We start from the raw sequence: 72089 nt of genomic DNA, 5'->3' as shown, positions 1-72089 counted from the left end.
ATGGTTACTGAGAAGGACATCCTAATGGTTACTGAGAAGGACATCCTAATGGTTACTGAGAAGGACATCCTAATGGTTACTGAGAAGGACATCCTAATGGCCCTGGTTATGAGAAGGACACTAATGGTTACTGAGAAGGACATCCTAATGGTTTGAGAAGGACCCTGGATAGGACATCCTAATGGTTACTGAGAAGGACATCCTAATGGTTACTGAGAAGGACATCCTAATGGTTACTGAGAAGGACATCCTAATGGCCCTGGATACTGACATGGTTACTGAGAAGACATCCTAATGGTTACTGAGAAGGACATCCTAATGGTTACTGAGAAGGACATCCTAATGGTTACTGAGAAGGACATCCTAATGGTTACTGAGAAGGACATCCTAATGGTTACTGAGAAGGACATCCTAATGGTTACTGAGAAGGACATCCTAATGGTTACTGAGAAGGACATCCTAATGGTTACTGGTTACTGAGAAGGACATCCTAATGGTTACTGAGAAGGACATCCTAATGGTTACTGAGAAGGACATCCTAATGGTTACTGAGAAGGACATCCTAATGGCCCTGGATTGACATGGACTGGACTGAGAAGGACATCCTAATGGTTACTGAGAAGGACATCCTAATGGTTACTGAGAAGGACATCCTAATGGTTACTGAAGGACATCCTAAGGACTGAGAAGGACATCCTAATGGTTACTGAGAAGGACATCCTAATGGTTACTGAGAAGGACATCCTAATGGTTACTGAGAAGGACATCCTGGCCCTTATGGTTACTGAGAAGGACATCTAATGGTTACTGAGAAGGACATCCTAATGGTTACTGAGAAGGACATCCTAATGGCCCTGGATACTGACATGGTTACTGAGAAGGACATCACTGGATACTTACATGGTTAAGGACATCCTAATGGTTACTGAGAAGGACATCCTAATGGTTACTGAGAAGGACATTACTGAGAAAGACATCCTAATGGACCCTGGTTACATGTTACTGACAAGGAAGACATATCCTAATGGTTACTGAGAAGGACATCCTAATGGTTACTGAGAAGGATATCCTAATGGTTACTGAGAAGGACATCCTAATGGTTACTGAGAAGGACATCCTAATGGTTACTGAGAAGGACATCCTAATGGTTACGTAGAAGGACATCCTCATGGTTACTGATAAGGACATCGTAATGGTTACTGAGAAGGACATCCTCATGACCCTGGATAGTGACATGGTTACTGAGAAGAACATCCTAATGGTTACTGAGAAAGACATCCTAATGGTTACTGAGAAGAACATCCTAATGGTTACTGAGAAGGATATCCTAATGGTTACTGAGAAGGACATCCTAATGGTTACTGAGAAGGACATCCTAATGGTTACTGAGAAGGACATCCTAATGGTTACTGAGAAAGACATCCTAATGACCCTGGATACTGACATGGTTACTGAGAAGAACATCCTAATGGTTACTGAGCAGGACATCCTAATGGTTACTGAGAAGGACATCCTAATGGTTACTGAGAAGGATATCCTAATGGTTACTGAGAAAGACATCCTAATGGTTACTGAGAAGGACATCCTAATGACCCTGGATACTGACATGGTTACTGAAAAGGACATCCTAATTTAACCTTCTCTTTCCTAGGGACCCCCTGCCAGGCAAACAGGCAAGCTTGGGACCCCCTCTCAGGCAAATTGACGAACCAGGGACTCCCATCATACGTTCGCAAAATAATGTGCTTACACAGGTCTTGTCTTATCAGGTGAACGTTAATGGCAAGGAGAAGTAATCACATTTTTAAATGAATAGATTTGATATAGTTTTTACTATTTTGACCTTGGAATAGGAAGTATAAGCTCTAACATAGCCTATTAGCTAAAAGGTAACTCCAAACACATGTTCACTAAGCTGCAGCTGTTTAGCTGGTTAAACAAAGGTTGGCAAAAATGTCCAATTCAAGAGAACTTACCAGCATGTTATGTCACGAACCGGCTCGTAGCCCGTAACAAAGAGGGAGACAACGTGGAGATAAGGAATAAGAAAAATATATTTATTAACTAAAGTGAACTATATGCAATTAACAATGGTGTAGTCAGGAATCAGTAGTGTGAGTGGTTGCGTGCATAGATGGTGATAATGAGGGGTGTTTTTGAAGTGCCAAAACGAACAAGCCACAAAATTCCACATCCAAAAAATAAGTGTCTGCGTGGAGAGACTCTCCTCAATTAATGGGAAAGGTGCATTTATCCCCGGGACACACCGAAACCCAGGTGTGTACCATTTTGCTGCCTGCCCTCCCTGCTCCGCCCACCGACATCCTATTAAGGAAAACAAGAGCAAAGAGAGAGAATTCGGCAGAGTGGGAGGGTCGTCCCAGATACTCCAGGGAGTGTAATAGGCCCCAAAATAGGCCTTCACATTTTCTCAATATTAGGAGCTGAGAAATAACTTGACATCCATTAGTAACAATATATTCTCATTTTTTCTACTGTAGGTATGTCATTCAAAATGTGTTTATTCTTTATTCTGTTGCTAGCGATATTCATAAAAACATTTGAAATATTTTTAAGGACCCACTGCAATACCTTGGGGCCGTGGACTCCCGGTTGAATACCCCTGGTTTACAGTATCTTACATCTAATGAGGAAATAGGTTTGATTAAGTTATCTTATGGACTTAATCAAGTGGCTCATTGATGTGAAGATCACTCGTGACACCAGGGAGGTTGTTCAGGCTGGTTAATGAGTTGAATGAATCCATTTGAATGAAGTGTCAAGGCCCAGTGAAAAGGAGCACACGCTTTGGTCCTGGAACACACTATGCTATATTAAACTCTACTATGCTATACTTTTGCTGAGGGAGAGGCACCAAAGACGAACTGCTCAGCTGGTGTTTCTCGAGATGTAAACACTCTGCTCTGTCGCTTTCATGTTAGAAAAACCTCCGCTTGGGCGTTGAAGTAGTTGAGTAGTTTCGCTTGGTACTTGATATTGACTGCTATTCCATATTCCCTCCCTCCCTCCCCTGCAGGTGGTGTGCTTTGCCAGTCTGAAGTACGACCGCTCCTACAGCTGGATGGTGCTGTGGTTCTCCATCGCCCAGTCCATCCTGCTGCCCATGTTCCTGTGGGCGTGTGACCGCTACCGCACAGACGTGCGTATGGTCTGGTAAAAGTGCGTGGCCATCATGTCTAACGATGATGTAGACGAAGGTGAAAATGAGGAGGAGGTTCCTTCTGTCCACCATCTATCCCATCCACCCCCAGCTATGTTGACTTAATAACATGATGGGGTGGCAGTTCCAGGGAAGGGGGGGGCAAGGGGTATAAGTTATGGTAGAGGTCTGGAAGCCTGGTCCTGGAAAACTAGCCTAGGACCTGTGGTTTGATACCCTATGGCCTCAGACGTTTGATTGTGAGCAGGGGATCAAGGTAGAGGTTTGCAATCCCGGTCCTGGAGCCACTACTAGCACCTCACCTTTGTGGTTGTGCACCATCTTAGCTTGGACCTTGGCTGATTCATGAATGGATGATTTGAGAGGCATCTGTGAATTGAGTGAGAATCATCTCACCTAGGCACTCCTGGAATTCATCTCCAGATATAAAACTTGGTGACGTTCCTTTGGAATAGAAATGTATGAATAGAGCTTCTCAACAAGTAGCTGATTTGATTGTAGATCAACTTAACCTGAAATAAGCAGGCCTAGAAGGTTCTCCAGGAGCAGGGTTGAAGAGATCTTGTTTTGGGGAGGGAAGTCTTGTCAGCTTACAACCCTAGATTTGATTCAGTATCATTTTATATATATATATCATTCATATATAATTTTACTTTAATGTGGTCATATCTAGCCATCCAGGCGTCCTTATGTGATTGGATATGTGGTCTAATTTATCATGTGACCCTGTTTCTCAGAGTAGAGAGGAAGTGACCAAACAAAAGTGTCTGTAGAAAGGACTTATAGCAGTCCCTCCAGGATTTCACAATTTTTGTTGTTGTTGATTTCTATGGCAAAAAATGCTTGATTTTGCAGCAGCTTTTCTGAAATTCTGCGATACATTTTGTGATGGGTTTTTTTCACGTTAATTTCATATAAAGCAATAAAAGAAGTCACATGTGCTCAGTTTTAGGATGATTTTAAGCATAATACATAATACAAACACATTTAAACATCTAAAGTGCTCAATTCGGTTTATTTTCCAGAACAAACAGCTCTGTCATAATTCCCTCATAGATTCACACACATACACACACACCTCTCCTCTCCACCAGGCTTGGGGCTTGGTATCAACACGAGATGCACCTCCCATTCCCACACCTCTCCTCTCCACCAGGCTTGGGGCTTGGTATCAACACGAGATGCACCTCCCATTCCCACACCTCTCCTCTCCATCAGGCTTGGGGCTTGGTATCAACACGAGATGCACCTCCCATTCCCACACCTCTCCTCTCCATCAGGCTTGGGGCTTGGTATCAACACGAGATGCACCTCCCATTCCCACACCTCTCCTCTCCACCAGGCTTGGGGCTTTGCTATCAACACGAGATGCACCTCCCATTCCCACACCTCTCCTCTCCACTAGGCTTGGGGCTTGGTATCAACACGAGATGTACCTCCCATTCCCACACCTCTCCTCTCCACTAGGCTTGGGGCTTTGCTATCAACACGAGATGCACCTCCCATTCCCACACCTCTCCTCTCCACCAGGCTTGGGGCTTGGTATCAACACGAGATGTACCTCCCATTCCCACACCTATCCTCTCCATCAGGCTTGGGGCTTGGTATCAACACGAGGTGCACCTCCCATTCCCACACCTCTCCTCTCCATCAGGCTTGGGGCTTGGTATCAACACGAGATGCACCTCCCATTCCCACACCTCTCCTCTCCATCAGGCTTGGGGCTTGGTATCAACACGAGATGCACCTCCCATTCCCACACCTCTCCTCTCCACCAGGCTTGGGGCTTGGTATCAACACGAGATGTACCTCCCATTCCCACACCTCTCCTCTCCATCAGGCTTGGGGCTTGGTATCAACACGAGATGCACCTCCCATTCCCACACCTCTCCTCTCCACCAGGCTTGGGGCTTGGTATCAACACGAGATGCACCTCCCATTCCCATACCTCTCCTCTCCATCAGGCTTGGGGCTTGGTATCAACACGAGATGCACCTCCCATTCCCACACCTCTCCTCTCCATCAGACTTGGGGCTTGGTATCAACACGAGATGCACCTCCCATTCCCACACCTCTCCATCAGGCTTGGGGCTTGGTATCAACACGAGATGCAACTCCCATTCCCACACCTCTCCTCTCCATCAGGCTTGGGGCTTGGTATCAACACGAGATGCACCTCCCATTCCCACACCTCTCCTCTCCACCAGGCTTGGGGCTTTGCTATCAACACGAGATGTACCTCCCATTCCCACACCTCTCCATCAGGCTTGGGGCTTGGTATCAACACGAGATGCAACTCCCATTCCCACACCTCTCCTCTCCATCAGGCTTGGGGCTTGGTATCAACACGAGATGCACCTCCCATTCCCACACCTCTCCTCTCCATCAGGCTTGGGGCTTGGTATCAACACGAGATGCACCTCCCATTCCCACACCTCTTCTCTCCATCAGGCTTGGGGCTTGGTATCAACACGAGATGCACCTCCCATTCCCACACCTCTCCTCTCCACCAGGCTTGGGGCTTGGTATCAACACGAGATGCACCTCCCATTCCCACACATCTCCTCTCCATCAGGCTTGGGGCTTGGTATCAACACGAGATGCACCTCCCATTCCCACACCTCTCCTCTCCATCAGGCTTGGGGCTTGGTATCAACACGAGATGCACCTCCCATTCCCACACCTCTCCTCTCCATCAGGCTTGGGGCTTGGTATCAACACGAGATGCACCTCCCATTCCCACACCTCTCCTCTCCATCAGGCTTGGGGCTTGGTATCAACACGAGATGCACCTCCCATTCCCACACTTCTCCTCTCCATCAGGCTTGGGGCTTGGTATCAACACGAGATGCACCTCCCATTCCAACACCTCTCCTCTCCATCAGGCTTGGGGCTTGGTATCAACACGAGATGCACCTCCCATTCCCACACCTCTCCTCTCCACCAGGCTTGGGGCTTTGCTATCAACACGAGATGTACCTCCCATTCCCACACCTCTCCTCTCCATCAGGCTTGGGGCTTGGTATCAACACGAGATGCACCTCCCATTCCCACACCTCTCCTCTCCATCAGGCTTGGGGCTTGGTATCAACACGAGATGCACCTCCCATTCCCACACCTCTCCTCTCCACCAGGCTTGGGGCTTGGTATCAACACGAGATGCACCTCCCATTCCCACACCTCTCCTCTCCACCAGGCTTGGGGCTTTGCTATCAACACGAGATGCACCTCCCATTCCCACACCTCTCCTCTCCACCAGGCTTGGGGCTTGGTATCAACACGAGATGCACCTCCCATTCCCACACCTCTCCTCTCCATCAGGCTTGGGGCTTGGTATCAACACGAGATGCACCTCCCATTCCCACACCTCTCCTCTCCACCAGGCTTGGGGCTTGGTATCAACACTAGATGCACCTCCCATTCCCACACCTCTCCTCTCCACCAGGCTCGGGGCTTGGTATCAACACGAGATGCACCTCCCATTCCCACACCTCTCCTCTCCACCAGGCTTGGGGCTTGGTATCAACACGAGATGCACCTCCCATTCCCACACCTCTCCTCTCCACCAGGCTTGGGGCTTGGTATCAACACGAGATGCACCTCCCATTCCCACACCTCTTCTCTCCATCAGGCTTGGGGCTTGGTATCAACACGAGATGCACCTCCCATTCCCACACCTCTCCTCTCCACCAGGCTTGGGGCTTGGTATCAACACGAGATGCACCTCCCATTCCCACACCTCTTCTCTCCACCAGGCTTGGGGCTTTGCTATCAACACGAGATGCACCTCCCATTCCCACCCCTCTCCTCTCCACCAGGCTTGGGGCTTGGTATCAACACGAGATGCACCTCCCATTCCCACACCTCTCCTCTCCACCAGGCTTGGGGCTTGGTATCAACACGAGATGCACCTCCCATTCCCACACCTCTCCTCTCCACCAGGCTTGGGGCTTGGTATCAACACGAGATGCACCTCCCATTCCCACACCTCTCCTCTCCACCAGGCTTGGGGCTTGGTATCAACACGAGATGCACCTCCCATTCCCACACCTCTCCTCTCCACCAGGCTTGGGGCTTGGTATCAACACGAGATGCACCTCCCATTCCCACACCTCTCCTCTCCACCAGGCTTGGGGCTTGGTATCAACACGAGATGCACCTCCCATTCCCACACCTCTCCTCTCCATCAGGCTTGGGGCTTGGTATCAACACGAGATGCACCTCCCATTCCCACACCTCTCCTCTCCATCAGGCTTGGGGCTTGGTATCAACACGAGATGCACCTCCCATTCCCACACCTCTCCTCTCCACCAGGCTTGGGGCTTGGTATCAACACGAGATGCACCTCCCATTCCCACACCTCTCCTCTCCATCAGGCTTGGGGCTTGGTATCAACACGAGATGCACCTCCCATTCCCACACCTCTCCTCTCCATCAGGCTTGGGGCTTGGTATCAACACGAGATGCACCTCCCATTCCCACACCTCTCCTCTCCATCAGGCTTGGGGCTTGGTATCAACACGAGATGCACCTCCCATTCCCACACCTCTCCTCTCCACCAGGCTTGGGGCTTGGTATCAACACGAGATGCACCTCCCATTCCCACTCACCCTCTCTTTCTCAAAAACCCCCAAATAGATTCAAAGTTGATCAATTGCTTTCCATTTGAGGATCAATATTTATTTTGCATAAGTTGTCTTCAAAATACTTGAGATTGTGATTTTTTTCTGAAAGGGTCATAAGGGAGAGAAGAACATCAAACATAAAAATGGTGTATTGTGGTTGATATGTACTTTAAAAACAGTATTACCATTTTTAAAAATCCAGAAAGATTGTGCTTTTGTGATATGTATTAAGTTTTACAGAGATTTTAAAACGGTAAAGTTGACAAATTGCACTCCGTGCTTTGAGCAGTGCTCTCCATCGACAAACGGGGGAGAGCCACCCTACTAAAGCCAAGGTTAGCGGAGTAAAAGTTGGAGTAAAACGCCACTCACCTTGATTCTTTCAGCGCTTGCCACAGTCTTCCCTGCTACCACTTCAGTCATGCCTCTGCTGTTCTGGCATTCTCATATGCTTTGCTGATTGGAAATGACTGTTGATTGTCGACCTTCTCTTGTTTCCAAAGACATTTGGAAATAGTTTTGCATGGTCTTTAGCTGTTATTTTTGTTGGGAAATGAGATTGTTGATGGCTGACAGGCAGTACAATGAACAGAAATCAATCACCCATCATCTTCACACGTGAATACGCTGAAAATTGATTGGGCCATTTTCCATGGTAACAGTGCAGTAATTGGTCAAAATTACGAACCCATTTTCGATTGGACCCTTTTATGCATTAAAAGTGCAGGGTTTGGTAAAAAATTGCGATCTCTCGCATAATATGCTATGATTGGTTGATTTTGCATTGAATTATGCGAGCGCAGAATTGCAGAATCCTTGAGGGACTGTTATAGCCACATCTTGTGGTTTCATTCTTTGGGGGCTCATTTGAAAAGACAAAATTTATCGGACTGTTGCAGTGACATAAACGTTGGGAGATATTGCTGGAAAAGCACATACTTTCCCCGTAGCATTTGACTTTGTTTCACTTGAAAGCATTCAAACTGTGAAGTCTTCCCTGGCCTAGAACACAAGACGCAGAGATAAAGAGAGGCTTTATGAAGAACCAAACTGATGCTGGAGGAATATACCTAGAGCCAAAAGCGCATTACATTTCAGCACCATGGTCATATTTCCCCATCCTTTGAGATGCTGCATCCATCTTTCTTGTAAATTTAGACAGACATGATTTACACAAATACAAGCTCCTCAACGAACAACTATCTCAAGTTAGGATTCGGGCCAATGTCCATGTATGAGTGGAAAGAAATACTGCTGAAGGACGTATAGTCTTTTATAAATGCACAAAACTGTTCCTGTCCATATAGGCAGTAGGCGTACGTAGCGACAATAAGCAGTGACACCACAACCAATCCCTTTCACAGGTCCCTCAAATTATGCAAATGAGCCATTTCATCTGTCAAAGGTACGAGTGATCCAAAGGATACATTTTAACTAATTAACTTTAAAGTTAGGTCACATAATAAACGTAATAGCCCCTATAGATTGTTAATGGTGGATTCGGTTAATGAACATGGACCAGAAAAAAAACTATTCTATAGTGATGTGAACTATTCTGTACTGATATCAGAATAATAATAAGTAACTGAAAAATCTTCAATGTTACAAACATGCTAATTTAAATGAACCCTGTGAAATAACTTTTCTTTTCTTACAATGTAATTGTTTTAAACTCAACTTGATATCTCCCCTCTCCACTCTTTCTAACCCCCAAACCTATTGATGTCTCTACTCTCCACTCTTTCTAACCCCCAAACCTATTGATATCTCCCCTCTCCACTCTTTCTAACCCCCAAACCTATTGATATCTCCACTCTCCACTCTTTCTAACCCCCAAACATATTGATATCTTCCCTCTCCACTCTTTCTAACCCCCAAACCTATTGATATCTCCCCTCTCCACTCTTTCTAACCCCCAAACCTATTGATATCTCCACTCTCCACAACCCCCAAACCTATTGATATCTCCCTCTCCACTCTTTCTAACCCCCAAACCTATTGATATCTCCCTCTCCACTCTTTCTAACCCCCAAACCTATTGATATCTCCCCTCTCCACTCTTTCTAACCCCCAAACCTATTGATATCTCCACTCTCCACAACCCCCAAACCTATTGATATCTCCACTCTCCACTCTTTCTAACCCCCAAACCTATTGATATCTCCCCTCTCCACTCTTTCTAACCCCCAAACCTATTGATATCTCCCCTCTCCACTCTTTCTAACCCCCAAACCTATTGATATCTCCACTCTCCACAACCCCCAAACCTATTGATATCTCCACTCTCCACTCTTTCTAACCCCCAAAATATTGATATCTTCCCTCTCCACTCTTTCTAACCCCCAAACCTTTTGATATCTCCCCTCTCCACTCTTTCTAACCCCCAAACCTATTGATATCGCCCCTCTCCACTCTTTCTAACCCCCAAACCTACTGATATCTCCCCTCTCAACTCTTTATAACCCACAAACCTATTGATATCTTCCCTCTCCACTCTTTCTAACCCCCAAACCTATTGATATTTCCCCTCACCACTCTTTCTAACCCCCACACCTATTGATATCTCCACTCTCCACTCTTTCTAACCTCCAAACCTATTGATATCTCCACTCTCCACTCTTTCTAACCCCCATACCTATTGATATCTCCCCTCTCCACTCTTTCTAACCCCCAAACCTATTGATATCTCCACTCTCTACTCTTTATAACCCCCAAACCTATTGATATCTCCACTCTCCACTCTTTCTAACCCCCAAACCTATTGATATCTCCACTCTCCACTCTTTCTAACCCCCAAACCTATTGATATCTCCACTCTCCACTCTTTCTAACCCCCAAACCTATTGATATCTCCCCTCTCCACTCTTTCTAACCCCCAAACCTATTGATATCTCCACTCTCCACTCTTTCTAACCCCCAAACCTATTGATATCTCCCTCTCCACTCTTTCTAACCCCCAAACCTATTGATATCTCCCTCTCCACTCTTTCTAACCCCCAAACCTTTTGATATCTCCCCTCTCCACTCTTTCTAACCCCCAAACCTATTGATATCGCCCCTCTCCACTCTTTCTAACCCCCAAACCTACTGATATCTCCCCTCTCAACTCTTTATAACCCACAAACCTATTGATATCTTCCCTCTCCACTCTTTCTAACCCCCAAACCTATTGATATTTCCCCTCACCACTCTTTCTAACCCCCACACCTATTGATATCTCCACTCTCCACTCTTTCTAACCCCCAAACCTATTGATATCTCCCCTCTCCACTCTTTCTAACCCCCAAACCTATTGATATCTCCCCTCTCCACTCTTTCTAACCCCCAAACCTATTGATATCTCCACTCTCCACAACCCCCAAACCTATTGATATCTCCACTCTCCACTCTTTCTAACCCCCCAAAATATTGATATCTTCCCTCTCCACTCTTTCTAACCCCCAAACCTTTTGATATCTCCCCTCTCCACTCTTTCTAACCCCCAAACCTATTGATATCGCCCCTCTCCACTCTTTCTAACCCCCAAACCTACTGATATCTCCCCTCTCAACTCTTTATAACCCACAAACCTATTGATATCTTCCCTCTCCACTCTTTCTAACCCCCAAACCTATTGATATTTCCCCTCACCACTCTTTCTAACCCCCACACCTATTGATATCTCCTCTCTCCACTCTTTCTAACCCCCAAACCTATTGATATCTCCACTCTCCACTCTTTCTAACCCCCATACCTATTGATATCTCCCTCTCCACTCTTTCTAACCCCCAAACCTATTGATATCTCCACTCTCTACTCTTTATAACCCCCAAACCTATTGATATCTCCACTCTCCACTCTTTCTAACCCCCAAACCTATTGATATCTCCACTCTCCACTCTTTCTAACCCCCAAACCTATTGATATCTCCACTCTCCACTCTTTCTAACCCCCAAACCTATTGATATCTCCCCTCTCCACTCTTTCTAACCCCCAAACCTATTGATATCTCCACTCTCCACTCTTTCTAACCCCCAAACCTATTGATATCTCCCCTCTCCACTCTTTCTAACCCCCAAACCTATTGATATCTCCCCTCTCCACTCTTTCTAACCCCCAAACCTATTGATATCTCCACTCTCCACTCTTTATAACCCCCAAACCTATTGATATCTCCACTCTCCACTCTTTCTAACCCCCAAACCTATTGATATCTCCCCTCTCCACTCTTTATAACCCCCAAACCTATTGATATCTCCCCTCTCCACTCTTTCTAACCCCCAAACCTATTGATATCTCCACTCTCCACTCTTTCTAACCCACGTACCTATTGATATCTCCCCTTTCTAGACGTCCATCCCTGTTGATTGTTTCGCATGAGGCAAAAAAAATAAACATAACCGTAGGACTTTATTTTTTTGTGTGATTTTAATGTTGCCAGTTCTCCTTCCTTTTTCTAGAGGGCTTGCCTTGTATATCACAATACAGTTTTATGTACAGTATAAGCGTTGTTTCTTGATTCTCAAGCTACTGATTTGTGTGCTACGCTGCACTTTCTAGACAGGGTCTCTGAATTTGGAAGCAGTTGTTTTATGTTTTTCTAGTTGAGAAAGGGCCGCAGTCATGATTTTCAGTCGGATTATTTTCAAATGCACTGTTCAGCATTAGGGAATTTTTGCCATCTTGCTGCAGAGATAATTTAGTCACGGTCTAGACCATAATGAACCACTGAATGTTAAGTTCCCTGTTATTCACAACACTTCAGACTATTCCAAGTTCAGAATTGAACAAAAGTAGAGATTTGTGATTGCCAGGAAAGCTGTGCAGATTTGTGGCAATAATAAACCTATAATATATGTTTTAAATGTTCTGTGATACAGTCTGAAGAGATCTGAATAAAAATAATATATAACACTTAATGGTTCATACTGGAATTATTCTTTTATACAAAAAAATATTAACTTACAAATATCTTTAAGGAACCAAGTGCAAGAAAGTCTTGAGGGCTTGAGGGCTACAGCGACTCCTTTTTGAATAGGAACTCCAAATCTCACTGTGGACCACCCCCCACCCCCTACCCCCCAAAAATGGGGAAAAAACAAGCGAAAGATAAATAGTTTCTCTTCTTCTTATTTATCCGTCTTGTCTGTCTGTGTATTTTGAGTACGTTGTTCTTTAATGCTGACACGTTTTGCAAAAAACAGCCAAGATGGAGGAATTCATGCAGACTTAATATATGACCGACCATATGACTATAGCTCCGCGGCTGATATCATGACGGTAGACCATATTGTCATATTCTCAACCGTAGAAAGGGGGGTCCTACAAGGGTATCCATTGCAACGACAGGAAGATAACATGCAGTATTTGCAGGTATATTTCCATTCATTTATTTTAACTTCACATACAGATAACAATGTGCATGGTGACAGAGGCCCTTAGGCCAACTATAATTTCTATCTTAGTCTTGTTTGATCTTGCTGGAACCATTTTACATTTTGAGAGATATTTTCTATCCAGACATGACATTTAAAAGTAAAAAAGCAACAATCTGGCTGTTTGGCAAATATGACCATCAGTAGTTTTGTCACGTTCTGACCTTAGTTCTTTTGTTATGCCTTTGTTTTAGTATGGTCAGGGTGTGAGTTGGGTGGGCAGCCTATGTTCGTTTTCCTAGGTTGTGTTTTTGTGTTTGGCCTGGTATGGTTCTCAATCAGAGGCAGGTGTCGTTCGTTGTCTCTGATTGAGAATCATACTTAGGTAGCCTATTCCCACCTGTGTGGGGTGGGTGATTATTTTCTGTTTTATTGTTTTTGTTCAGTATTCTCATTAAAACAATATGGACTGTGCATTGGTCCTCCTCTTCTTCCACCCACGACGAGCGTTACAGAATCACCCACCAACCAAGGACCAAGCGGCGTGGTATCGGGCAGCAGCGATCTCCGGACTCCTGGACATGGGAGGAGATTTTGGACGGAAAGGGACCCTGGGCACAGGCTGGGGAATATCGCCGCCCCAAGGCAGAACTGGAGGCAGCGAAAGCTGAGCGGAGGCGATATGAGGAGGCAGCACGGCAGCGCGACAGGCACGAGAGGCAGCCCCCACATTTTTTGGGGGAGGGGGCACATGGGGAGTGTGGCAGAGTCAGGTTGGAGACCTGAGCTCACTCCTCGTGCTTACCGGAAGAAGCGCAGTACTGGTCAGGCACCGTGTTATGCGGTCAAGTGCACGGTGTCACCAGTACGCGCTCATAGCCCGGTGGGCTTAGACCAGCCTCCCGCAAATGCCATGCGAGAGTAGGCATCCAGCCAGGGCGTGTTGTGCCAGCCCTGCGTGTTTGGTCTCCGGTCTGCCGTTTCGGCCCAGGGTATCCTGTGCCAGCTCTGCGTGCTGTGTCTCCGGGGCGCTGGGAGTGTGAAGTGCGTCCTATGCCTGCGCTCCACCCGTGCCGGGCGAATGTGGTTATGGAGCCTAAGGGAGAGGTGGGAGTGGTATGCACCAGATCTCCAGTGCTCACCCACAGCCCGGTTCAACCTGTGCCTGCACTGGATGGTCCGGGCTAAAATGGTGATCGAGCCGGGAGGAGTGGTGCCAAGGCTGCACACCAGGGCTCCAGTGCTCCCCCACGGCCCGGTCCAACCGGTGCCTCCTCCAAGCACCAGGCCTCCTTTAGGTCTCCCCACCAGGCTGTCTCTCCATCTCCTTCCTCCAGGTCCTGAGCTGCCAGAGTTTGCCCGTCTGTCCTGAGCTGCCAGAGTCGCCCGTCTGTCCTGAGCTGCCAGAGTCGCCCGTCTGTCCTGAGCTGCCAGAGTCGTCCGTCTGTCCTGAGCTGCCAGAGCCGTCCGTCTGTCCTGAGCTGCTAGAGGCGCCCGTCTGTCCTGAGCTGCCAGAGTCGCCCGTCTGTCCTGAGCTGCCAGAGTCGCCCGTCTGTCCTGAGCTGCCAGAGTCGTCCGTCTGTCCTGATCTGCCAGAGTCGCCCGTCTGTCCTGAGCTACCAGAGCCGTCCGTCTGTCCTGAGCTGCCAGAGCCGTCCGTCTGTCCTGAGCTGCCAGAGCCGTCCGTCTGTCCTGAGCTGCTAGAGGCGCCCGTCTGTCCTGAGCTGCCAGAGTCGCCCGTCTGTCCTGAGCTGCCAGAGTCGCCCGTCTGTCCTGAGCTGCCAGAGTCGTCCGTCTGTCCTGAGCTGCCAGAGCCGTCCGTCTGTCCTGAGCTGCTAGAGGCGCCCGTCTGTCCTGAGCTGCCAGAGTCGCCCGTCTGTCCTGAGCTGCCAGAGTCGCCCGTCTGTCCTGAGCTGCCAGAGCCGTCCGTCTGTCCTGAGCTGCTAGAGGCGCCCGTCTGTCCTGAGCTGCCAGAGTCGCCCGTCTGTCCTGAGCTGCCAGAGTCGCCCGTCTGTCCTGAGCTGCCAGAGTCGTCCGTCTGTCCTGAGCTGCCAGAGCCGTCCGTCTGTCCTGAGCTGCTAGAGGCGCCCGTCTGTCCTGAGCTGCCAGAGTCGCCCGTCTGTCCTGAGCTGCCAGAGTCGCCCGTCTGTCCTGAGCTGCCAGAGTCGTCCGTCTGTCCTGATCTGCCAGAGTCGCCCGTCTGTCCTGAGCTACCAGAGCCGTCCGTCTGTCCTGAGCTGCCAGAGCCGTCCGTCTGTCCTGAGCTGCCAGAGCCGTCCGTCTGTCCTGAGCTGCCAGAGTCGCCCGTCTGTCCTGAGCTGCCAGAGTCGCCCGTCTGTCCTGAGCTGCCAGAGTCGTCCGTCTGTCCTGAGCTGCCAGAGCCGTCCGTCTGTCCTGAGCTGCTAGAGGCGCCCGTCTGTCCTGAGCTGCCAGAGTCGCCCGTCTGTCCTGAGCTGCCAGAGTCGCCCGTCTGTCCTGAGCTGCCAGAGTCGTCCGTCTGTCCTGATCTGCCAGAGTCGCCCGTCTGTCCTGAGCTACCAGAGCCGTCCGTCTGTCCTGAGCTGCCAGAGCCGTCCGTCTGTCCTGAGCTGCCAGAGCCGTCCGTCTGTCCTGAGCTGCTAGAGGCGCCCGTCTGTCCTGAGCTGCCAGAGTCGCCCGTCTGTCCTGAGCTGCCAGAGTCGCCCGTCTGTCCTGAGCTGCCAGAGTCGTCCGTCTGTCCTGAGCTGCCAGAGCCGTCCGTCTGTCCTGAGCTGCTAGAGGCGCCCGTCTGTCCTGAGCTGCCAGAGTCGCCCGTCTGTCCTGAGCTGCCAGAGTCGCCCGTCTGTCCTGAGCTGCCAGAGCCGTCCGTCTGTCCTGAGCTGCTAGAGGCGCCCGTCTGTCCTGAGCTGCCAGAGTCGCCCGTCTGTCCTGAGCTGCCAGAGTCGCCCGTCTGTCCTGAGCTGCCAGAGTCGTCCGTCTGTCCTGAGCTGCCAGAGCCGTCCGTCTGTCCTGAGCTGCTAGAGGCGCCCGTCTGTCCTGAGCTGCCAGAGTCGCCCGTCTGTCCTGAGCTGCCAGAGTCGCCCGTCTGTCCTGAGCTGCCAGAGTCGTCCGTCTGTCCTGATCTGCCAGAGTCGCCCGTCTGTCCTGAGCTACCAGAGCCGTCCGTCTGTCCTGAGCTGCCAGAGCCGTCCGTCTGTCCTGAGCTGCCAGAGCCGTCCGTCTGTCCTGAGCTGCTAGAGGCGCCCGTCTGTCCTGAGCTGCCAGAGTCGCCCGTCTGTCCTGAGCTGCCAGAGTCGCCCGTCTGTCCTGAGCTGCCAGAGTCGTCCGTCTGTCCTGATCTGCCAGAGTCGCCCGTCTGTCCTGAGCTACCAGAGCCGTCCGTCTGTCCTGAGCTGCCAGAGCCGTCCGTCTGTCCTGAGCTGCCAGAGCCGTCCGTCTGTCCTGAGCTGCTAGAGTCGCCCGTCTGTCCTGAGCTGCCAGAGTCGCCCGTCTGTCCTGAGCTGCCAGAGTCGCCCGTCTGTCCTGAGCTGCCAGAGCCGTCCGTCTGTCCTGAGCTGCCAGAGCCGTCCGTCTGTCCTGAGCTGCCAGTCGCCCGTCTGTCCTGAGCTGCCAGAGTCGCCCGTCTGTCCTGAGCTGCCAGAGTCGCCCGTCTGTCCTGAGCTGCCAGAGCCGCCCGTCTGTCCTGAGCTGCCAGAGCCGCCCGTCTGTCCTGAGCTGCCAGAGCCGCCCGTCTGTCCTGAGCTGCCAGAGCCGCCCGTCTGTCCTGAGCTGCCAGAGCCGCCCGTCTGTCCTGAGCTGCCAGACTCGCCCGCCTGTCCTGAGCTGCCAGAGCCGCCCGTCTGTCCTGATCTGCCAGAGCCGTCCGTCTGTCCTGAGCTGCCAGAGTCGCCCGTCTGTCCTGAGCTGCCAGAGTCGCCCGTCTGTCCTGAGCTGCCAGAGTCGCCCGTCTGTCCTGAGCTGCCAGAGCCGTCCGTCTGTCCTGAGCTGCCAGAGCCGTCCGTCTGTCCTGAGCTGCCAGAGTCGCCCGTCTGTCCTGAGCTGCCAGAGTCGCCCGTCTGTCCTGAGCTGCCAGAGTCACCCGTCTGTCCTGAGCTGCCAGAGCCGTCCGTCTGTCCTGAGCTGCCAGAGCCGTCCGTCTGTCCTGAGCTGCCAGTCGCCCGTCTGTCCTGAGCTGCCAGAGTCGCCCGTCTGTCCTGAGCTGCCAGAGTCGCCCGTCTGTCCTGAGCTGCCAGAGTCGCCCGTCTGTCCTGAGCTGCCAGAGTCACCCGTCTGTCCTGAGCTGCCAGAGTCGCCCGTCTGTCCTGAGCTGCCAGAGCCGTCCGTCTGTCCTGAGCTGCCAGAGCCGCCTGTCTGTCCTGAGCTGCCAGAGCCGCCCGTCTGTCCTGAGCTGCCAGAGCCGCCCGTCTGTCCTGAGCTGCCAGAGCCGCCCGTCTGTCCTGAGCTGACAGAGCCGCCCGTCTGTCCTGAGCTGCCAGAGTCGCCCGCCTGTCCTGAGCTGCAACCTCTTAATCATAGTATCACAAGTTAAACATATATATTCCAGAATACTGTAAAACTTCAATTTATAGCCCAGGCTTAATACACTGAACACAACAGGCACTTATTAGAGACAGGCTTCTAAGGAATAATGTACTTAGATTGTACTTATTTGCTGAAATGTGTTCCGTTGCCCGGCTATTAAAAGCGACTATTTGAGACTCAGCGATTCATTTAAGTTCTACAGTAGTATGAGGCTGATGCTGACTTCCAATATCCTTGACTGAACAACTCTGCTAAAACAATGCAAATAGTTGCTCATGCTACTTCGACCTTTTGACTCTTTTTGACTCCTATTGAGTCCTTTTCGACTCCTATTGAGCCCTACTGACCCCAGACTCAAAGCAAGTCAGTTATAAAGCTGTGAAATGCTCCTATTTTACATATTAAAATGCTGCTCTCCCAACATGCAGTCTTCAAGAGCTCACAAACAACCAAACTACAACTCTGTCTGTCTGTGTGCAGGCGTGTGGCCCAAATGAAAATAAACTAAACAAGCATAATTATAGTATTGTGGAGAAAATGAATGCTCGAGGGCTGAATTTGGAGACGTAAACTGAGAATGGCCATGCCCCTTTTACCTGACACAACCCAGACTTATGGTCAACCCTGCAAGTCATCTCCCATAGTGTCATCTTTGTCCCATTCTTTTGCTAAACAATTACCCAATTGGGCTCTCAACTACATGGTACATGTAACACAGCACAGTGTAATGCTAACAAGAATGTAGCGCACAGGTGTACTGTAGCTCTTAGATTTATCCACAAAAATATGAATGCTCTTTTATAAATGGTTTGTGACAGCTGGCTGCGTTATATCAAGCTGTCAATTGGCAGAGTATCAGGAAACACTTACTCAACATTTCAGATATTGTATAAGATGTTAGGGTGCATGTGTTTCAAACCACTTTTCGGAGACATTTGAAAAGAGATGAGAAGTAAAGGCCAAAACTGCCCATGTTCATTTTTGTTGTGGTTAGTCTCGTTGATGGATGATCATTTGCTAGATTTTTGGTTACAATTAAGAAGAGCGGGAATGTTTTCAGAAAATATACAAGATGTTATTCATTAAGGAAACCCTCTGACGTTGTATTGTGGCCTGCCTACCATTAAAATATCCTATCCTGACAAAGAGATTGCCTCACAAATGTTCTACGTGGTTGTGTAAGATTAATTTATTTTTTACATTTAATTTAATTTTTCTTTTCTCCCCAATTTCGTGGTATCCAATTGTTAGTAGCTACTATCTTGTCTCAACGGTACAACTCCCGTACGGATCATGCGTCCTCCGATACACAACCCAACCAAGCCGCACTGCTTCTTAACACAGACAAGGACATCCCTACCGGCCAGGCCCTCCCTAACCCGGACGACGCTAGGCCAATTTTGCGTCGCCCCACGGACCTCCCGGTCGCGGCCGGTTACGACAGAGCCGGGGCGTGAACCCAGTCTCTGGTGGTGCAGCTGGCACTGCAGTACAGTGCCCTTAACCACTGCGCCACCCGGGAGGCCTTGTAAGATGAATTTCTACCATGCCGTCCCTTAGACACTTTGGAAAAGCTAACTCGGCGTGGAGTGAATGTGACATGTACATAATGAAAGTTACAGGTACAGTGCATTCGGAAAGTATTCAGACCCCTTCCCCTTTTCCACATTTTGTTACATTACAGCCTTATTCTAAAATGGATTAAATAAATAAAAATCCTCAATCTACGCACAATACCCCATAATGACAAAATGAAAAGTTTTGAAATGTATATAAAATAAATAACAGTATTCAGACCTTTTTCTATTAGACTCGAAATTGAGCTCATATACATCCTGTTTCAATTGAGCATCCTTGAGATGTTTCTACAGCTTGATTGGAGTCCACCTGTGGAAAATTCAATTGATTGGACATGATTTGGTAAGGCACACACCTGTCTATATAAGGTCCCACAGTTGACAGTGAATGTCAGAGCAAAAACCAAGCCATGAGGTCGAAGGAATTGTCCGTAGAGCTCCGACACAGGATAGTGTCGAGGCACAGATCTGGGGAAGTGTACCAAAAAGTGTCTGCAGCATTGAAGGTCCCCCATAAGTCAGTGGCCTCATTCTTAAATGAAGAAGTTTGGAACCACCAAGCATCTTCCAAGAGCTGTCCACCTGGCCAAACTGAGCCATCGAGGGAGAAGGTCCTTGGTCAAGGAGGTGACCAAAGGCCCGATGGTCACTCTGACAGAGCTCCAGAGTTCTTCTGTGAAAATGGGCCGCAGCACTACCTTTATGGTACAATGGCGGATGCCACTCCTCAGCCAGCTTGGAGTTTGCCAAAAGGCACCTAAAGAACTCTCAGACCATGAGAAACAAGATTGAACTCTTTGGCCTGAATGCCAAGCGTCACATCTGGAGTAAACCTGGCACCATCCCTACGGTGAAGCAAGGTGGTGGCAGCATCATGCTGTGGGGATGTTTTTCAGCGGCAGGGACTGGGAGACTACTGAATCGAGGATCGGAGCAAAGTACAGAGAGATCCTTAATGAAAACTTGTTCCTGAGCGCTCAGTACCTCAGACTGGGCGAAGTTTCACCTTCCAACAGGACAACGACCCTAATCACACAGCCAAGGCAACACAGGACTAGCTTCGAGTCTCTGAATGGTCTTGAGTGGCCCAGCCAAAGCCCGGGCTTGAAGCCGATCAAACATCTCTGGAGACTCCTGAAAATAGCTGTGCAGGTGAAAAGTGGGGAAAGTATTCGGCCCCCTTGAACTTTGCGACCTTTTGCCACATTTCAGGCTTCAAACATAAAGATATAAAACTGTATTTTTTTGTGAAGAATCAACAAGTGGGACACAATCATGAAGTGGAACGACATTTATTGGATATTTCAAACTTTTTTAACAAATCAAAAACTGAAAAATTGGGTGTGCAAAATTATTCAGCCCCTTAAATTAATACTTTTTAGCGCCACCTTTTGCTGCGATTACAGCTGTAAGTCGCTTGGGGTATGTCTCTTGGGGTATGTCTCAGTTTAGCACATCGAGAGACTGACATTTTTTCCCATTCCTCCTTGCAAAACAGCTCGAGCTCAGTGAGGTTGGATGGAGAGCATTTGTGAACAGCAGTTTTCAGTTCTTTCCACAGATTCTCGATTGGATTCAGGTCTGGACTTTGACTTGGCCATTCTAACACCTGGATATGTTTATTTTTGAACCATTCCATTGTAGATTTTGCTTTATGTTTTGGATCATTGTCTTGTTGGAAGACAAATCTCTGTCCCAGTCTCAGGTCTTTTGCAGACTCCATCAGGTTTTCTTCCAGAATGGTCCTGTATTTGGCTCCATCCATCTTCCCATCAATTTTAACCATCTTCCCTGTCCCTGCTGAAGAAAAGCAGGCCCAAACCATGATGCTGCCACCAACATGTTTGACAGTGGGTATGGTGTGTTCAGGGTGATGAGCTGTGTTGCTTTTACGCCAAACATAACGTTTTGCATTGTTGCCAAAAAGTTCAATTTTGGTTTCATCTGACCAGAGCACCTTCTTCCACATGTTTGGTGTGTCTCCCAGGTGGCTTGTGGCAAACTTTAAACAACACTTTTTACGGATATCTTTAAGAAATTACTTTCTTCTTGCCACTCTTCCATAAAGGCCAGATTTGTGCAATATACGACTGATTGTTGTCCTATGGACAGAGTCTCCCACCTCAGCTGTAGATCTCTGCAGTTCATCCAGAGTGATCATGGGCCTCTTGGCTGCATCTCTGATCAGTCTTCTCCTTGTATGAGCTGAAAGTTTAGAGGGACGGCCAGGTCTTGGTAGATTTGCAGTGGTCTGATACTCCTTCCATTTCAATATTATCGCTTGCACAGTGCTCCTTGGGATGTTTAAAGCTTGGGAAATCTTTTTGTATCCAAATCCGGCTTTAAACTTCTTCACAACAGTATCTCGGACCTGCCTGGTGTGTTCCTTGTTCTTCATGATGCTCTCTGCGCTTTTAACGGACCTCTGAGACTATCACAGTGAAGGTGCATTTTTTCGGAGACTTGATTACACACAGGTGGATTGTATTTATCATCATTAGTCATTTAGGTCAACATTGGATCATTCAGAGATCCTCACTGAACTTCTGGAGAGAGTTTGCTGCACTGAAAGTAAAGGGGCTGAATAATTTTGCACGCACTGTATGTGAACCCGTTAGAATTACGGGGATTTCTGCATAAATTGGTCATGAAATTTGATCTGACCTTCATCTAAGTCACAACAATAGACATAGACAGTGTGCTTAAACTAATAACACACAAACATTTATAATTTTTCATGTCTTTATTGAACACAACGTGTAAACATTCACACTGTAGGTTGGAAAAAGTATGTGAACACTTGGATTTAATAACTGGTTGACCCTCTTTTGGCAGCAATAACCTCAACCAAACATGTTCTGTAGTTGCAGATCAGACCTGTACAACAGTTAGGAGGAATATTCAGTATAGACAAGAAAAAAACAATAATTTGTGTTATTAGTTTAAGCACACTGTCTATTGTTGTGACTTAGATGAAGATCAGATCAAATTGTATGTCAAAACTATGCAGAAATCCAGGTAATTCCAAAGGGCTCACATACTTTTCCTTGCCACTTTAGTTGAGCAGTGTAAGGAAATTGAGCATTATGTTTGTCCTTTATCCCTCCTCTTTAGTCCCAAATTATCTTCATTCAATTGATTTGAAAAAAACGAACATCTAAAACAAACTCCTCATCAAGCATTTTTGCTAGATACGTGTTGGCTTTCTTGTGGCAGAGAAACTGTCCCCTCTGTAAGCTCACATAGGCTGTCCTCTTGAGAGCGTTTTTTTGTTGTTGTTCAGTACCTGTACAGGATGCAATTTAGGAAACTTATTTCTGCAACATTGGTTCTTACAGGGTTAAGGGCTCAAGATAAAATATGTAGTGCTGAAGATCCGCACTATTGCACGATTGAAATTTCAAGGCAATGTTCCCGCGTTCTCGGAGACTGCATTCATTTTAAAAGCTACATATGTTGGCTTAATGGGAAATTACCTTTGCATTTCAATTGCGCTATGCGGAGGATAAAAAAATAAAAAATGGCACCTTTATTTAACCAGGTAGGCTAGTTGAGAACAAGTTCTCGTTTGCAACTGCGAAGATAAAGCGTAGCAATTCGACACATACAACAACACAGAGTTACACATGGAATAAACAAAACATACAGTCAATAATACAGTAGAACAAAAGAAAACAAAAAGTCTATATACAGTGAGTGCAAATGAGGTAAGTTAAGGAAATAAATAGGCCATGGTGGCGAAGTAATTACAATATAGCAATTAAACACTGGAATGGTAGATCGGCAGAAGATGAATGTGCAGGTAGAGATACTGGGGTGCAAAGGAGCAAAATAAATAAATAAATAAATACCAGTATGGGGATGAGGTAGGTAGATAGCCCATCTGTAAACAGCCCATCTAAGTACAGGTGCAGTGATCTGTGATATGCTCTGACAGCTGGTGCTTAAAGCTAGTAAGGGAGATGTGAGTCTCCAGCTTCAGAGATTTTTGCAATTCGTTCCAGTCATGGGCAGCAGAGAACTGGAAGGAAAGACGACCAAAGGAGGAATTGGCTTTGGGGGTGACCAGTGAGATATACCTGATGGAGCACATGCTACGAGTGGGTGCTGCTATGGTGACCAGTGAGCTGAGATAAGGAGGGGCTTTACCTAGCAGAGACTTGTAGATAACCTGTAGCCAGTGGGTTTGGCGACGAGTATGAAGCGAGGGCCAACCAACGAGAGCGTAATGGTCGCAATGGTGGGTAGTGGATGGGGCTTTGGTGACAAAACGGATGGCACTGTGATAGACTGCATACAGTTTGTTGAGTAGAGTGTTGGAGGCTATTTTATAGATGACATCACCGAAGTCGAGGATCGGTAGGATGGTCAGTTTTACGAGAGTATGTTTGGCAGCATGAGTGAAGGATGCTTTGTTGCGATACAGGAAGCCGATTCTAGATTTAATTTTGGATTGGAGATGCTTAATGTGAGTCTGGAAGGAGTGTGAGTCTTAATGTGAGTCTTTACAGTCTAACCAGACTCCCAGGTATTTGTAGTTGTCCACGTATTCTAAGTCAGAGCCGTCCAGTGTAGTGATGCTGGACGGGCGGGCAGATGCGAGCAGTGATCGATTGAGTAGCATGCATTTAGTTTTACTTGCATTTAAGAGCAGTTGGAAGCCACGGAAGGAGAGTTGTATGGCATTGAAGCTCATCTGGAGGTTAGTTAACACAGTGTCCAAAGAGGGGCCAGAAGAATACAGAATGGTGTTATATGCGTAAAGGGGAATCACCAGCAGCAAGAGTGACATCATTGATGTATACAGACGATAGAGTCGGCCCGAGATTTGAACCCTATGGCACCCCCATAGAGACTGCCAGAGGTCCGGACAACATGCCCTCTGATTTGACACACTGAACTCTATCAGAGAAGTAGTTGGTAAACCAGGTGAGGCAATCATTTGAGAAACCAAGGCTGTCGAGTCTGTGAATAAGAATGTGGTGATTGACAGAGTCGAAAGCCTTGGCCAGATCGATGAATACGGCTGCACAGTAATGTCTCTTATCGATGGCAGTTGTGATATGGTTTACAACCTTGAGCGTGGCTGAGGTGCACCCATGACCAGCTCTGAACCTAGATTGCATAGCGGAGAAGGTACGGTGGGATTCAAAATGGTCGGTAATCTGTTTGTTAACTTGGCTTTCGAAGACCTTAGAAATACAGAGTAGGACAGATATATGTCTGTAGCAGATTGGGTCTAGAGTGTCACACCTTTTGAAGAGGGGGATGACCACAGCAGCTTTCCAATCTTTGGGAATCTCAGGCGATACAAAAGAGAGGCTGAACAAGCTAGTAATAGGGGTTGCAACAATTTCAGCAGATAATTTTAGAAAGAGAGGGTCCAGATTGTCTAGCCCGGCTGATTTGTAGGGGTCCTGATTTTGCAGCTCTTTCAGAACATCAGCTGTCTGGATTTGGGTGAAGGAGAAATGGTGGGGGCTTGGGCGGGTTGCTGTGGAGGGTGCCTGGCAGTTGACCGGGGTAGGGTTAGCCAGGTGGAAAGCATGGCCAGCCGTAGAGAAATACTTTTTGAAATTCTCAATTATAGTGGATTTATCGGTGGTAACAGTGTTTCCTAGCCTCAGAGCAGTGGACAGCTTGGAGGAGGTGTTCTTATTCTCCATGGACTTTACAGAGTCCCAGAACTTTTTTGAGTTTGAACAACAGGATGCAAATTTCTAGTTCTAATTTCTTTTGAATGGGGCATGCTTATTTAATATGGTGAGGAAGGCACTTTTAAAGAATAACCAAGCATCCTCTGCTGACGGGATGAGGTCAATGTCAATGTCATTCCAGGAAACCCCGGCCAGGTCGATTAGAAAGGCCTGCTCGCAGAAGTGTTTTAGTTTGACAGTGATGAGGGGTGGTCGTTTGGTCGCAGACCCATTACGGATGCAGGCAATGAGGCAGTGATCGCTGAGATCTTGATTGAAAAGAGCAGAGGTGTATTTGGAGGGCGAGTTAGTTAGGATGACATCTATGAGGGTGTCCGTGTTTACGGATTTGGGGTTGTACCTGGTAGGTTCATTGATAATTTGTGTGAGGTTGAGGGCATCAAGCTAGAATGGCTGGGGTGTTAAGCATGTCCCAGTTTAGGTCACCTAGTAGCATGAGCTCAGAAGATAGATGGGGGGCAATCAATTCACATATGGTGTCGAGGGCACAGCTGGGGGCAGAGGGAGGTCTTTGCAAGCGGCAACAGTGAGAGACTTGTTTCTGGAAAGGTGAATTTTTAGAAGTAGAAGCTCAAATTGTTTGTTCGGTATGCACACAGTGCAAGGCACCTAGACATCTGCCCAGAGGGAGATTACAACCCCTTCCCATTCCAAAACGACCGTGGTCACACCTATCGGTGGATTTCGTGACAGATCTTCCGCTGTCGAGGGGTAACACCACGATCCTGGTCGTTGGGATCGGTTTTCTAAGTCCTGCCGTCTTCTTCCTTTGCCCGGTCTCCCTACGGCTCTACAAACTGCGGAGGCCCTGTTCACCCATGTATTCCGGCACTACGGGATGCCTGAGGATATAGTTTCTGATCGGGGTCCTCAATTCACGTCTAGAGTCTAGAAGGCCTTTATGGAACGCCTGGGGGTCTCGGTCAGCCTTACCTCAGGTTTCCACCCCGAGAGTAACGGGCAGGTGGAAAGAGTCAACCAGGATGTGGGTAGGTTTCTGCGGTCCTATTGCCAGGACCGGCCGGGGGAGTGGGCGGTTTACATCCCCTGGGCGGAGATGGCCCAAAACTCCCTCTGCCACTCCTCTACCAACCTATCACCGTTTCAGTGTGTGCTGGGTTATCAGCCGGTCCTGGCACAATGGCATCAGAGCCAGATCGAGGCTCCTGCAGTGGATGAATTGTTTCGGCACTCGGAGGAGACATGGAACGCTGCCCTTGTGCGGCTACAACGGGCCGGAGGCAAAAGGTGAGTGCTGACCGCCACCGCAGTGAGGCCCCGGTGTATGCACCGGGGGATCGGGTCTGGCTCTCCACCCGAAACCTGCCCCTTCGCCTGCCCTGCCGGAAGCTGGGTCCGTGGTTTGTGGGGCCATTTAAAGTCCTGAGGTTTGTGGGGCCATTTAAAGTCCTGAGGAGACTGAACGAGGTTTGTTATAGGTTACAACTCCCTCCTGATTACCGTATTAACTCCTCGTTTCATGCATCTCTCCTCAGGCCGGTGGTGGCTGGTCCGCTCCAGCAGTCTGAGGTGCGGGAGGTTCCTCCGCCCCCTCTGGACATCGAGGGAGTCCTGGCGTGTACTGTACGAGCCATCATGGACTCAAGGCGATGGGCCTTCAGTACCTTGTGTAGTGGGAGGGGTACGGCCCGGAGGAGAGATGCGGGGTACCCGGTGGAGGACATCCTAGATCCTTCATTGCTACAGGAGTTTCACCGTCTCCACCCGGATCGCCCTGCGTCCCTTCCTCCGGGTCGTCCCAGAGGCCGGTGACGGCGCGCAAAGTCGGCCCTACTCCTTTTTCGGGTGGTGTTCGGCAGTCGCCGTCACCGGCTTTCTTGTCACCACCATCGTTTTGTTTTGTCTGTATTACACACACCTGGTTTCAATTCCCATATAATATTCCTTATTTAACCCTCTGGCTTACATGTCTGTTCTGTCCGTGATTGTTGGTCTTAGTGGTTGTTGTAGGTGTTCGTTTGTATGTATTTTCCTATTTGGAATATTGCTTTAATTTAGTTGTGTTGCTCAAACCTGTGTCCTGCGCCTGACTCCGCTACATCTCTGCACCCAATCGCTGACACACAGACCACAATCATAAATGGTAAAATGGTGTGTAGCCTGTTACTTACATGCATGCATAATATTTGGCAAGTAATAAGTAAGATTTCAGTAAGATTTTTAAAATGACAAATGGATTGTTTGTTAATGCTTTTTCTCTTTTTTTTGTCAGGTATCCAAACCATTGATGGAGAAGTAAAAAGGAGGCCACATAAATAAATGCTTGGACCTGCTGGATAATTGTTACACAAAACAATGTAAGTTATGCTATGAATCTATTAGTCCTATTGACATAATTGTGGCTCAATTAAGCTTCTATTCAGATTCAAAAACTCAAGCTCGAGAAAGCAGACATCTTAGAACTAACTTAAACATCTGGGTTTATGGTAGGCTATTTGGTCTACTGTTAAGTGAAATGATCAATATGCATGGTATTTACGTATGATCCCTGTCATTTTTTCTAGGCTCTTTTAATGAACTATTAAATGCTTTGTTGTGTAGTATTTTCACCGTGTAGATTTGTATTTTATAAATACTATATGAAAGAACTGCAGAATCCTCTCCTCATTTGATTTGGTATAGGCATTAGTGGGCTGGGAGAGGGAATGGAAGGGATATGCACACACAAATACAGTGCGTCTTTATCAATGTAATGATTCATTAACCAACTTCTATAATACAGAATAAAACGCAAATGGAACAGTTATATAATCTATAGGCTTAGGCCTACCTCACCATGTCCAGCTTTAAGCAGCCGTTGTCTTGCAGGTAGCTGGCTTCATTAGGGGTACAAAGTAAATAACACCAATGCCAAGGACATCTCATTTGCAGAACATCTCATTTGGAGAGCTCTGTAAGTTGTTTCACGTAAAGGCCACAAAGAAACTAAAAGCATCTTTACCCTGTGAAGACGGAAGGGGCCTCTTCTGGCTGTGCCGGGTGGAGATTATAACAGAACATGGCCAAGATGTTCAAATGTTCATAAATGACCAGCATGGTCAAATAATAGGTCTGGAACAGGTAGCACATCCGGTAAACAGGTCAGGATTCCACAGGCAGAACAGTTGAAACTGGAGCAGCAGCACGGCCAGGTGGACAGCAAGGAGTCATCATGCCAGGTAGTCCTGAGGCATGGTCCTAGGGCTCAGGTCCTCCGAGAGAAAGAAAGAGAGAATTAGAGAGAGCATACTTAAATTCACACAGGACACCGGATAGGACAGGAGAAGTACTCCAGATATAACAAACTGACCCTAGCCCCCCGACACATAAACTACTGCAGCATAAATACTGGAGGCTGAGACAGGAGAGGTCAGGAGACACTGTGGCCCCATCCGATGATACCCCCGGACAGGGCCGAACAGGAAGGATATAACCCCACCCACTTTGCCAAAGCACAGCCCCCACACCACGAGAGGGATATCTTCAACCACCAACTTACCATCCTGAGACAAGGCCGAGTTTAGCCCGAGTATAGCCCTCAAAGATCTCCGCCACGGCACAACCCAAGGGGGGGCACCAATCCAGACAGGAAGATCACATCAGTGACTCAACCCACTCAAGTGACACACCCCTCCTAGGGACGGCCTGAAAGAGCACCAGTAAGCCATTATCTCTTTAGAGATGAGTCTTCAGTAAAGACTTAAAGGTTGAGACCGAGTTTGCGTCTCTCACATGTGTAGGCAGACCATTCCATAAAAATGGAGCTCTATAGGAGAAAGCCCTGCCTCCAGCTGTTTGCTTAGACATTCTAGGGACAATTAGGAGGCCTGCGTCTTGTGACCGTAGCGTACGTGTAGGTATGTACGGCAGGACCAAATCAGAGAGATAGGTAGGAGCAAGCCTATGTAATGCTTTGTAGGTTAGCAGTAAAACCTTGAAATCAGCCCTTGCCTTGACAGGAAGCCAGTGTAGGGAGGCTAGCACTGGAGTAATATGATCCATTTTTTTGGTTCTAGTCAGGACTCTAGCAGCCATATTTAGCACTAACTGAAGTTTATTTAGTGCTTTATCCGGGTAGCCGGAAAGTAGAGCATTGCAGTAGTCTATCCTAGAAGTAACAAAAGCATGGATAAATTTTTCTGCATGCTTTCTGGACAGAAAGTTTCTGATTTATGCAATGTCACGTAGATGGAAAAAAGCTGTCCTTGAAGCAGTCTTGATATGTTCGTCAAAAGAGAGATCAGGGTCCAGAGTAACGCTGAGGTCCTTCACAGTTTTATTTGAGACGACTGTACAACCATTAAGATTGTCAGATTCAACAGAAGAGCTCTTTGTTTCTTGGGACCTAGAACAAGCATCTCTGTTTTGTCCCGAGTGTAAAAGTAGAAAGTTAGCAGCCATCCACTTCCTTATGTCTGAAACACAGGCTTCTCCTGAGGGCAATTTTGGGGCCTCACCATGTTTCATTGAAATGTACAGCTGTGTGTCATCCGCATAGCAGTGAAAGTTAACATGTTTTCGAATGACATCCCCAAGAGGTAAAATATATAGTGAAAACAATAGTGGTCCTAAAACGGCACCTTGAGGAACACCGAAATTTACAGTTGATTTGTCAGAAGACAAACCATTCACAGAGACAAACTGATAACTTTCCGACAGATAAGCTCTAAACCAGGCCAGAACTTGTCCATGTAGACCAATTTGGGTTTCCAATCTCTCCAAAATAATGTGGTGATCGATGGTATCAAAAGCAGCACTAAGGTCTAGGAGCACGAGGACAGATGCAGAGCCTCGGTCCGATGCCATTAAAATGTCATTTACCACCTTCACAAGTGCAGTCTCAGTGCTATGATGGGGTCTAAAATCAGACTGAAGCATTTCGTATACATTGTTTGTCTTCAGGAAGGCAGTGAGTTGCTGCACAACAGCCTTTTCTAAAATGTTTGAGAGGAATGGAAGATTCGATATAGCAAAGGATCTGAATACTTAAGTAAATAAGGAATTTCTGTTTTTTCTTAATAAATGTGCAAAATTTACCTGTTTTCACTGTCATTATGGGGTATTGCGTGTAGATACATTTTTTATTTATTTATCAATTTTAGACTATAATACATTTTTAGAATAAGGCTGTAACGTAACAAAATGGAAAAAGTTAAGGGGTCTGAGTACTTTCCGAATGCACTGTAAGTACAAATGTGTACCATTATTTAAACAATTTAATGCACTGATTTAGGCTAATATTAAAGCCCTTAACATTTACTTTTAGCCATAATTAATTTTAATACCAGTTTTAGGAAGAGTAATCCCATGTAAAAAATGTCTGCCACCCCTGTAAATAATGTTTTTTCCGATCTGGCCCCTGTAAGAACATAGTAGAATAGCCCCGCTATAATACATTTACAGTACTATGAAAGACATTTCACTTAAATGTGTTATTATTTAACTCAGGGGTCTCCAACTCCAACTGGGTATGCAGGCTTTTATTCCCAAAGCAACACTAACAGAACAGTTTACAATAGTCACCTTGGTATTCAGTACAAGCATTGCTTAATTAAATTGGGCGTTGGGCTGTAAAAAAACAACCCTGCACTCAGTGCCTCTCCAGGTCTAGAGTTGGGAGTTCCCTGAATGTGAAAAAGTATGTTGTGCTACAGTACTCAGAGAGCAATCCAGTCTCCGTTCTGTTGTAAAGAACTGAGCTGCTGGCATGATGAATGTCAAAGTCCTCCCAGTATATATTCTCCATCCAGTTTAAACTCAGAGGCTGGGCAAGAAAATTATTCAGGTAGTGCATTACCTGCAGGGCTAGGAGATGCTACATCATTGTTTTTTTCAGATACTAAATGTGAAGGCAGAGTGCCTGTGTCCACACCAACTGATCGTTCCCCCACAGACATCACACAGTTGAGACGAGTAGCTCCCCTATATGGATAGCAGGTTGTGGGGTTAATGGCCTTGTTCAAGGGCCCAACAGTAGGGGAAGGTCTTTAAGATGTGAACCCATCAGCCCTCCAGTTGCCAGATCAATTCCCCCTATTTTTCCAGTGCCTGGACCGGTAATCGAACTGTCCATCTCCGCTGGTCTACCTACCGCCCTAATGGTTACTTCTAAAAGCAGGAATGGATTAAAGTTAACAGACAAATGTCAGTGAGATCCTAAAACATGAAGCAGAAACAGCCACACCTAATTTGAAGGGACACAGTCTCTTTAATAGCATTTGGAGTGAAAAAAATTACACTTAAAAGTTACTAAAATCTTTTTTTGTTTATAATTGCAGCACAAGAGCAACCAAGAACATGCAATCTCTTTCATGAGAAAGCTTATAAATCTAGAAATCAATTTTACTCGTTTTTTCTTTTTAATGACATACGATGACTTGGAACACTTGTTTAACAGTTGTTTGAAGAAAAAAAAAATGTTGAAAATAAATCTCAAAACAAATGTAATCTTTAAAATAGATATAAACCCTTGGAAACACTATGTACTTCTTCACTTCCCTATTGCTGATCAAAAGGTTTTCCAAAATGTCTCTGGTTACCAAAAATACTACTGCATACTTTTCATAATATCCCCAGCATACCCCCTTCATACATTAAACGCTCTCAATCTCACTTTTCTCATGTGTCCTCTGCAAAAGAAGAGAAAGAGAAAATATTTTTGTTTGGAATGATTAGACCACATTTGTCAAAAGAAAAATACAGAATGTGAGTATCAAGCTACTAGATTTGAATGGAATATACCCCGGTTTGTAAACAGTTGCCTAAACTGCTTGTTCAAAGGATATGGTCTTTCAGGGGATAACTGTTTTGTAAGGAAAGAATAATTTGAATAAGAATATGATACTGATGTACATTTTAAGAAATCTGAACCCAAAAAATTATATTCACAGGGGGCGCAAAGCATAAATCTGAAGTTGAACTACTTGATTTGCTTCCCCATAGCTAGACGTAAATTAATCTGTCATTTAGTATCCAGGAGTGCTGAATGACAGTTACAGTTCTCTTCAACTGTACAAGCAAATCGTATGTTTGACATGACGGGAAAGCAGAGGGAATAAACACAAAAAGGGATTCTATGGCTACGGAGGGAAAAACAGTAACAAATTAATAACACTTTTTTTCCTTCTTTTTAGCAGCCATACATCTTGAACTGGGCTTTCTTAAACCTCTCTGTACATAATGTTGTAAAAAAACATGACATTTCATCATTCTCCATGATGATATTCTCTGGAAAGTACACCAACTCTGTCCTAGCCATGCAGTGTTTTCACTCTTCGCCAACTTGTTATTTAGCCAAACTCCTATACCTAAATCACTGCTTGTGCCATCAACAGATGGTTGGACTATGGTTCTGAATAGTTCTGATAGGTATTGTATGTAGTGAATTGGTATTCAACTGAGGGTAACCAGTCACTAAAAATGAACTGCTTTACATAAAGGAACATTTCTGATGTGAGTCTCAAGACAGTGCAAAAGTACACTTGATCATAGACCCACATCAATTTAAGTCAATGAAATAAAAAGTACATCTAATCAGGTTATTTGGAAACCTAAGGACCTCCCACAAGTACACGTTATAAACGAGTAGGTACCATGTCTTTAATCAATAGTAGTTGTATTTCGCTTGGAGCCAGAGGAGTTAGAAACGGAGCGTCATTAAGATTCCACAACGGAATTTCTCCTGCAATCCGTCCAGTGGCGCCCCCTCCAGCAGAGTTCATACTTACCCCAGGGGGTTACAAGGCAAAGGGCGGCACTGCGTTTCATCCACTGACCAAAGACAACGGTATCCCGCGGCTGAGAGATGACTCCCCATAATAACCAAAGGCAGCGTGTTCTCTTGTGATTACGTCAATCCTCAGCACTACTACCATCCAATACTGTCAACATTTTGGATCAAAACTATTTATTGTATCTTTTTTTCCCCTCAGACAATCACTGACCCCTTTGACCCACATATACTATTTTTCCATAACTTTTAATTCTCAATGGGGGGGGGTTTGATTTTAACTAGCAAAAGGTTTCCCGGTTTCTTCCTTGCCTCTGTAAGTCCTCTTCCCGTGTGTGAAGGGGAGGTATCTGTACTTGACCATATGCTGAAAGTAGGACAAGAAAAATAAAATGAGCCACATCCACATGATGTTCTTATTCACTGAATTCTCAGTGAAACATCTTGAAGATTAACTAGTATGATTAACTACAGATACATATCAAGAGCAGAGGAACTTATTAGGATTGTATGACTGCGATACATTTAGCTTTGAATTGCCTGATACAACTATATATCATGCAGAGTAAGCACCATTGTCACTGAGATACATACCTTGATCTGCCTCTTCATGGTGATGCAGAAAAGCATGATGAAGTACATTACAAGTATGGGCCAGAACACTGGCACATTGAAGGCTTCAAAGAACGTGCAAATCATGGCGATGACGATGCCTTTTGTTGCCGAATGCCTGAAGACATAAAAGAAAAACACATGTACACACCAACAAAAAAGTCAGCGTTAATGATAGCAAGTTCCTTTCCTGTAGATAGTGGTAAAAAAAAAAAAAGCACAAGTAAACTACAAAAGCTAAGAACGAGAGATTTCTGTTTCCTACCATCCAAATAAGTATGGGCAACAACATACTTGTCAGTGCCACCATCGGTACATATTAGCATTGTTGTTATAGGTTCAGGTGGAGAATGAAATGGCCTTGATAGTAAGGAAAGTATGTACAACAATACAGCTTTGCACTGGAAAGCTAAAAGTCCATAGAGCAATCCTAGTGCAGTGTCCTATTGGAAATATACTTTCACTAGAGATTGTGTGGTCCTTGGGGGGCTCTCACCAGAATTTGAATTCAGGCAACCTCCTGATGAACGGACGGAACTCCTCGTTCTGCTTGGTGGGGAGCGCCGGGCCCTCATCTACAGGTGAAAAGAGGGGGAGCAAAGTTACAGCGAGGATCACGTTGCTAGCCAATCAAATGGACTCAAAACAAGAACAGTGTCTACAGAGTTTCAAAACTGATCTAAATAGCATCCCGATAAGACCACTGGTGTAGACACTTTGCATTCGGTTTTAAATACCAAAATGTCACTAAAGGCAGCATTTACATAGTAACCCAAGAGCTTCCATACAAATACATTTCTAAGTTACTCTCAGCACATTGAAAGAAAAGGAGCTCTCCAATATCTTGTTTTTCTAGTGTAGGGGTTCTTAAACTTTTTCAGCCTGGGAACCAAATTACAAATTCTGTTTACCTGGGACCCAAGCTTATGAAAACATGAAACTATACATAATTATCAGCACATTTAATTTCACTTATGCCTAAAACAAATGCAATATAGACAAGAACAAATAATGAAATTAAATACCCATATAAATTCATGTTTATTTTCCCCATTAAAAACTTGCATATGTCTAGATTGGAACTGTTGCTGTTAAATTATTTATTGTATTTTTCATTCTGAACTGGAATAAACAGATTGATCACATCACATAGATGTACAACAGAACACACACACACACTCCGTTTGATAATACAACCCTAAGTAACAATACAGATGAAAAACTGCCTGTAGCTCAGGCCCTGAAGCAAGGATATGCATATTCTTGGTAACATTTGAAAGGAAATACTTTGAAGTGTGTGGAAACGTGAAAGGAATGTAGGAGACTAACACATTAGCTCTGGTAAAAGATAATACAAAGACCCCATTTTTTTGTATTTATTTTGCACCATCATCTTTGAAATGCAAGAGAAAGGCCATAATGTATTATTCCAGCTCAGGTACAATTTAGATTTTGGCCACTAGATGACAGTGTAAATGCAAGTTTAAGACTGATCCAATGAACCATTGCATTTATGTTCAAAATGTTGTATCAATACTGCCCAAATGTGCCTATTTTTTTTTATTCACATCTTTTCATGTTCAAAACTGTGCACTCTCCTCAAACAATAGCATGTTATTATTTCACTGTAATAGCTACTGTAAATTGGACAGTGCAGTTAGATTAAAACGAATTTAAGCTTTCTGCCAATATCAGATATGTCTGTCCTGGGAAATGTTCTTGTTACTTACAACCTCATGTTAATCGCATTAGCCTACGTTAGCTCAACCGTCCCGCAGGGGACCCACCAATCCCGAAGAAGTTTTAAAGTTGAACCCCAAAAAACATCTGGGTCAGATTCTTTCTTTAAGGTTGCAGCACTTATCGTCGCCAATCCTGTCTCTCCTCTCTGGGGAGGTTCCCATTGTTCAGAAGGCAGCCACGGTGCGTTGATTATTTAAAGGGTGAGATAAAGCTGATCCTAACTGTTATAGGCCAATTCCTAGTTTGCTCTGTTTATCAAAAGTGTTGGAAAAACTTGTCAATCAACTAACTGGCTTTCTTGAGGTCTATAGTATTCTCCCTGATATGCAATCTGGTTTCTACTCAGGTTATGGATGTGTCACTGCAACCTTAAAAAGGTCCTCAATTATGTCCCTATTGCCCTCGATTCTAAGCAATGTTGTGCTCCTATTTTTATTGACTTGGCCAAAGCTTATGATACGGTAGACCATTCCTTCTCTTGTGGGCCGGGCTAAGGAATATTGGTGTCTCTGAGGGGTGTCATGACGTTGGCCTGGGGGTAGGTATGACAGTCATAAATACCCCCCCCCCTTTTTTCCTCTCTCTACCCTACTGATGTTACGTTTGCAAACCCCTTGGTTAACAGAGATTCTGGGAACATCAGAAGGTGGGGGGAAATGAACTATATTCTGGTAATCCGATAAATTGAGCATATGCGGTGGTACTTGATGATGTCAGTTCGGTTGTCATCTGAGACATTCTCAATGATAAGATGACAAACTCTACAGTGGAAAGTCTACACAGTTATCGGAGTCACATGGAATTGTTCAATTTAAAAGTTTGAATATGAAATTATTTGTGATGGGATGAAATGTGATTTTAGCTTCTAAAATGTGAGATTTGGGTTTTCATAAGGTTAGGGCTCTGCTCAATCAGTGGCCCGCCCCTGTGAAGGGACATGGGCTATAAACACGCCCTCCTCTCCCTTCCTTTATAAAGCCTTGACGACAATATAACCTCCTGTTCCGAGGATGTGAGGACGATGGTCCGATGTCAGAATGGTTCAGATAATAAATACAGAACGAAGCCAACATCAGCGTGAGCTTTGGTTGCGAATGGTATGAACGTTGAACTCTTATTCATTACAGAAGTGATACCTCCTAGCCGTTGAGTTAGCAACAGCAGCTGCAAACGGGGGTTAGGAAGGAACAAACAGAGTATCCCGTCTATCACACAAAGACGTTACCACAACGTATCCAATTGACCACCAGAGACATTCTTCAAAGGACTCGCCATCTCCCACCAACCTACCGAAGCGCAGCTCAGAGTAAATATTTATTGCATTTTCCTTTTCCAAATGGGCGGTAATTTAGAATGCATAAGATACTGTATTTACGATAACACAGCTTCGCCCTTTGTTCCTCAGTCTTCCCGCTCTGTCACTCAAACCCAGCCCTTTTCTTGTGTAACCAGCTGTCATATCTGTTCCGCCCGCTAGGGACGTTTTCCTTTATGACGTAATTTGCAATCAAGTTATGATTAATTATGTGTATGTGTAATTCTGTGTGATTAGTTAGGTATTTAGTAAATAAATAATTAAACCCAATTTTGTATTGCTGATTTAACTTGTTAGCCAGGGTTCGTGCAGATAACCAAGAATTTACATCTTTCAGATGAGACTGAATTAGAATGACGATTAATATTGACGTAAAATATTACTAGGTCTTTAATTAAGAGTTTATTCGGAAGATAACAGCTCGATAAATATTATTTTGTGGTGCCCCGACTAATTAATTACATTTACATGATTAGCTCAATCAGGTAATATTAATTATGGATAACTTATTTTATAGAATAGCATGTCATATCACTTAATCCGGCATAGCCAAAGACACAACAAGGGTCTTTGGCTTGGTTTGCTAACTACCTCTCTCAAAGAGTGCAGTGTATAAAGTCAGAACATCTGCAGTCTCAGCCACTGCACATCACCAAGGGAGTACCCCAAGGGTCGATCCTAGGCCCCACGATCTTCTAAATTTACATCAACAACATAGCTCAGGCAGTAGGAAGCTCCCTCATCCTTTTATATGCAGATCAGTCATACTCAGCTGGCCCCTACCCGGATTGTGTTAAACACTCTACAACAAAGCTTTCTTAGTGTCCAACAAGCTTCCTCTGCCCTTAGCCTAGTTCTGAACACCTCTAAAACAAAGGTCATGTGGTTTGGTAAGAAGAATTCCCCTCTCCCCACAGGTGTGATTACTACCTTGGAGGGTTTAGAGCTTGAGGTAGTCACCCCATACAAGTATTTGAGAGTATGGCTAGACAGTACACTGTCCTTCTCTCAGCACATATCAAAGCTGCAGGCTAAAGTTAAATCTAGACTTGGTTTCTTCTATTATAATCACTCCTCTTTCACCCCAGCTGCAAAACTAACCCTGATTCTGATAACCATCCTACCCATGCTAGATTAGAGACAAAATGTATAGATCGGCAGGTAAAGGTGAGTGGCTAGATGTCCTTTACCATTCGGCCATTAGATGTCATCACTGCACTCTATACTCTTCTGTAAATTGGTCATCTCTCTATACCCGCCGCAAGACCCATTGGTTAATGCTTATTTATAAAACCCTCAACACCCTGACCTCGACTACCTGAAATTTTGACCTTTGACCCTAGATGTCATTTATTTTACCTCTTTCATATGAGCCCATAAGTTCTGTATGGAAAATGTTGGGGTCCCCCTCAATCTTAGGCCTCACTTCCCCCTATCTGAGATATCTACTGCAGCCCTCATCCTCTATATACAACACCCATTCTGCCAGTCACATTCTGTTAAAAGGCCCCAAATCACACACTGGGTCGCTCCTCTTTTCAGTTCGCTGCAGCTAGCGACTGGGACGAACTGCAACAACTGGACAGTTATCTCCAGCTCTTCATTCAAAGAGTCAATCATGGACACTCTTACTGACAGTTGTGGCTGCTTCGTGTGATGTATTGTTGTCTCTTCCTTCTTGTCTCTGTGCTGTTGTCTGTACCCAATAATATTTGTACCATGTTTTGTGCTGTTTTCATGTGTTGCTGCCATGCTGTGTTGCTGTCATGCGGTTGTCGTATTAGGTCTCTCTTTATGTAGTGTTGTGTCTCATCGTTATATGTTTTGTCCAATATTTATTTTTAACCCCAGCCTGTCCCCGCAGGAGGCCATCATTGTAAAACAAGTATTTGTTCTTAACTGACGTCGCTAGTTAATAATTTTTTTTAAGTACAGTAGCTAACTTGCTTTTGCTAGCTAGCTCTTAGCTGTGTACAAGGGGATTATTTAAAAGAGAAATTAACATTCACTACTATGAGTCAGTACCTCCTTATTTCTATTGTTCATCACCTGTTATAAAATGACAACAGTGCCTTGCTAGCTGACTGACTTTTCCACTGTTGAAGCCCTGTTTCCTGAAGCATTCTGCCCTGTTCTGAAAGACCTCCCTGGGTTTACCATCATGCTGTGGATGTTTGGTCAGGATGTGTCATTTTAATTTTTGTTTTGAGAGACTCATTACTAAGCACTTCGCGCATAAAACACACTGTGGGTGCTCCTCACCATTTCTCAAAGTTTGCATGAGAGAGAAACTCATCGCTGTATTTGCGCTGTATGACCTCAGTCAGAACTTGTGGCTAGCTTGAGTCCATTTAATGACATTGGTGAGAATAACAAAATCAGTGGCTGACAGCGCATCATCTGCTGCTGAACGACAGCGCTGCAGCGTGTGTCAGAGTGATCTTCAATAAAACTGCAGAAACAAGATCAAACAAAGCAAAGAACACAGGCGTCTCCCTCCCACTCGCGCAGATACCAAAATGAGCAGAGACACCCCTGCTAAGCAGAGAGAGCACAGTTACCATAGAGCGCAATTGCACTTGGCCAAATCAATTTCGGTAATGAATTAAATAACTATACATTTACTGTGACACGTTGCAACCCACCATTAACAGGTGGGGGCGCAAACCATACCTAAAGGCTGCTTTAGTGTACAGAGTAGGGGTTTAACTATTCACCAATACTTTGAGAATTGGAATGAGACGACCCCCCTCCCCGCGAGTCGGTCACAATCCTAGCCATTAAAATAACCTTGCACAATAGACGCCACTTACTAATTTAAAATTGGGATGCATTTGGTAAGTCTGGTGAGGGCAAGGTAAACAAACCGTTATTCAAAATATTGCATGTTGGTGAACTGAACTGTAACAAATATCTGAATTTTGTGATCTAATTTTGGCATTAGACTATAGCTCAATGGCACTGTTTTCAGAAATGAGTAATTCTCATGATACCAGTTTGACAGTTGCAAATGGACTTAGAAAACCATGTTGCATCTGCAATCATTCTGAAGACTAAGGTGCCTAGTTTAGGCATAGTGTCTCATTTAAAATAAATATGAGCCTGAAATTTCATACATTTTCACCCCAAATTCTGATGACCAAAATGCATCCATAAATTCAGTTCCTTTTAGACAATTTTACTTTAGAAAAACCTAATGTATTCAAATAAAACACTTGCTGTAGTTTGGATATTACTGCATTGTCGGAACTAGAAGCACAAGCATTTCACCATACTCACATTAAAATCTGGTAACCATGTGTATGTGACAAATAAAATTTGATCAATCATAAATTGTATACCATCTGAAGTTCACATTAAACAAAATATTTATTAAGTAAAAACACAGTCTGTGGACATGTTTGTCATTACCTTAAGACGTTTTCAAGTTTCTGTAAAAACACATTTTTTAAATAAAGTTTTATTCACCCATGATACAGTACTTGACCAGAAGTATGTGGACACCTGCTCGTCAAACATCCCATTCCAAAATCATGGGCATTAATATGGAGTTGGTCCCACTTTGCTGCTCTAACAGCCTCCACTCTTCTGGGAAGGCTTTCCACTAGAAGTTGGAACATTGCTGCGGGGCTTACACCACTCCAGCCAACGCTTGTCATTGAGCATGGTGATCTTAGGCTTGTGTGTGTGGCTGTTCAGCCTTGGAAACCATTTCATGAAACTCCCGACAAACAGTTATTCTGCTGACGTTACTTCCAGAGGCAGTTTGGAACTCGGTAGTGAGTGCTGCAACCAAGGACAGCCTATTTTTACGCGCTTCGGCGGTCCCATTCTGTAAGCTTGTATGGCCTACCACTTTGTGTCTGAGCCGTTGATGCCCCTACATGTTTCCACCTCCCAATGACAGGACTTAAAGTGCAGTTCTAGCAGGGCAGAACTTTGACGAACTGAAAAGTGGAAACTGGAAAGGTGGCATCCTATGACGGTGCCACATTGAAAGTCACTGAGCTCTTCAGTTCTACTGCCAATGTTTGTCCATGGAGATTTCATGGCTGTGTGCTCGATTTTATATACCGGTCAGGAACAGGTATAGCTGAAAGCCAAATCCACTCATTTGAAGGGGTGTCCACATACAGTTGAAGTTGGAAGTTTATATACACTTAGGTTGGAGTCATTAAAACTTGTGCATGACAAGTCATTTTTCCAACAATTGTTTACAGACAGATTATTTCACTTATGATTCACTGTATCACAATTCCAGTGGGTCAGAAGTTTACATACACTAAGTTGACTATGCCTTTAAACAGCTTGGAAGATTCCAGGAAATGATGTCCTGCCTTTAGAAGCTTCTGATAGGCTAATTGACATCATTTGAGTCAATTGGAGGTGTACCTGTGGATGTATTTCAAGGACTACCTTCAAACTCAGTGCCTCTTTGCTTGACATCATGGGAAAATCAAAAGAAATCAGCCCCCCAAAAATTGTAGACCTCCACAAGTCTGGTTCATCCTCCAAACACCTGAAGGTACCACGTTCATCTGTACAAACAATAGTATGCATGTATAAAAACCATGGGACCACACAGTCGTCATACCGCTGAGGAAGGAGACGCGTTCTGTCTCCTAGAGATGAACGTACTTTGGTGCAAAAAGTGAAAATTAATCCCAGAACTACAGCAAAGGACCTTGTGAAGATGCTGGAGGAAACAGGTACAAACATATCTATATCCACAGAAAAACTAGTCCTATATTGACATAACCTGAAAGGCCACACAGCAAGGAAGAAGCCACTGCTCCAAAACCGCCATAAAAAAAGCCAGACTACAGTTTGGAACTGCACATGGGGACAAAGATCGTATTTTTTGGAGAAATGTCCTCTGGTCTGATGAAAGAAAAATAGAACTGTTTGGCCATAATGACTTTCGTTATGTTTGGAGGAAAAAGGGGGAGGCTTGCAAGCCGAAGAACACCATCCCAACCGTGAAGCATGGGGGTGGCAGCATCATGTTGTGGGGGTGCTTTGCTGCAGGAGGTCTGGTGCACTTCACAAAATAGATGGCATCATGAGGAGAAATTATGTGGATATATTGAAGCAACATCTCAAGACATCAGACAGGAAGTTCAAGCTTGGTCGCAACTGGGTCTTCCAAATGGACAATGACCTCAACCAAGGAAGTTGTGGCAAAATGGCTTAAGGACAACAAAGTCAAGGTATTATTCTGACATTTCACATTCTTAAAATAAAGTGGTGATCCTAACTGACCTAAGACAGGGAATATCTACGAGGATTAAATGTCAGGAATTGTGAAAAACTGAGTTTAAATGTAATTGGCTAAGGTGTATGTAAATGTCCGACTTCAACTGTACACTATATATACACACACAAAAGTGTCTCTCTAATAGAGCTCAGTATAATTTTTAAGCCAACATTCTGATCTCTGAAACCTGCTCATCATTACACTAATGCACCAACATTTAAAACTATTAGAACAAATAAAATGTACTCTTCAGTTATTTGGGCTTAATCTGGTGCTATGCCTTTATCTAAATGTGTATATGAAAATACCATGTATACACAAGATTCAGAAAAGGTTGTGTTGTGGTAATGAGAAGTTACAAAATAATTACATTTTAAATATTTGTTTTCAGTGTCATGTTTTAAATCAGGCCCTTTCATTAAGTGAGGAATGTTAAAACAAATATTAGAAATGTATTTATTACTATTTTAGACTTCTAAAACGGTTGCAGTACTGATAATTTTTGCATTGGTATCTCATTAACAACCATAATTATGAAATAAATAAATAAAGATCTGATCTTAGTGATTCAAGAGGAATTTTTGTGAAGTGCGAGTTTCTTGCGAAATAGTTTTTGTTTAGTCATAAGGATGAAAACGTATCCTGATTCACTGGAAAATAAATATTTAGTTGCATTGGACTGAAACATATATTATTGAATCGTCCCAAACTATGTGTCTTTCCTGAATCATATACAAGTGTATATAAATAACAAATACCAGTGTATTAAGATGCATAGTCGGCCAAAGATACACACCCCTAGTCAAAGTTTTTTTAAATATAGTCTCAGTCCTACATGGAGGGTCTCTTCATGAAGAGTGAGCGCGAGGAGACACTCCTGTACATTGTTTTATGTGAGAAAGGGAACATCTCAAACATGACTGCAACCCAAAGGAATGTCATATGTTACAGTGAACTCTAATTTACCTTCGTCAAGCATTGATGGATCCACTTTTGGTGATAGAAAAGCGATGAACAGGTTGAGATGGTAGATTCCCAGAGCGTATGTTACAATATACCAACCCTGGAGGGAGCAGAGAGAACCTATATTAGTGTTCATTGAATTTTGTACATTACATTTTAAAATATTACTCATTTAGCAGACGCTCTTATCCAAACTGGAAAATAAATAAGCGTATACATGTGTATTCCCTCACATAATTCACACATGTATCACATTGACTGATTTGACAAGATCTGGGGCAATACTTGTCGAAAGGGAAAACAGTGGCCTCCATTTTCACACAGCCGCTCCCAAAGTGATCTTCTACTTCTTGGATGTGTGCAAGTGCATATTACGCCTAAAGGCACATTGCAGAACCCTAGGAGAAAATAGCTTAACGTTCAAACTCAAATGTAACATGATCAGTCATAAACAATAGAAGTCAAATCTGACAAGCCAGTTACAGGCTCCCTCCATTGAGACATACCCACATCTGACAAGCCAGTTACAGGCTCCCTCCATTGAGACATACCCACATCTGACAAGCCAGTTACAGGCTCCCTCCATTGAGACATACCCACATCTGACAAGCCAGTTACAGGCTCCCTCCATTGAGACATACCCACATCTGACAAGCCAGTTACAGGCTCCCTCCATTGAGACATACCCACATCTGACAAGCCAGTTACAGGCTCCCTCCATTGAGACATACCCACATCTGACAAGCCAGTTACAGGCTCCCTCCATTGAGACATACCCACATCTGACAAGCCAGTTACAGGCTCCCTCCATTGAGACATACCCACATCTGACAAGCCAGTTACAGGCTCCCTCCATTGAGACATACCCACATCTGACAAGCCAGTTACAGGCTCCCTCCATTGAGACATACCCACATCTGACAAGCCAGTTACAGGCTCCCTCCATTGAGACATACCCACATCTGACAAGCCAGTTACAGGCTCCCTCCATTGAGACATACCCACATCTGACAAGCCAGTTACAGGCTCCCTCCATTGAGACATACCCACATCTGACAAGCCAGTTACAGGCTCCCTCCATTGAGACATACCCACATCTGACAAGCCAGTTACAGGCTCCCTCCATTGAGACATACCCACATCTGACAAGCCAGTTACAGGCTCCCTCCATTGAGACATACCCACATCTGACAAGCCAGTTACAGGCTCCCTCCATTGAGACATACCCACATCTGACAAGCCAGTTACAGGCTCCCTCCATTGAGACATACCCACATCTGACAAGCCAGTTACAGGCTCCCTCCATTGAGACATACCCACATCTGACAAGCCAGTTACAGGCTCCCTCCATTGAGACATACCCACATCTGACAAGCCAGTTACAGGCTCCCTCCATTGAGACATACCCACATCTGACAAGCCAGTTACAGGCTCCCTCCATTGAGACATACCCACATCTGACAAGCCAGTTACAGGCTCCCTCCATTGAGGCATACCCACATCTGACAAGCCAGTTACAGGCTCCCTCCATTGAGGCATACCCACATCTGACAAGCCAGTTACAGGCTCCCTCCATTGAGGCTAGAGGTCGACCGATTATGATTTTTCAACGCCGATACCGATTATTGGAGGACCAAAGAAGTTTACACCGATTAATCAGCCGATTAAAAATAAAAAGTATTTGTAAGAATGACAATTACAACAACACTGAATGAACACTTATTTTAACTTAATATATAACACATCAATAAAATCAATGTATCCTCAAGTTGATAATGAAACATGTTCAATTTGGTTTAAATAATGCAAAAACAAAGTGTTGGAGAAGAGCGTAAAAGTGCAATATGTGCCATGTAAGAAAGCTAACGTTTGAGTTCCTTGCTCAGAACATGAGAACATATGAAAGCTTTTGGTTCCTTTTAACATGAGTCTTCAATATTCCCAGGTAATAAGTTTTAGGTTGTAGTTATTATAGGACTATTTCCCTCTATACCATTTGTATTTCATTACCCTTTGACTATTGGATGTTCTTATAGGCAATTTAGTATTACAATTGTAACAGTATAGCTTCCGTCCCTCTCCTCGCTCCTCCCTGGGCTCGAACCAGCAACACAACGACAACAGCCACCACATCGAAGCAGTGTTACCAATGCAGAGCAAGGGAAACAGCCAACCCAAGGCTCAGAGCGAGTGAAGTTAGCGCTCGCTAATAGTGTTTCAAACTAGCCAGCCATTTCACTTCGGTCACACCAGCCTCATCTCGGGAGTTGATAGGTTTGAAGTCATAAACAGTGCAATACTTGACGCATAACGAAGAGCTGCTGGCAAAAAGCACAAAAGTGCTGTTTGAATGAATGTTTATGCGCCTGCTTCTGCCTACCACCGCTCAGTCAGATACTTGTATGCTTAGTCAGATTATATGCAACACAGGACACGCTAGATAATATCTAGTAATATCATCAACCATGTGTAGTTAACTAATGATTATGATTGATTGTTTTTTACAAGATAAGTTTAATGCTAGCTAGCAACTTACATTGGCTTACTGCATTTGCGTAACAGGCAGTCTCCTTGTGGAGTGCAACGAGAGAGAGGCAGGTCGTTATTGCTTTGGACTAGTTAACTGTAAGGTTGCAAGATTGGTTCCCCCGAGCTGACAAGGTGAAAATCTGTCTTTCTGCCCCTGAACGAGGCAGTAAACCCACCGTTCCTAGGCCGTATTGAAAATAAGAATGTGTTCTTAACTGACTTGCCTAGTTAAATAAAGATTAAATACAGGTGTAAAATAAAATAAATAAATAAATATATAATAATAATAATTCGGCACCCAAAAATACTAGAAATCGGGCCGATTTAATTTAGGCCCGATTTCAGGTTCATATAACAATCGGAAATCGGGCCTAATTAAAATCGGCCATTCCGATTAATCGGTCGACCTCTAATTGAGGCATACCCAAATCTGACAAGCCAGTTACAGGCTCCCTCCATTGAGACATACCCACATCTGACAAGCCAGTTACAGGCTCCCTCCATTGAGACATACCCAAATCTGACAAGCCAGTTACAGGCTCCCTCCATTGAGGCATACCCACATCTGACAAGCCAGTTACAGGCTCCCTCCATTGAGGCATACCCATATCTTGGCAGATTTGACTTTCGTTGTTGTTTTCGTCAAAGGAGGAAGTTGTCACACTGTATATGGTGACGCCAGATTACAGAGTTTACCTTCAAAAGACGTCAGATGCATATTCAGTAGGGAAAAATGTTGTGGAACGCTAAGATAGAAATATATTGAACAGACATACCGCTGACATGCTGAGAAAGGAAAAACGTCAGCTCTACTCAAGGCACTTCTGTTGTTTTCAGTACCTTGCAACCTCCTGAACGCGACCCAGCATAAGCCCTGAGTGTGGTGTGTTTCTCTACCTGTAATATGTACACTCTGATCATGTAGATGGCCGTTAGCGAAAGTGTGACTCCCCATCGCCCTATGGAGAACGGCGTCGACCTGTCTAGCCATGACTGATAGATCTGGAAAAGACACCAAACAGAAAGACAGTGCACAACCATTACCAGGAGCGCAACAGTAAACATTAGATAAAGCGTCACATTTTCACATTGTCTTATCTGAAGTTCAATTTCTAGCTTTTCAATGCAGCACCACTGTGACAGTGGGTCCAATGGTTATCTTCATCAAAACAGTGGTGGCAGCGTTTCCCTTGGTTTAGCCTAGTTCTTTCCTCTTGACATTTGATGAGAGAACAACTAAAGGCTCTGGCAGCAGTACCTGTCCAACCCGTGTGAAGAAGCTTCCGATTGTGGATGGTTTCCCATGGATTGATTCACCAACACTGTCCCCTTCTGACATTCTGTCTGTGCAAGGAGAGAAAGGGGTTGTTAACAGGCATTACTTGAACAGATTTCACCACCAGGCTTTTTGTTTGCAACGTGAGTATGGATCTGTTGACTAAGTGTTTATAGTAAGGTGTTAGATACACAATGTGTTGATGTGGTGTGCTATCAAGACAATAATGTCTTGCCTGGCTGTGACTCAAAGCATGGCTACATTTGCTGCATGTAAATAATGTGTGGACAGATGAACCTGAGGATATTTCACCTTCAGCTCAGAGCAATTTGGCAAATAGACTATTGGTATTCAGTACTAACACTGGCAGATCATCCTCACCCAACATGTAGGCTACAGTAATTTTTGAATTGGCTAGCTAGTTTCTTTATTCAGTTAGTCCTTTTCCACATATAATAACATGGCAACAACACTCACATGCAGCGACAACAAAGCTTCATCAACCTAGCTGACTAAATTCAACTCCATGGTAAAGGAAGTTTTATAGATTTTTTTCACCCCGATTTCAAACTTGTCTCATCGCTGCAACTCCTCAGCATGCTCAGAAGGCGAAGGTTGAGTCATGCATCCCCCAAAACAAACCGCGCTTCTTAACACCTGCCAGGTGGGCAATGTGCCAAGTAAACCCTTGTGGCCAAACCCAGATGATGCTGGGCCAATTATGCGCTGCCCTATGAGACGCCTGATCATGGCCAGTTGTGATAGAGCCCGGGATCAAACCCAGGTCTGTAGTGATGCCTCTAGCTGTGCGATGCAGTGCCTTAGACCGCTGCGCCTTTCAGGAGGTCAGTAAAGGAAGTTTCTGATGAGCTCCATGAACAGTTGAGCAGAGACCAGGCTTTTTGGAATTCAGCTCTGACTAAATTGATTTGCCCAAGGTCAATACTTCAACAAAAAATGAAATGCTTACCTTGCACCTACATTTAATTCTCTGTAGTTGAGTGCCTTTGTTAGCTGAAATACATATATTTTTTTATAAAACATGAATCAAATACAACCGACTGGTTGCTGAGATTCAAATTGACACGTGCCATCTAAAAGCAACGAGCAAACAAATCGGTGGTTGTATTTGATTAACGTTTATTGAAAAAGTATGGATTTCAGCAAACAAGGAAAGGCATACAACTAGAGGGCAAACATTGGTACATCATGGTAAGCGTTACATAATGTAAATGTTTAAGTATTGACCTTGGGAGTGATTCGATGTAGTAGCTGAATTCTACAGAGCCTGGTCTCTGATCAACTCCATGGAGTTGAGCAAAGTCAGCTACATCAACATTTGGTGTTAGGTTGATTTGGCTCATGCACTTGGTCAAAAACTATTTTTATTTAGACATTTTTTTGCAAGTACATACTGCGCACATAGGTAGTAAAGACGATATTTGCTGCAAAACTCCATATTTTGGCTGCGTAATGAACTTATTTTGACATCACATTTGCAGAGCTGATTAATGGGACTTAGACATTTAAGGATAATGGGCGTCAGAGGAGACATCTTCTCCTCAAGCCTAAATACTGGTTTGATGTTATCCCAACTCTTCCCACCCAAAGTCCTTGGCTTGTAATAGGGCTTGCCCCCTTGGAAGGTCTACCGACTCAAACGATAATAGTTTCATTTCCATTCATGTCAAATGTCACGTTGCTTATCAAACAGACGTCCAATTATTGTGAGACTTAAGTTAGCTGATAATGACCGACTTGATATCCAAACTAAACTCCACGATTTACTAGCGGCGACTAGTGTGGGCAGACTGGAGTTCCGAAGACACACAATTAAAATTAATCAAAAACGACATATTTCAGCACCCAAAGAACAGCCCTGAAATCGGTACTATGTATTAAAACCATAGGCCGCCCACACACTAGTCGGCGCGCCACTCCATCGTAAATCGTGGAGTTGAGTCGCTCAAAAACAGTTAGTTAGCTAGTTAGCTCTCCAACGTTGACTCGTTTAACGCTTAGCTAGCCAACGAATGCAGTTGCTAGCTTCTGTAGCCAGCTAAAACAATTATTTATAGTGTTTGGGATGAGATGTTTGCACTTGTGTTTTTTATTCATAGCGCAATTTTGATTAAATGTTTCTGTCTCGCAAGCAGGGTGAGTGACGTTAGCTAACATTAGAAAAAAAGCTAATGAGTGATGCGCCCCCCCCCCAAAAAAACCCTACCTGTTTCGTGTAGTTTTTAAACAACCACCTTTCATTAACAGTGTGTGTGTGAAACACTGATGTATTCTCTCTACTTCTCATAATGTGCAACGGGAATCAAATAATCAAACAGTTCAACCCTGCTACATCACAATAGGAAAATGTAGTCTTTAATCTCAATCTTGTCATTGTGATGGCTACAAATCAGCGAAAAGTTGAACTACAACCACCAGCAGTAACTTCGTGAATTTGACAACTCACTTCCGGTTAGAAACCGAGCCCTTTTTAGCTAGCATAGGCATAGCCTCTCGATATCATATTTAGAGAGGAATTCAATTGAACTATTACTTTGGTATTGATCCCCTTAATTCCACTAAAACTAAAGAACACATTTTCACACACCTACTGACAGACATACTGCTGCAAGACAGGTTTTTCTTACCTAATTCTGCCGCTGTGTCACTCTCGGCTCTACCTAACTACCTCTCGGACTGGTTTGGCTGATGTGAACACGTCAGTACTTCCGCGAGGACTCGCTTTAAAGTACGGCAGGCAAGATCAGAAGAGCAAAGAAAACCCTGGACCGGTGAGGGAGATGCACAGCGAGTTTGTGGCACTTTGCCTGGCCACTGGAGAATTTAAAATAGCTACTTATTTGAACTCCAATTTTTATGACACAACACAATTATATGACACGACAAAAAATCCAGCCAAACCTTTACTTTCAATTGCTTTTTAGTAGCCTAAAATAATGCCCCCAATTAAATAGCCAAATTATTATTTCTCTGTAAAAATAATATAATGCAGCATACGACAGAGTACACATACCTTTTGACAAGTGTTGTTTACTCACTAGGACGAGGGTCATTAACGGTTTGATGGAATTTACTTACAATGCATTCGGAAAGTATTCAGACGCCCTGACTTTAACCACATTTTGTTACGTTACAGCCGTATTCTAAAATGGATTAAATAAATAAAAATCCTTATTAATCTGCACACAATAACCCATAATGAAAAAGTGAAAATGTTTTCAAATGTATAAAAAAACCCGGAAAGGTCTTATTTACATAGGTATTCAGACTCTTTGCTATGAAACTCGAAATTGAGCTCAAGTGCATCCTCTTTCCATTGATCATCTGCAACTTGATTGGAGTCCAACTGTGGTAAATTCAATTTATTGGACATGATTTGGAAAGGCACACACCTGTCTATATAAGTTTACAGTTTATGTCAGGGCAAAAAACCAAGCCATGAGGTTGAAGGAATTGTCTGTAGAGCGCAGAGACAAGATTGTGTCAAGGTACAGATCATTTATGCAGCATTGAAGGTCCCCAAGGACACAGTGGCCTCCATCATTCTTAAATGGAAGAAGATTGGAACCACCAAGACTCTTCCTAGAGCTGGCCGCCCGGCCAAACTGAGCTAAAGGGGGAGACCGGCCTTGGTCAGGGAGGTGACCAAGAACCCGATGGTCACTCTGACATAGCTCCAGAGTTCCCCTGTGGAAATGGAAGAACCTCCCAGTAGGACAACCATCTCTGCAGCACTCCATCAATCAGGCCTTTATGGCACAGTGGCCAGACATAAGCAACTCCTCAATAAAAGGCACATGACAGCCCACTTGGAGTTTGCCAAAAGGCAACTATCAGAACATGAGAAACAAGATTCTCTGGTCTGGTGTAACCAAGATTGAACTCTTTTGCCTGAATGCCAAGAATCAAGTCTGGAGGAAACATGGCATCATCCCCATGATAAAGCTGAGGTGAAGGGTCACTTTCCAACTGGACAGCGATCCTAAGCACACAGCCAAGACAACGCAGGAGTGGCTTTGGGACAAGTCTCTGAATGCACTTGAATGGCCCAGCCAGAGTCCGGACTTGAACCCGATCTAACATCTCTGGAGAGACTTGAAAATAGCTGTGCAGTGACACTCCCCATCCCACCTGATAGAGCTTGAGAGGATAGACAGAGAAGAATGGGAAACACTCCCCAACTACATGTGTGTATATCTTGTAGCGTCATTCCCAGGAAGACTCAAGGTAGTAATTGCTGCCAAAGGTGCTTCAACAAAGTACTAAGTAAAGGGTCTGAATACTTACAGTACCAGCCAAACGTTTGGACACACTTATTCATTCAATAGGTTTTGTTTATTTGTACTATTTTCTACATTGTAGAATAATAGTGAAGACATCAAAACTCTGAAATAACATATGGAATTCTGTAGTAACCAAAAAAGTGTTAAACAAATCAAAATAGATTTTAGATTTTAGATTCTTCAAAGTAGCCACCCTTTGCCTTGATGACAGCGTTGCTCACTCTTGGCATTCTCTCAACCAGCTTCACCTAGAATGATTTTCCAACGGTCTTGAAGGAGTTCACACATATGCTGAACACTTGTTGGCTGCTTTACCTTCACTTTGTAGTCCAACTCATCCCAAACCATCTCAATTGGGTTGAGGTTGGGTTATTGAGGCCAGGTCATCTGATGCAGCACTACATCACTCTACTTCTTTGTCAAATAGCCCTTACACAGCCTGGAGGTGTGTTGGGTCATTGTCCTGTTGAAAAACAAATGATAGTCCCATTAAGCGCAAACCAGATGGAATGGCGTATCGCTGCAGAATGCTGTGGTAGCCATGCTGATTAAGTGTGCCTTGAATTCTAAATAAATCACAACTGTGTCACCAGCAAAGGACCCCGACACCATAACATCTCCTCCTTGCTTCATGGTGGGAACCCCACATGCGGAGATCATCCGTTCAACCCCACATGCGGAGATCATGCGTCTCACAAAGACACAGCGGTTAGAACCAAAAATCTCAAATTTGGACTCATTATGGGGTATTGTGTGTAGATTGATGTAGGAAAAAAAAACAACTTAATCCATTTAAGGAAAATGGTGTTACGTAACAAAATGTGGAAAAAGTCAAGAGGTCTGAATACTTTCTGAATGCCCTGTATGTGGCAGATGCTAAGTGGGTTACTTGGGACGACCCTAAACAAAACCCTAACCCTTAGCCTAAACCTGACTTTAACCATAACCCCTTACCTAAGCCTAACCTTAACCCTTACCTTAGTTTTTTTTACATTTCAACTTCTATTGGATGATGTCAGAGTTGGAGTTTCCCAAGCATCGCCCTTAGCAAAACACTTTCTATTTTTTTCCCGGAGTCATACATTACCATTCAAAAGTTTGGGGTCACTTCGAAATGTAATTGTTTTTGAAAGAATAGCACATTTTTGTCATTAAATTGATCAGAAATACTGTATAGACATTGTTAATGTTGTAAATGACTATTGTAGCTGGAAACTTCTGATTTTTTATGGAATATCTACATAGGCGTACAGAGGCCCATTATCAGCAACCATTACTCCTGTGTTCCAGTGGCACGTTGTGTTAGCTAATCCAAATGTATCATTTTAAAAGGCTAATTGATCATTAGAAAACCCTTTGGAAATTATGTTAGCACAGATGAAAACTGTAGTCCTGATTTAAAGAAGCAAAATGAAAGATTAGTTGAGTAGTTGAGTATCTGGAGCATCGGCATTTGTGGGTTCAGGTTCAAAATGGCCAGAAACAAATAACTTTCTTCTGAAACTCATCAGTCTATTCTTGTTCTGAGAAATTAAGGCTATTCCATGCGAGAAATTGCCAATAAACTGAAGTTCTTGTATAATGCTGTGTACAACTCCCTTCACAGAGCAGGTAACTAAACATAGTTAGTTGATTAGATAAATAACAGTCATCAGATTAATGAAAGTAAAGTCATGACACCCTGCATACAAATACCTTGATATTTGGGTAAGCAATGATTTATTGTTAACAAAACATATGACTGAGTTTGTTAAACTAAGATTCAGTGGGCTTTTTTCTTCTTCTACAGAAACAGATCTTGACTCTCTCTAATCTGCAGGAAGCCACTAGGTCATTTCAGACAGTTGACCTTTTTACTGAAGAATGTGTCTGTTTTTTTTATTACTGGGTTTTGCTTTTTGTGTATATAAATGTGTAGTTTAATGTGTTTATTGTATTGTGGTGCTATACAAGTCTCACCTGGAAGAGACCTTGGTATCAGCGTTGACTTTCTGTCAAAATCAAGGTAAAGAAAATCTAGGAACTCTTACTCTTGAAAGTTGTAAAAGTAGAATGCGCAAGGTGCAATTTCAAAATTGGGTAGTGCATCATGTCAGTCATTGCTTACCTTATAGAGCTATTTATAACTTGTCAGAAATGTCCAGATCAACTAGCCCAGGTTTCTTTGCCCATAGATTTTGTTGTAATGTTAGAGTCAATCAAATATCCCATGAATACATATTAGACACGGCAAAATGTTTTATAGTGGAGCAGCGGTCTAAGGCACTGCATCTCAGTGCTAGAGACGGCACGACAGACACCCCAGTTTGAATCCAGGCTGTATCACAACCAGCTGTGACTGGGGTCCCATAGGGCGGAGCCCAGCGTTGTCCGGGTCTGGCCGGAGTAGGCCGTCATTGTAAATAAGAATTTGTTCTTAACTGACTTGCCTAGTTAAATATAAAAATAACAAAGTGTATCTCCAGCAACAGTGCTTGTGCCCATAGAAATAGGCGTGATCGCTTGCATGTGGGGCTGAGTGAAATGGTGGAAGGGGTCCTGAGTGAAAAAGTTTGGGAACCCCCAGATTCAACCAGTGTGTGGTCGGTGGGTACAAATATTTTTAAAAGTGACTGGGATTGCACAATAGCCGGGGACTTATTTCCATTGTTCTCCCTATATTTTTTTGCATAAATACATGTAAAGTGTGGTGTACTGCAGGGCAGCTCTCTAGGCCCTCTACTCATTTCAATTTATACCAATGACCTGCCACTGGCATTAAACAAAGCATGTGTGGCCATGCATGCTGATGATTCAACCATATACTCATCAGCAACCACAACTAATGAAGTCACTGAAACCCTTAACAAAGAGTTGCAGTCTGTTTTGGAATGGGATGCCATAAATAAACTGGTCCGTAACATCTTTAAAACTAAGAGCATTGTATTTGGTACAAATCATTCTCTATGTTCTAGACCTCAGCTGAATCTGGTAATGAATGGTGTGGCTGTTGAACAAGTTGAGGAGACTAAATTATTTATTGTTACCTTAGATTGTAAACTGTCATGGTCAAAACATATAGATTCAATGGTTGTAAAGATGGGAAGAGGTCTGTCTGTAATAAAGAGATGATCAGATTTTTTGACACCACACTCCACAGAGCAAGTCCTGCAGGCTCGAGTTTTATTGTATCTTTATTATTGTCCAGTCAAACAGTCAAGTGCTGCAAATAAAGACCTAATTAAGCTGCAGCTGGCCCAGAACAGAGCAACACGTCTTGCTCTTCTTTGTAATCAGAGGGCTAATATTATTACAATACCTGTAAGATGGCGCCAGAGCAGAAGGCATACGTTTTACGTGCCCCCAACCAATTGTGTTTTTGTTTGTTTATCTGCGTTGTTTGTAACCGTCTCTTATGACCGAAAGTAACTTAGAGACATCAGGACTACGATTACTCACCACTGACTAGCAGAATCCTTTTTCTTCTTTCACGACTCTGACGACCCCGAGGCGGAGGATATACGGCTACCTCGGGAACAGGCCTCGACCCCAGTGATCTGCGTGAAGAGGAGGTGGAGGAAGAGAGGCCGGAGGGCGGGCTGCCTTCTGAGGAGTCGGAGGCGGACAAATAAACCCATACTCCCCTCAATTCTGCTAGAAAACATGCAATCTTTGGACAACAAAATGGATGAGCATTTGGGAAGATTAAACTACCAATGGCACATTAAAAACTGTAACATCTTATGCTTCACGGAGTCATGGCTGAACGACAACAATATCAACATACAACTGGCTTGTTATACGATGTAGCGGCAGGATAGAACAGTGGCGTCTGGTAAGACAATGGGCGGCGGTCTATATAATTTTGTAAACAACAGATGGTGCACGATATCTAAGGAAGTTCTGAGCTATTGCTCACCCGAGGTAGAGTTTCTCATGATAAACTGCAGACCACATTACCTACCGAGAGAGGTTTCATCTATATTCTTTGTAGATGTTTACATACCACCACCGTCAGAGGCTGGCACTAAGATATCATTGAATGAGCTGTATTCTGCCATAAGCAAACAAGAAAACGCTCACCCAGAGTTGGTGCTCCTAGTAGCCAGGGACTTTAACTTCTTGCGTCGAGCAATCCCGTATCCGGGAGCGTAATCATGGCCTCAAGCTCATTAGCATAACGCAACGTTAACTATTCATGAAAATCGCAAATGTAATGAAAGAAATATATTCACTCACAAGTTTAGCCTTTTGTTAACAACACTGTCATCTCAGATTTTCAAAATATGCTTTTCAACCATAGCTACACAAGCATTTGTGTAAGAGTATTGATAGCTGGCATAGCATTAAGCCTAGCATTCAGCAGGCAACATTTTCACAAAAACAAGAAAAGCATTCAAATAAAATCATTTACCTGTGAAGATGTTCGGATGTTTTCAATGAGGAGACTCTCAGTTAGATAGCAAATGTTCAGTTTTTCCCCAAAAAATATTTGTGTAGGAGAAATCGCTCCGTATTGTTCATCACGTTTGGCTCAGAAAAAACCCTGAAAATTCAGTCATTACAACGCCAAACCTTTTTCCAAATTAACTCCATAATATCGACAGAAACATGGCAAACGTTGTTTAGAATCAATCCTCAAGGTGTTTTTCACATATCTATTCGATGATAAATAATTTGTGGTAGTTGACTTTCTCCTCTGAAGCAAATGGTAAAATGCACGCAGCTGGAGATTACGCAATAATTTAGACGGAGGACACCAAGCGGGCACCTGGTAAATGTAGTCTCTTATGGTCAATCTTCCAATGATATGCCTACAAATACGTCACAATGCTGCAGACACCTTGGTGCAACGACAGAATGTGTAGGCTCACTCCTGGTGCATTCACAGCCATATAAGGAGACATTGGAACACAGCGCCCTCAAAATCTGGGCCATTTCCTGTTTGAAATTTCATCTTGGTTTCGCCTGTAGCATCAGTTCTGTGGCACTCACAGATAATATCTTTGCAGTTTTGGAAACGTCAGAGTGTTTTATTTCCAAAGCTGTCAATTATATGCATAGTCAAGCATCTTTTCGTGACAAAATATCTTGTTTAAAACGGGAATGTTTTTTTATCCAAAAATTAAAAGAGTGCCCCCTATATCGAAGAAGTTAATCAAGGAAACTTAAATCAGTTTTTACCAAATTTCTATCAGCATGTTAAATGTGCAATCAGAGGGAAAAGAACCCTGGACCACCTATACTCCACACACAGAGATGCATAAAAAGCTCTCCCTCGTCCTCCATTTGGCAAATCTGACCATAATTCCATCCTCCTGAATCCTACTTACAAGCAAAAATGAAAGCAGGAAGCACCAGTGACCAGAACAATAAAAAAGTGGTCAGATTAAGGAGTACACCACATCTGTCATTGGCTTCATCAACAAGTGCATTGATGACATCATCCCCACAGTGACCATAGGTACATACCCCAACCAGAAGCCATGGATTTCAGGCAGAATCCGCACTGAGCTAAAGGCTGGAGCTGCCACTTTCAAGGAGCAGGATTCTAAACCAGAAGCTTATAAGTACAACAACCCCTCTGTCGCTCGTTGGATGTGGCAGGAACACGAGCCTACCGGACGAGCTAAACTACTTATATGCTTGCTTCGAGGCAAGTAACACTGAAACAGGCATGAGAGCACCAGCTGTACTGGAAGACAGTGTGATCATGTTCTCCGCAGCCAATGTGAGTAAGACCTTTAGACAGGTCAGCATTCACAAGGCCACAGGGCCAGATGGATTACCAGGACATGTACTGCGAGCATGTGCTGACCATCTAGCAAGTGTCTTCACTGACATTTACAACCTCTCCCTTTCCGAGTCTGTAATTCCAACATGTTTTAAGCAGTCCACCATAGTGCCTGTGCCCAAGAACACTAAGGTAACCTGCCTAAATGACTACCGACCCCTGGCACTCACATCTGTAGCCATGAAGTGCTTTGAAAGGGTGGTCATGGCTCACATCAACACCATAATCCCAGAAACCCTAGACACACTCCAATTTGCATAACACCCCAACAGATCCACAGATGATGCAGTCTCTATTGCACTCTACATAGCCCTTTCCCACCTGGACAAAAGGAACACCTATTTGAGAATGCTATTCAGTGACTACAGCTCAGCATTCAACACCATAGTGCCCTCAAAGCTAATCAATAAGCTAAGCACCCTGGGACTAAACACCTTCCTCTGCAACTGGATCCTGGACTTTCTGATGGGCCGCCCCCAGATGGTGAGGGTAGGTAACAACACATCTGCCACACTGAACCTCAACTCCGGGGCCCCTCTGGGTTGCGTGCTCAGCCCCCTCCTGTACTCCCTGTTCACTCATGACTGCACGGCCAGGCACGACTCCAACACCATCATTACATTTTCCAACGACACAACAGTGGTAGGCCTGATCACCGACAACAACGAGAGGAGGGAGGAGGTCAGAGACCTGGTGCTAGGACAACAACCTCTCCCTTAACGTGATCAAGACAAAGGAGATGATTGTGGACTACAGGAAAAAGAGGACCGAGCACGCCCCCATTCTCATCGTTTGGGGCTGCAGTGGAGCAAGTTTGAGTGCTTCAAGTTCCTTGGGGTCCACATCACCAACAAAGTAACATGGTCCAAGCACACTATGACAGTTGTGAGGCGGGCACAACAAATCCTTTACCCCTCAGGAGACTGAAAAGATTTGGCATGGGTCCTCAGATCCTCAAAAGGTTTTACAGCTGCACCATTGAGAGCACTGGGTGCATCACTGCCTGGTATGGCAACTGTTCGGCCTTCAACCGCAAGGCACTACAGAGGGTAGTGCGAATGGACCAGAACATCACTGGGGCCAAGCTTCCTGCCATCCAGAACCTCTACACCAGCCGGTGTCAGAGGAAGGCCCTAAAAATTGTAAAAGACTCCAGGCACCCTAGTCATAGACTGGTTCTCCCTGTTACCACACGGCAAGCGGTACCGCACTGCCAAGTCTAGGTCCAAGATGCTTCTGAACAGCTTCTACCCCCAAGCCATAAGACTCCTGAACATCTAATCAAATGGATACCCAGACTATTCGCATTGCCCCCCCGCTTCCCTCTCCACACTCTCATGTCATCTATGCATAGTCACTTTAATTAAACTCTACCTACATGTACATACTATTTCAACTAACCGGTGCCACAGCACATCGACTCTGTACCGGCACCCCTGTATACATTGTTATATTTTACTGCTGCTCTTTAATTACTTGATACTTTTATCTTTTATTCATATTTTTTGAAACTGCACTGTCGGTAAGGGCCTCCTCATAAGTAAGCATTTCACTGTAAGGTTTACACCTGTTGTATTTGGCACATATAATAAATAAAATTAGATTGGATTTGCATTCCAGTCTCTCTTGACTGAGAGTTGAGGAAAGACTGACTGTGTCACTTTTTTTTAATAAGAACCCTAATGTTTTGGAAATGCCAAATTGTTTGCATAGTCAAATTACACACAGCACTGACACATACACTTACCCCACCAGTAGTTTAGCTGTATTATACATTTAGAATTGTAAATATGATGTGGTATGGTGGTATTATACATTTAGTATTGTAGATATGTAGTGGTGTAATATTGTGGTATAGTGGTATTATACATTTAGTATTGTAGGGGTGTAGTGGTGTAATATTGTGGTATGGTGGTATTATACATTTAGTATTGTAGATATGTAGTGGTGTAATATTGTGGTGTGATGGTATTATACATTTAGTATTGTAGGGGTGTAGTGGTGTAATATCGTGGTATGGTGGTATTATACATTTAGTATTGTAGATATGTAGTGGTGTAATATTGTGTTATGGCGGTATTATACATGTAGTATTGTAGTGGTGTAACATTGTGGTATGGTGGTATTATACATTTATTATTTTAGATGTGTAATAGTGTAATATTGTGGTAGGGTGATACTATACATTTAGTATTGTAGATATCTAGTGGTGTAATATTGTGGTATGGCGGTATTATACATGTAGTATTGTAGTGGTGTAACATTGTGGTATGGTGGTATTATACATTTATTATTTTAGATGTGTAATAGTGTAATATTGTGGTGGGGTGATACTATACATTTAGTATTGTAGATATCTAGTGGTGTAATATTGTGGAATGGTGGTTTTTTACATATAGTATTGTAGATAATTATCGGTGAAATATTCTGGTATAGTGCTATTATACATTTAGTTTTGTTGATATGTAGTGGTGAAATATTGTGGTATTATACATTTAGTATTGTAGATATGTTGTGGTGTAATATTGTGATATGGTGGTATTGTCACGCCTTGGTCTTAGTATTTTGTGTTTTAGTTTATTAGTTAGTCAGACAAGGGTGTGACATGGGTTATTGTATTGTATTTTCTTATTGGGGTTTGTAGTAGTTGGGATTGTAGCTGATTAGGGGTGTATGTGTTTAATAGGTTTGGCTGCCTGAGGCGGTTCTCAATCAGAGTCAGGTGATTCTCGTTGTCTCTGATTGGGAACCGTATTTAGGTAGCCTGGTTTCGCTTTGCATTTCGTGGGTGATTGTTCCTGTCTCTGTGTAGTGTGCACCAGTCAGGCTGTATTAGGTTTCACGTTCTGTTTGTTGTTCTCGTATTTATTAAGTTATTTCATGTATAGTTCGTTTGTTTGTCTTCACTATTAAACATGAGTAACTTACACGCTGCATTTCGGTCCGACTCTCTTTCAACTAAAGAAGAACGCCGTTACAGTATGGTGGTACTATACATTTATTATTGTAGATGTGTAATAGTATAATATTGTGGTGGGGTGATACTATACATTTAGTATTGTAGATATGTAGTGGTGTGATATTGTGGAATGGTGGTTTTTACACATAGTATTGTAGATATGTAGTGGTGTAATATTGTGGTATTATACATTTAGTATTGTAGATATTTAGTGGTGTAATATTGTGGTATGGTGGTATTATAGATTTAGTATTGTAGATATGTAGTGGTGTAATATTGTGGTATTATACATTTAGTATTGTAGATATTTAGTGGTGTAATATTGTGGTATGGTGGTATTATACATTTAGTATTGTAGACATGTAGTTGTGTAATATTGTGGTGTGGTGGTATTATACATTTAATATTGTAGTTTTGTAATATTGTGGTATGGTGGTGTTATACATTTGGTATTGTAGTGGTGTAATATTGTGGTATAGTGGTATTATACATTTAGTATTGTAGTGGTGTAATATTGTGGTATAGTGGTATTATACATTTAGTATTGTCGTGGTGTAATATTGTGGTATGGTGCTATTATACATTTATTATTTTAGATGTGCAGTGGTGTAATATTGTGTTGTGCTTGTACTATACATGTAGTATTGTAGATATGGAGTGGTGTAATATTGTGGTACTCTACATTTAGAATTGTAGAAATGGAGTGGTGTAATATTGTGGTGTGGTGGTACTATGAATGAAATATTGTGGTATTATACATTTAGTATTGTTGATATGTATTGGTGTAATATTCTGGTATTATACATTTAGTATTGTAGACATGTAGTTGTGTAATATTGTGGTGTGGTGGTATTATACATTTAATATTGTAGATTTGTAGTGGTGTAATATTGTGGTATGGTGGTGTTATACATTTGGTATTGTAGTGGTGTAATATTGTGGTATAGTGGTATTATACATTTATTATTGTAGATGTGTAATAGTGTAATATTGTGGTGGAGTGATACTATACATTTAGTATTGTAGATATGTAGTGGTGCAATAGTGTCTTCTGGTGGTATTATACATGTAGTAATGTAGTGGTGTAATATTGTGGTATAGTGGTATAATACATTTATTATTGTAGATGTGTAATAGTGTAATATTGTGGTAGGGTGATACTATACATTTAGTATTGTAGATATGTAGTGCTGTAATATTGTGGTATTATACATTTAGTATTGTAGATATGGAGTGGTGTAATATTGTGGTATTATACATTTAGTATTGTAGATATGTAGTGGTGTAATATTGTGGTATGGTGGTATTATACATTTAGTATTGTAGATATGTAGTGGTGTAATATTGTGGTATTATAAATTTAGTATTGTAGATATGGAGTGGTGTAATATTGTGGTATTATACATTTAGTATTGTAGATATGTAGTGGTGTAATATTGTGGTATGGTGGTATTATACATTTAGTATTGTAGATATGTAGTGGTGTAATATTGTGGTATTATACATTTAGTATTGTAGATATTTAGTGGTGTAATATTGTGGTATGGTGGTATTTTACATGTTGTATTGAAGTGGTGTAACATTGTGGTATGGTTGCATTATACATTTATTATTGTAGATGTGTAATAGTGTAATATTGTGGTAGGGTGATACTATACATTTAGTATTGTAGATATGTAGTGGTGTAATATTGTGGTATGGTGGTATTATACATTTAGTATTGTAGCGGTGTAATATTGTGGTATGATGTGTCACGCCTTGGTCTTAGTATTTTGTGTTTTCGTTGATTAGTTGGACAGGCCAGGGTGTGACATGGGTTTATTGTTTGTTGTATTCTTAGTGGGGTTTTTTAATTATTGGGATTGTAGCTGATTAGGGGTGTGTGTTACATAGGTTTGGCTGCCTGAGGCGGTTCTCAATCAGAGTCAGGTTATTCTCGTTGTCTCTGATTGGGAACCGTATTTAGGTAGCCTGGGTTTCGCTTTGTATTTCGTGGGTGATTGTTCCTGTCTCTGTGTTAGTGTTCACCAGTCAGGCTGTAATAGGTTTCACGTTCCGTTTTGTTGTTTTGTATTTATTAGTTATTTCATGTATAGTTTCGTTATTTGTTTCACTAATAAACATGAGTAACCAACACGCTGCATTTCGGTCCGACTTTCTTGCGACAAACGAAGAACGTCGTTACATGATGGAATTATACATTTTGTACTGTAGATATGTAATGGTGTAATATTGTGGTATTATACATTTAGTATTGTAGATATGGAGATGTGTAATATTGTGGTATTGTGCTATAATACATTTAGTATTGTAGATATCTTGTGGTGTAATATTGTGTTTTTTTACATATAATATTGTAGATAATTATCGGTGAAATATTGTGGTATAGTGGTATTATACATTTAGTATTGTTGATATGTAGTGGCTAAATATTGTAGTATTATACGTGTATTATTGTAGATATGTATTGGTGTAATATTGTGGTATTATACATTTAGTATTGTAGACATGTAGTTGTGTAATATTGTGGTGTGGTGGTATTATACATTTAATATTGTAGATTTGTAGTTTTGTAATATTGTGGTATGGTGGTGTTATACATTTGGTATTGTAGTGGTGTAATATTGTGGTATAGTGGTATTATACATTTAGTATTGTAGTGGTGTAATATTGTGGTATAGTGGTATTATACATTTAGTATTGTAGTGGTGTAATATTGTGGTATAGTGGTATTATACATTTAGTATTGTAGTGGTGTAATATTGTGGTATAGTGGTATTATACATTTATTATTGTAGTGGTGTAATATTGTGGTATAGTGGTATTATACATTTAGTATTGTAGTGGTGTAATATTGTGGTATGATGTGTCACGCCTTGGTCTTAGTATTTTGTGTTTTCGTTGATTAGTTGGACAGGCCAGGGTGTGACATGGGTTTATTGTTTGTTGTATTCTTAGTGGGGGTTTTTAGTTATTGGGATTGTAGCTGATTAGGGGTGTGTGTTACATAGGTTTGGCTGCCTGAGGCGGTTCTCAATCAGAGTCAGGTTATTCTCGTTGTCTCTGATTGGGAACCGTATTTAGGTAGCCTGGGTTTCGCTTTGTATTTCGTGGGTGATTGTTCCTGTCTCTGTGTTAGTGTTCACCAGTCAGGCTGTAATAGGTTTCACGTTCCGTTTTGTTGTTTTGTATTTATTAGTTATTTCATGTATAGTTTCGTTATTTGTTTCACTAATAAACATGAGTAACCAACACGCTGCATTTCGGTCCGACTTTCTTGCGACAAACGAAGAACGTCGTTACATGATGGAATTATACATTTTGTACTGTAGATATGTAATGGTGTAATATTGTGGTATTATACATTTAGTATTGTAGATATGGAGATGTGTAATATTGTGGTATTGTGCTATAATACATTTAGTATTGTAGATATCTTGTGGTGTAATATTGTGTTTTTTTACATATAGTATTGTAGATAATTATCGGTGAAATATTGTGGTATAGTGGTATTATACATTTAGTATTGTTGATATGTAGTGGCTAAATATTGTAGTATTATACGTGTATTATTGTAGATATGTATTGGTGTAATATTGTGGTATTATACATTTAGTATTGTAGACATGTAGTTGTGTAATATTGTGGTGTGGTGGTATTATACATTTAATATTGTAGATTTGTAGTTTTGTAATATTGTGGTATGGTGGTGTTATACATTTGGTATTGTAGTGGTGTAATATTGTGGTATAGTGGTATTATACATTTAGTATTGTAGTGGTGTAATATTGTGGTATAGTGGTATTATACATTTAGTATTGTAGTGGTGTAATATTGTGGTATAGTGGTATTATACATTTAGTATTGTAGTGGTGTAATATTGTGGTATAGTGGTATTATACATTTAGTATTGTAGTGGTGTAATATTGTGGTATAGTGGTATTATACATTTAGTATTGTAGTGGTGTAATATTGTGGTATGGTGGTGTTATACATTTGGTATTGTAGTGGTGTAATATTGTGGTATAGTGGTATTATACATTTAGTATTGTAGTGGTGTAATATTGTGGTATAGTGGTATTATACATTTAGTATTGTAGTGGTGTAATATTGTGGTATAGTGGTATTATACATTTAGTTTTGTAGTGGTGTAATATTGTGGTATAGTGGTATTATACATTTAGTATTGTAGTGGTGTAATATTGTGGTATGGTGCTATTGTACATTTATTATTGTAGATGTGCAGTGGTGTAATATTGTGTTGTGGTTGTACTATACATGTAGTATTGTAGATATGTAGGGGTGTAATATTGTGGTATAGAGGTATTATTGTCACGCCTTGGTCTTAGTATTTTGTGTTTTAGTAGTTGGGATTGTAGCTGATTAGGCGTGTGTGTTACATAGGTTTGGCTGCCTGAGGCGGTTCTCAATCAGAGTCAGGTGATTCTCGTTGTCTCTGATTGGGAACCGTATTTAAGTAGCCTGGGTTTCGCTTTACATTTCGTGGGTGATTGTTCCTGTCTCTGTGTTAGTTTCACCAGTCAGGCTGTAATAGGTTTCACGTTCCGTTTGTTGTTTTGTATTTATTAGTTGTTCATGTATAGTTCGTTTGTTTGTCTTCACTAATAAACATGAGTAACCTACACGCTGCATTTCGGTCCAACTCTCTTTCAACAAAAGAAGAACGTCGTTACAGAATCACCCACCACACACGGACCGAGCAGCGTGTCAACAGGCAGGTGCAGCCCAAAGAGGAGCCGCATATTAAGGATTTCTGGACATGGGAGGAAATCCTTGACGGAAGAGGACCCTGGGCTAAACCAGAGGAGTGTAGCCGCCCAAAGGTGCAGCAGGCGAAGAGGAAACAGGAGCTGGAAGGAAAAGGACCCTGGGCTCAGCCTGGTGAATATCGCCGCCCTAAGGAGGAATTAGAAGCGGCTGAAGCGGAGAGGCGCTGGTATGAGGAGGCAGCACGGCGACGTGGATGGAAACAGGAGCAGCCCACAATGGAATACAGTATGGATATAACGACGTGGTTAGAAATAGACAGGTGGGCGGCCGACCCAGAGAGAGTGCCGGAGCCCGCCTGGGATTCGCTGGAGCAGTGCGAAGAGAGCTATAGAAGAATGGAGTCGAAAAGAAAGACACGGCGGGCAGAGCGAAACCCGAAAAGCACGCCCTATTTTTCAGTTTTTGATTTGTTAAAAAAGTTTGAAATATCCAATAAATGTCGTTCCACTTCATGATTGTGTCCCACTTGTTGTTGATTCTTCACAAAAAAATACAGTTTTATATCTTTATGGTTGAAGCCTGAAATGTGGCAAAAGGTCGCAAAGTTCAAGGTGGCCGAATACTTTCGCAAGGCACTGTATGTAGTGGTGAAATATTATGGTATTATACATTTAGTATTGTAGATATGTAGTGGTGTAATATTGTGGTACGATGGTATTATACATTTAGTATTGTAGATATGTAATGTTGTAATACTGTGGTATTATACATTTAGTATTGTAGATATGGAGATGTGTAATATTGTGCTATTGTGGTATTATACATTTAGTATTGGAGTGGTGTAATATTGTGGTAGTATACATTTAGTATTGTAGATATGTTGTGGTGTAATATTGTGATATGGTGGTATTATACATTTAGTATTGTAGATATGTAGTGATGTAATATTGTGGTGTGGTGGTACTATACATTTAGTATTGTAGATATGTAGTGATGTAATATTGTGGTGTGGTGGTACTATACATTTAGTATTGTAGATATGTAGTGGTGTAATATTGTGTTATAGTGGTTTTATACATTTAGTATTGTAGTGGTGTAATATTGTGGTATGGTGGTATTATACATTTAGTATTGTAGATATGTAATGTTGTAATAGTGTGGTATTATACATTTAGTATTGTAGATATGGAGATGTGTAATATTGTGCTATTGTGGTATTATACATTTAGTATTGGAGTGGCGTAATATTGTGGTATGGTGGGATTATACATTTAGTATTGTAGATATGTAGTGCTGTAATATTGTGGTATTATACATTTAGTATAGTAGATTTGTAGTGGTGTGATATTGTGGTGTGGTGGTGCTATATATTTAGTATTGTAGATATGGAGTGGTGTTATATTGTGGTATGGTGGTATTATACATTTAGTAGTGTAGATATGTAGTGGTGTACTTTTGTGGTACGATGGTATTATACATTTAGTATTGTAGTGGTGTAATATTGTGGTATGGTGGTATTATACATTTAGTATTGTAGATATGTAGTGGTGTAATATTGTGGTATTGTACATTTAGTATTGTAGGGGTGTAATATTGTAGTATGGTGGTATTATACATTTAGTATTGTAGATATGTAGTGGTGTAATATTGTGGTATAGTGGTATTATACATTTAGTATTGTAGCTATGTAGTCTTGTAATATTGTGGTATGGTGGTATTGTACATGTATTATTGTAGGTATGTAGTGGTGTAATATGGTGGTATTATACATTTAGTATTGTAGATATGTAGTGGTGTAATATTGTGGTATTATACATTTTGTATTGTAGATATGTAGTGGTGTAATATTGTGGTATGGTGGTATTATACATTTCGTATTGTAGATATGTAGTGGTGTAATATTGTGGTATTATACATTTAGTATTGGAGTGGTGTAATATTGTGGTAGTATACATTTAGTATTGTAGATATGTTGTGGTGTAATATTGTGATATGGTGGTATTATACATTTAGTATTGTAGATATGTAGTGATGTAATATTGTGGTGTGGTGGTACTATACATTTAGTATTGTAGATATGTAGTGATGTAATATTGTGGTGTGGTGGTACTATACATTTAGTATTGTAGATATGTAGTGGTGTAATATTGTGTTATAGTGGTTTTATACATTTAGTATTGTAGTGGTGTAATATTGTGGTATGGTGGTATTATACATTTAGTATTGTAGATATGTAATGTTGTAATAGTGTGGTATTATACATTTAGTATTGTAGATATGGAGATGTGTAATATTGTGCTATTGTGGTATTATACATTTAGTATTGGAGTGGCGTAATATTGTGGTATGGTGGGATTATACATTTAGTATTGTAGATATGTAGTGCTGTAATATTGTGGTATTATACATTTAGTATTGTAGATATGTTGTGGTGTAATATTGTGATATGGTGGTATTATTCATTTAGTATTGCAGATTTGAAGTGGTGTAATATTGTGGTATTATACATTTAGTATTGTAGATTTGTAGTGGTGTGATATTGTGGTGTGGTGGTGCTATATATTTAGTATTGTAGATATGGAGTGGTGTTATATTGTGGTATGGTGGTATTATACATTTAGTAGTGTAGATATGTAGTGGTGTACTTTTGTGGTACGATGGTATTATACATTTAGTATTGTAGTGGTGTAATATTGTGGTATGGTGGTATTATACATTTAGTATTGTAGATATGTAGTGGTGTAATATTGTGGTATTGTACATTTAGTATTGTAGGGGTGTAATATTGTAGTATGGTGGTATTATACATTTAGTATTGTAGATATGTAGTGGTGTAATATTGTGGTATAGTGGTATTATACATTTAGTATTGTAGCTATGTAGTCTTGTAATATTGTGGTATGGTGGTATTGTACATGTATTATTGTAGGTATGTAGTGGTGTAATATGGTGGTATTATACATTTAGTATTGTAGATATGTAGTGGTGTAATATTGTGGTATTATACATTTTGTATTGTAGATATGTAGTGGTGTAATATTGTGGTATGGTGGTATTATACATTTCGTATTGTAGATATGTAGTGGTGTAATATTGTGGTATTATACATTTAGTATTGTAGATATGTAGTGGTGTAATATTGTGGTATGGTGGTATTATACATTTAGTATTGTAGATATGTAGTGTTGAAATATTGTGGTATAGAGTTATTATACATTTAGTATTGTAGATATGTAGTGGTGTAATATTGTGTTATTGTCGTATTATATATTTAGTATTGTAGATATGTTGTGGTGTAATATTGTGATATGGTGGTATTATTCATTTAGTATTGCAGATTTGTAGTGGTGTAATATTGTGGTATTATACATTTAGTATTGTAGATTTGTAGTGGTGTGATATTGTGGTGTGGTGGTGCTATATATTTAGTATTGTAGATATGGAGTGGTGTTATATTGTGGTATGGTGGTATTATACATTTAGTAGTGTAGATATGTAGTGGTGTACTTTTGTGGTACGATGGTATTATACATTTAGTATTGTAGTGGTGTAATATTGTGGTATGGTGGTATTATACATTTAGTATTGTAGATATGTAGTGGTGTAATATTGTGGTATTGTACATTTAGTATTGTAGGGGTGTAATATTGTAGTATGGTGGTATTATACATTTAGTATTGTAGATATGTAGTGGTGTAATATTGTGGTATAGTGGTATTATACATTTAGTATTGTAGCTATGTAGTCTTGTAATATTGTGGTATGGTGGTATTGTACATGTATTATTGTAGGTATGTAGTGGTGTAATATGGTGGTATTATACATTTAGTATTGTAGATATGTAGTGGTGTAATATTGTGGTATTATACATTTTGTATTGTAGATATGTAGTGGTGTAATATTGTGGTATGGTGGTATTATACATTTAGTATTGTAGATATGTAGTGGTGTAATATTGTGGTATTATACATTTAGTATTGTAGATATGTAGTGGTGTAATATTGTGGTATGGTGGTATTATACATTTAGTATTGTAGATATGTAGTGTTGAAATATTGTGGTATAGAGTTATTATACATTTAGTATTGTAGATATGTAGTGGTGTAATATTGTGTTATTGTCGTATTATATATTTAGTATTGTAGATATGTTGTGGTGTAATATTGTGATATGGTGGTATTATTCATTTAGTATTGCAGATTTGTAGTGGTGTAATATTGTGGTATTATACATTTAGTATTGTAGATTTGTAGTGGTGTGATATTGTGGTGTGGTGGTGCTATATATTTAGTATTGTAGATATGGAGTGGTGTTATATTGTGGTATGGTGGTATTATACATTTAGTAGTGTAGATATGTAGTGGTGTACTTTTGTGGTACGATGGTATTATACATTTAGTATTGTAGTGGTGTAATATTGTGGTATGGTGGTATTATACATTTAGTATTGCAGATATGTAGTGGTGTAATATTGTGGTATTGTACATTTAGTATTGTAGGGGTGTAATATTGTAGTATGGTGGTATTATACATTTAGTATTGTAGATATGTAGTGGTGTAATATTGTGGTATAGTGGTATTATACATTTAGTATTGTAGCTATGTAGTCTTGTAATATTGTGGTATGGTGGTATTGTACATGTATTATTGTAGGTATGTAGTGGTGTAATATGGTGGTATTATACATTTAGTATTGTAGATATGTAGTGGTGTAATATTGTGGTATTATACATTTTGTATTGTAGATATGTAGTGGTGTAATATTGTGGTATGGTGGTATTATACATTTAGTATTGTAGATATGTAGTGGTGTAATATTGTGGTATGGTGGTATTATACATGTAGTATTGTAGATATGTTGTGGTGTAATATTGTGGTATGGTGGTATTATACATTTAGTATTGTAGATATGTTGTTGTGTAATATTGTGGTATGGTGGTATTATACATTTAGTATTGTAGATATGTAGTGGTGTAATATTGTGGTATGTTGGTATTATACATTTAGTATTGTAGATATGTAGTGGTGTAATATTGTGGTATTATACATTTAGTATTGTAGATATGTAGTGGTGTAATATTGTGGTATGGTGGTATTATACATTTAGTATTGTAGATATGTAGTGTTGAAATATTGTGGTATAGAGTTATTATACATTTAGTATTGTAGATATGTAGTGGTGTAATATTGTGTTATTGTCGTATTATATATTTAGTATTGTAGATATGTTGTGGTGTAATATTGTGATATGGTGGTATTATTCATTTAGTATTGCAGATTTGTAGTGGTGTAATATTGTGGTATTATACATTTAGTATTGTAGATTTGTAGTGGTGTGATATTGTGGTGTGGTGGTGCTATATATTTAGTATTGTAGATATGGAGTGGTGTTATATTGTGGTATGGTGGTATTATACATTTAGTAGTGTAGATATGTAGTGGTGTACTTTTGTGGTACGATGGTATTATACATTTAGTATTGTAGTGGTGTAATATTGTGGTATGGTGGTATTATACATTTAGTATTGCAGATATGTAGTGGTGTAATATTGTGGTATTGTACATTTAGTATTGTAGGGGTGTAATATTGTAGTATGGTGGTATTATACATTTAGTATTGTAGATATGTAGTGGTGTAATATTGTGGTATAGTGGTATTATACATTTAGTATTGTAGCTATGTAGTCTTGTAATATTGTGGTATGGTGGTATTGTACATGTATTATTGTAGGTATGTAGTGGTGTAATATGGTGGTATTATACATTTAGTATTGTAGATATGTAGTGGTGTAATATTGTGGTATTATACATTTTGTATTGTAGATATGTAGTGGTGTAATATTGTGGTATGGTGGTATTATACATTTAGTATTGTAGATATGTAGTGGTGTAATATTGTGGTATGGTGGTATTATACATTTAGTATTGTAGATATGTTGTGGTGTAATATTGTGGTATGGTGGTATTATACATTTAGTATTGAAGATATGTTGTGGTGTAATATTGTGGTATGGTGGTATTATACATTTAGTATTGTAGATATGTAGTGGTGTAATATTGTGGTATGGTGGTATTATACATTTAGTATTGTAGATATGTAGTGGTGTAATATTGTGGTATTATACATTTAGTATTGTAGATATGTAGTGGTGTAATATTGTGGTATGGTGGTATTATACATTTAGTATTGTAGATATGTAGTGTTGAAATATTGTGGTATAGAGTTATTATACATTTAGTATTGTAGATATGTAGTGGTGTAATATTGTGTTATTGTCGTATTATATATTTAGTATTGTAGATATGTTGTGGTGTAATATTGTGATATGGTGGTATTATTCATTTAGTATTGCAGATTTGTAGTGGTGTAAAATTGTGGTATTATACATTTAGTATTGTAGATTTGTAGTGGTGTGATATTGTGGTGTGGTGGTGCTATATATTTAGTATTGTAGATATGGAGTGGTGTTATATTGTGGTATGGTGGTATTATACATTTAGTAGTGTAGATATGTAGTGGTGTACTTTTGTGGTACGATGGTATTATACATTTAGTATTGTAGTGGTGTAATATTGTGGTATGGTGGTATTATACATTTAGTATTGCAGATATGTAGTGGTGTAATATTGTGGTATTGTACATTTAGTATTGTAGGGGTGTAATATTGTAGTATGGTGGTATTATACATTTAGTATTGTAGATATGTAGTGGTGTAATATTGTGGTATAGTGGTATTATACATTTAGTATTGTAGCTATGTAGTCTTGTAATATTGTGGTATGGTGGTATTGTACATGTATTATTGTAGGTATGTAGTGGTGTAATATGGTGGTATTATACATTTAGTATTGTAGATATGTAGTGGTGTAATATTGTGGTATTATACATTTTGTATTGTAGATATGTAGTGGTGTAATATTGTGGTATGGTGGTATTATACATTTAGTATTGTAGATATGTAGTGGTGTAATATTGTGGTATGGTGGTATTATACATGTAGTATTGTAGATATGTTGTGGTGTAATATTGTGGTATGGTGGTATTATACATTTAGTATTGTAGATATGTTGTGGTGTAATATTGTGGTATGGTGGTATTATACATTTAGTATTGTAGATATGTAGTGGTGTAATATTGTGGTATGGTGGTATTATACATTTAGTATTGTAGATATGTAGTGGTGTAATATTGTGGTATTATACATTTAGTATTGTAGATATGTAGTGGTGTAATATTGTGGTATGGTGGTATTATACATTTAGTATTGTAGATATGTAGTGTTGAAATATTGTGGTATAGAGTTATTATACATTTAGTATTGTAGATATGTAGTGGTGTAATATTGTGTTATTGTCGTATTATATATTTAGTATTGTAGATATGTAGTGGTGTAATATTGTGGTATGGTTGTGTTATGCATTTAGTATTGTAGTGGTGTAATATTGTGGTATGGTGGTATTATACATTTAGTTTTGTAGATATGTAGTGGTGTAATATTGTGGTATTATATATTTAGTATTGTAGTGGTGTAATATTGTGTTATAGAGGTTTTATACATTTAGTATTGTAGATATCTAGTAGTGTAATATTGTGGAATAGTGGTTTTTTATGGGTGGAGGAGCGTCTGTGGATGGAGGAGCGTCTGTGGGTCGAGGAGCGTCTGTGGGTCGAGGAGCGTATGTGGGTGGAGTAGCGTCTGTGGATGGAGGAGCGTCTGTGGATGGAGGAGCGTCTGTGGATGGAGGAGCGTCTGTGGGTGGAGGAGCGTATGTGGGTGGAGGAGCGTCTGTGGGTGGAGGAGCGTCTGTGGGTGGAGGAGCGTCTGTGGGTGGAGGAGCGTCTGTGGGTGGAGGAGCGTCTGTGGGTGGAGGAGCGTCTGTGGGTGGAGGAGCGTCTGTGGGTGGAGGAGCGTCTGTGGGTGGAGGAGCGTCCGTGGGTGGAGG

The 72089-nt window shown here is 42.2% G+C and overlaps 1 protein-coding gene across 2 annotated transcripts; it reads right to left on the bottom strand.

Moving 5' to 3' along the window:
* Window positions 1-31142: 31142 nt before the first annotated feature.
* Window positions 31143-49131, bottom strand: LOC135527409 (protein RER1-like). Of its 2 annotated transcripts, XM_064955941.1 has the most exons (8): window positions 49027-49131; window positions 46361-46446; window positions 46000-46104; window positions 42577-42673; window positions 33792-33870; window positions 33278-33413; window positions 32996-33050; window positions 31143-31583 (listed from the first exon to the last, which is right to left on the bottom strand). In XM_064955941.1, the coding sequence occupies exons 2-8, from the start codon at window positions 46439-46441 to the stop codon at window positions 31573-31575; spliced, it is 564 nt and encodes a 187-aa protein (XP_064812013.1). In that variant the 5' UTR covers window positions 46442-46446; window positions 49027-49131; the 3' UTR covers window positions 31143-31572. The 2 variants fall into 2 exon arrangements, with proteins under 2 accessions (XP_064812013.1, XP_064812012.1); XM_064955940.1 differs by having other exon boundaries at window positions 31143-33050.
* Window positions 49132-72089: the final 22958 nt, after the last annotated feature.

Source organism: Oncorhynchus masou, chromosome 33, assembly GCF_036934945.1.
Source record: "Oncorhynchus masou masou isolate Uvic2021 chromosome 33, UVic_Omas_1.1, whole genome shotgun sequence".
NCBI classification, from domain to species: Eukaryota; Metazoa; Chordata; class Actinopteri; order Salmoniformes; family Salmonidae; genus Oncorhynchus; species Oncorhynchus masou.
This window is presented reverse-complemented; position numbering and strand designations above follow the sequence as displayed.

Coding starts and splice junctions, on each gene's coding strand:
- LOC135527409 (XM_064955940.1), bottom strand. CDS start 46,441: ATGTCAGAAGGGGACAGTGTTGGTGAATCAATCCATGGGAAACCATCC. Junction 33,871..42,576: donor TCCATCAATGCTTGACGAAG/GTAAATTAGAGT, acceptor TTTCACCTGTAG/ATGAGGGCCCGGCGCTCCCC. Junction 33,414..33,791: donor TTGCCTGAATTCAAATTCTG/GTGAGAGCCCCC, acceptor TTATGTCTTCAG/GCATTCGGCAACAAAAGGCA.